The 58,163-nt window shown below is 46.4% G+C and overlaps 1 protein-coding gene across 6 annotated transcripts; it reads left to right on the forward strand.

Annotated features, from left to right (window-relative positions):
* Positions 1–2,701: 2,701 nt before the first annotated feature.
* On the forward strand, positions 2,702–42,693 carry LOC142496968 (NXPE family member 1-like). 6 transcript variants are annotated; one of them, XM_075604109.1, is made up of 7 exons: positions 20,390–20,636; positions 35,542–35,643; positions 35,808–35,920; positions 36,038–36,762; positions 38,514–38,575; positions 40,709–40,927; positions 41,956–42,693. In XM_075604109.1, the coding sequence occupies exons 3-7, from the start codon at positions 35,825–35,827 to the stop codon at positions 42,495–42,497; spliced, it is 1,644 nt and encodes a 547-aa protein (XP_075460224.1). In that variant the 5' UTR covers positions 20,390–20,636; positions 35,542–35,643; positions 35,808–35,824; the 3' UTR covers positions 42,498–42,693. The 6 variants fall into 6 exon arrangements, with proteins under 6 accessions (XP_075460227.1, XP_075460224.1, XP_075460225.1 ...); XM_075604110.1 differs by having other exon boundaries at positions 20,390–20,544; XM_075604112.1 differs by lacking the exons at positions 20,390–20,636; positions 35,542–35,643 and adding an exon at positions 2,702–3,407.
* Positions 42,694–58,163: the final 15,470 nt, after the last annotated feature.

Here is a 58,163-nt window from a genome sequence, read left to right on the forward strand (position 1 = left end):
TCAGGGCATATTTCATATAATTCACTAGAATTTGAATGCATTTAGTATAGGGACCTGCTAGTGAGGATAACCTTGACGTTGGTTAGCGAGCTTGTCATGATTTGATCAAAAGATTCAACCAAAAGTCTCCTTTGTCATACAGACTTAGGTATAAAATGTATATTTTTCACCGAATATTGTTAGCCCAATGGGAGAAGCGCAGGGGTTCCCTTTCTGTTTTTCACATTAGTGTTTGTGACCCTGACATACAGTTGGATAAGAAGAAAAAAAAGACACAATATCTTGGTGAACAAAAAGGGTAACAGTACAATTGCGCAGCTAAAATGAATTCATATATGTGATAAAATAGTGATTAAATAATACCACTAAACACCCAAATGAGTGATAATGAGTAACTGTGTTACCAATCAAAATGAGACGTCTGCTGCTGTACAGAGGGTAGCCCAAGACCCTGGGTAACTAGACAAAAAACAACAAAGAACAGCGCACAACGCTCATCGTGAAATATATAAGTACAATTTTATAGTAAAAAAAGGTTCAAGGTTCTGCGTACATAAAACAGATAGGAAATAGGCACAGAATGAATACTGGTGTCTGTTACCACTCCAGACAGCTGGAACACGCAGGAACAGCAGGTTTGCGTTCACTTCAGGGAGCTGGAACATGCAGGGACAGCAGGTAAGGATATCTTGGGTCCACTTCCGCAGTCTGCACATATATAGTATGCACTGTACTTGTTAGACACAAAGCACACTCAGAGAGTCCAGTAGTTTAGACCACAAGTACTGGGTACAGTTGCTCCACCGGGACAGGAGTCTGCAGGGATCAGCTCTCAACCACGTGGGACAGCGTCTGAGGGAAAACTGAAGAAGTGGCCGTTTAGTGCTACGAAACGCTTTGGAATATACCACGCTCTACATCTGTTTGATTTCATTGTCCATTTGGCAATATTTGGTGGTTTAGCAGCCTTTCAGAGAGACTTTTTTCCGATCACACACGCATGTGGTGATGTCATCTTCACCCGACGCCGGCCAGCACGACACTGCGACGCTGCAGGTCTGACGTCAGACGCTGTCCCACGAGGTTGAGAGCTGATCCCTGAAGACTCCTGTCCCGGTGGAGCTCCAACTTGTACCCAGTACTCGTGGTCTAAACTACTGGACTCTCCGAGTGCGCTTTGTGTCTAACAAGTACAGTGCATACTATATATGTGCAAACTGCGGAAATGGACCCAAGATATCCTTTCCTGCTGTCCCTGCATGTTCCAGCTCCCTGAAGTGGACGCAAACCTGCTGTTCCTGCGTGTTCCAGCTGTCTGGAGTGGTAACAGACACCAGTATTCATTCTGTGCCTATTTCCTATCTGTTTTATGTACGCAGAACCTTGAACCTTTTTTTACTATAAAATTGTACTTATATATTTCACGATGAGCGTTGTGCGCTGTTCTTTGTTTTGTTTTCACAATATATTGGTACTTGGTATTTTTTTTACATTTTACTTGCTCCCCACTCCCAAACCAGAATAGTAACATTCTAAGGTGACATTCAGTGCGTCTGTTCATTTTTTAGTCATGTTTAAGGAACTTGTACCACGCCTGTCATACAGAATTTGTGTCTTTGCTCAAATTGAAAATACAGCCAAGAGGGCATCAGCGGCACTTGTGGGGATGACCCGGGAACCCCCAGACACCAGCGGGGACCACCCGAAGACCCCAGACACCCATGGGTCCCCCCCGACGGGCCTGTAACTCAGGAAGTAGGGGGTCTCCGAGGCTGAAATCAACTTTGATCAACTCAGGAGACCCCATGCTACATTACTGTAATGTTAGAATTTTAATAAAACCCCCGCAATTGCTAGTGAGAGGCGTGCAGTTAGTGACTGATTCAGCCTATCTCTTATTGCACCTCTATTACAGAGAGGCAGACCTCGGCAGGACTCACACAGCAGGGACCCTGCTGTGTTAATCCGATGGGCCATTATAGTCTGCCCAGACAAAGCAGTGGGGATCAAGGGCATAACTCGAAATTCCATTTCGCGATTTGTTCGAATAACGGCCTCTGCATCTGTATGAAGAGGAGGTTAAACTGAAAAACGGAAAGTAAATCCCTGCGCTTCTGCCTAATGCGATAACAGTATATCTTAATATATAAAATCGAATGGTTAGTGCTATCTGCGGTGAATCTGATTGGTCCTCAGCCTCTGGCCAATCAGATTGGTGGGTCTGACGTCACCCAACTGCCACTCTCTTCCCCCTCGGCCACACAAACACACACACACACACGTCGTCCCCCCCATCACGCTCACCTCCCTCACTCCCCGGCGCTCCAACTCCTCTCCCTCCCTCCAACTCACCTCCCTCCCCGGCGGCGCTCCACTCACATCACCTCCCTCCAATTCACATCACCTCCCTCCCCGGCGGCGCTCCACTCACATCACCTCCACGGCGGCGCTCCACTCACATCACCTCCCTCCCTCCAACTCACATCACCTCCCTCCCTCCAACTCACATTACCTCCCTCCCCGGCGGCGCTCCACTCACATCACCTCCCCGGCGGCGCTCCACTCACATCACCTCCCTCCAACTCACATCACCTCCCTCCCCGGCGGCGCTCCACTCACATCCCCTCCCGGTGGCGCTCCACTCACATCACCTCCCTCCAACTCACATCACCTCCCTCCCCGGCGGCGCTCCACTCACATCACCTCCCCGGCGGCGCTCCACTCACATCACCTCCCTCCCTCCAACTCACATCACCTCCCTCCCCGGCGGCACTCCACTCACATCACCTCCCCGGCGGCGCTCCACTCACATCACCTCCCCGGCTGTGCTCCACTCACATCACCTCCCTCCAACTCACATCACCTCCCTCCCTGGTGGCGCTCCACTCACATCACCTCCCCGGCGGTGCTCCACTCACATCACCTCCCTCCCCGGCAGCACTCCACTCACATCACCTCCCCGGCGACCCTCCACTCACATCACTTCCCCGCCGGCGCTCCACTCACATCACCTCCCTCCCTCCAACTCACATCACTTCCCTCCCCACCGGTGCTCCACTCACATCACCTCCCTGGCGGCGCTCCACTCACATCACCTCCCTCCAACTCACATCACCTCCCTCCCCGGCGGCGCTCCACTCACATCACCTCCCCGTCGGCGCTCCACTCACATCACCTCCCTCCAACTCACATCACCTCCCTCCCCGGTGGCGCTCCACTCACATCACCTCCCTCCCTCCAACTCACATCACCTCCCCGGCGGCGCTCCACTCACATCACCTCCCCGGCGGGGGGACAGGCTGTAGCTGCCACGTGGCGCCGAGCGCCCAAGAAGGCGGCGCCCGGAAGGACCCCCTTCCTCCCTCGCGGCGCCAAGTGCCTAAGATTGCGCGCGCCCGGAAGTAGAGGTAAGGTGTGTGTGTGTGTCCCTTGTGCCCGATCATGGTGGCTGCCTCCCTGCCACTGGGCGCCGCCACTGGTCCCTTCACCTCACAGACCTCAGGGGCGCCACAGCCACACCACCCTCTCCCGCCTCCTTACCTCCTGATACACACCTCGCCACGCCCTTAACATACCGGAGGGGGAGCAGAGCAGTGGCGGCCGCAGCGGGGCTGACTGTCGTCACTTCACACACCCCCGTGCCTCCCACCCCCCCGTGCCTCCCACCCCCCCGTGCCTCCCTCCCCCCCCCATGCCTCCCACCCCCTGTGCCTCCCACACCCCCCCCATGCCTCCCACACACACCCCTGTGCCTCCCACACACCCCCCGTGCCTCCCACACACCCCCCTGTGCCTCCCACACCCCTCCGTGCCTCCCACACATCCCCCGTGCCTCCCACACCCCCTCCCTCCCCCGTCGCATTACATATTGGGGATGAAGGGGGGGGAATGCCGGCCCGCCTGCTATCATCAGGCTGCCACCTCTGCTATGAGGGGAGGGGGAAATGTCACCCAGTCACTCACCCACCCACTCACTCACTCCTCACGCACCCACTCACTCCTCACCCACCCACTCACTCCTCACCCACCCACCCAGTCACCCACACACCCAGTCACTAATGCACTCACCCACCCAGTCACTAACTCACTCAACCACCCACCCAGTCACTAACTCACCCAGTCACTCACTACTCACCCACCCATTCACTAACTCACTCACCCACACAGTCACTAACTCACCCACTAACTAACTCACTCAACCACCCACCCAGTCACTAACTCACCCAACCACTAACTCACCCACTAACTCACCCATCCACCCAGTCACTAACACCCACCCACCCAGTCACTAACCCACACACCCACCCAGTCACTAACTCACCCAGTCAATCTCACCACCCACCAAGTCACTAACTAACCACCCACCAAGTCATTAACCCACCCACCCAGTCACTAACTCACCCACTCAGTCACTCACCCACCCACCCAGTCACTAACTCAGCCACCCACCCAGTCACTAACACACCCACCCAGTCACTAACACACACACACCCAGTCACTAACTCACCCACCCACCCAGTCAAACTCACCCACCCAGTCACTAACTCACCCACCAAGTCACTAACTCACCCACCCAGTCACTAACTCACCCACACAGTCACTAACTCACCCACACAGTCACTAATTCACCCACCCACCCAGTCACCCACTCACCCAGTCACTAACTCACCCACCCAGTCACTAACTCACCCACCCAGTCACTAACTCACCCACCCAGTCACTAACTCACCCACCTAGTCACTAACTCACCCACCCAGTCACTAACTCACCCAGTCACTCACCCACCCACCAGTCACTCACCCCCCCACCCAGTCACTAACTCACTCACCCAGTCACTAACTCACTAACTCACCCACTCAGTCACTCACCCACCTACCCAGTCACTAACTCAGCCACCCACCCAGTCACTAACACCCACCCAGTCACTAACACACACACACCCAGTCACTAACTCACCCACCCACCAAGTCAAACTCACCCACCCAGTCACTAACTCACCCACCCAGTCACTAACTCACCCACACAGTCACTAACTCACCCACACAGTCACTAATTCACCCACCCACCCAGTCACCCACCCACCCAGTCACTAACTCACCCACCCAGTCACTAACTCACCCACCCAGTCACTAACTCACCCACCCAGTCACTAACTCACCCACCTAGTCACTAACTCACCCACCCAGTCACTAACTCACCCACCCAGTCACCCACCCACCAGTCACTCACCCCCCCCCCCCACCCAAGTCACTAACTCACTCACCCACCCAAGTCACTAACTCAAAGTCACTAACTCACCCACTCACGCAAGTCACTAACTCACCCACTCACCCAGTCACTAACTCACCCACCCACTAACTCACTCACCCACCCAGTCACTAACTCACACAGTCACTCACTACTCACCCACCCAGTCACTAACTCACTCACCCACCCAGTCACTAACTCACCCACCCAGTCACTAACTCACTCAACTACCCACCCAGTCACTAACTCACCCACCAACCCAGTCACTAACTCACCCACCCACCCACCCAGTCACTAACTCACCCACCCACCCAATCACTAACTCACCCACCCAGTCACTAACTCACCCACCCACCCAGTCACTAACAACACCCACCCAGTCACTAACTCACCACCCACCCAGTCACTAACTCACCCAACCAAGTCACTAACTCAAAGTCACTAACTCACCCACCCACGCAAGTCACTAACTCACCCACCCACCCAGTCACTAACTCACCCACCCACTAACTCACTCACCCACCCAGTCACTAACTCACACAGTCAATCACTACTCACCCACCCAGTCACTAACTCACTCACCCACCCAGTCACTAACTCACCCACCCAGTCACTAACTCACTCAACTACCCACCCAGTCACTAACTCACCCACCCACCCACTAACACCCACCCACCCAGTCACTAACTCACCCACCCGCCCAGTCACTAACTCACCCACCCAGTCACTAACTCACCCACCCACCCACCCAGTCACTAACAACACCCACCCAGTCCCTAACTCACCACCCACTCAGTCACTAACTCACCCACCCAGTCAATAACTCACCCACCCACCCACTAACTCACCCACCCACCCACTAACTCAACCACCCAGTCACTAACTCAACCACACAGTCACTAACCCACCCAGTCACTAACTCAACCACCCAGTCACTAACTCACTCACCCAGTCACCCACCCACCCAGTCACTAACTCACCCACCCACCCTGTCACTAACTCACCCAGCCAGTCACTAACTCACACACCCAGTCACTAACTCACTCACTAACTCACCCACCCTGTCACTAACTCACCCACCCTGTCACTAACTCACCACCCAGTCACTAAATCATCCACCCAGTCACTAACTCACCCACCCAGTCACTAACTCACTCAAGTCACCCACCCACCCAGTCACTAACTCACCCACCCACCTAGTCACTAACTCACTCACCCACCCACCCAGTCACTAACTCACCCACCCAGTCACTAACTCACCCATCCACCCAGTCACTAACTCACCTACCCAGTCACTAACTCACCCACCCACCCAGTCACTAACTCAAGTCACTAACTCACCCACTCACTAACTCACTCACCCACCCAGTCACTAACCCACCCAGTCACTAACTCACTCACCCACTAACTCAACACAGTCACTAACTCACCCACCCAGTCACTAACTCACCCACCCAATCACTAACTCACTCACCCACCCAGTCACTAACTCCCTCACCCAGTCACCCACCCACCCAGTCACTAACTCACCCACCCAGTCACTAACTCACCCACTAACTCACTCACTCACTCACCCACTATCTCACTCACCCACCCAGTCACTAACTCACCCACCCACTAACTCACCCACCCACTAACTCACTCACCCACCCAGTCACTAACTCACCCACTCACTAACTCACCCACCCACTCACTAAATCACCCACCCACCCACTCACTAGCTGAGAGACCCCACTCACTAACTCACTTACCTGCCCTCACTAACTCACCCGCCCGCTCACTCGCTCGCCCGCTAACTCACCCGCTCACTCACTAGCTGACTAACTCACCCGCCCAGTCACTAACTCACCCAGTCACTATCTCACCCATCCAGTCAATAACTCACCCACCCACAGAGAGAGGGTAATGGGGAGCAGAGATAGGGGGTGAGTGGACAGAGAGGGGGAGCGGGACCATTCAATCCCGGGCAACGCCGGGTATATCAGCTAGTGGGAAATAAATATATATACATGATGTGCAAATCTATGAGATAAAGGAGACTTTTAGTTACATTCTTTGATCAAATAATGCCCAAGCCTGCCACCAAACGCCAAGGTAAGTCTCATAGGCAGATCCCTACACTGACTGCAACAAGGTAAAGGAGGTTACACTGAACACTGTTATATGGGGAGTGGGTTACACTGAACACTGTTATATGAGGGGGTGGTTAAACTGAACCCTGTTATATGAGGAGGTTAAACTGAACCCTGTTATATGGGGAGTGGGTTAAACTGAACCCTGTTATATGGAGAGGAGGTTACACTGATCCCTGTTATATGGGGAGGAGGTTACACTGAACCCTGTTATATGGGGAGGAGGTTACACTGAACCCTGTTATATGGGGAGGAGGTTACACTGAACCCTGTTATATGGTGAAGAGGTTAAACTGAACACTGTTATATGGGGAGTGGGTTAAACTGAACCCTGTTATATGGGGAGTGGGTTAAACTGAACCCTGTTATATGGAGAGGAGGTTACACTGATCCCTGTTATATGGGGAGGAGGTTACACTGAACCCTGTTATATGGGGAGGAGGTTACACTGAACCCTGTTATATGGTGAAGAGGTTAAACTGAACACTGTTATATGGGGAGTGGGTTACACTGAACCCTGTTATATGGGGAGTGGGTTAAACTGAACCCTGTTATATGGGGAGGTTACGCTGAACCCTATTATATGGGGAGGAGGTTACACTGAACCCTGTTATATGGGGAGGAGGTTACACTGAACCCTGTTATATGGGGAGGAGGTTACACTGAACACTATTATATGGGGAGGAGGTAAAACTGAACCCTGTTATATGAGGGGAGATTACACTGAGGTCTTCCTCACCCTCCGCCACCGGCTGCAGGTAAGCCAATGCTACCCGTCCCGGGTACCCAGCCTGTAAATTGTCCCTTATACCCGGTACCCGGCAAACATCAGGATTCTGTACAACACTAGTGTTGGGCTTGCATCAGACATAACACTTGGAATTTAGACCAAAAAGTTAAAAATACATTTAAAAAAAGTCTTGTCTGACCACAAAACCTTTTTCCACATGTCTGTAGTGATATCAGGAAACCTGACCTGTTGGGGGGTCTTGAGGGCTGGAGTTGAGAACCCCTGATATATACCATATGTGCATGTTTCCATAATAAGCTGTACAGGGAATACTCTAGATGTCCCTTTCTGGATACACACTGCACTGTATATCGTCCTCCCATTAAGCACGCTTTGCATACAGCACCTCCCTGGGGAGTACAGGTGAATACGCTGAACTTACAGGTACAGCACAAGAACTGCATTACGAAGAGGGAGCAGCAGGTAAGGGAAAGGGGGAGAGAGGCAATTAAAGTTAGAAATAAAAAACGTACAGGGGAGTTTCACGATTTTATAGAGCAGAAATATATTCTAAAATTATTTGTACAATATTTATGATCTAAAGTGAGAAAACCTTTTTCAATCAAATAAAGCTTGCCATTTTTAACAAGAAGAAGTTTGTATATATGCAGAAAGTAGTGATATTTTAACCTCTGATATTAACTGTGAACGTTCACATATTAATGGTTTATTTTGTATCTGTAAATATTAATATTCATTATATGACTATACTCTATGGCTGAGGAAAATATAATGTTACCCAGATTGACTGCTTTGAAATACACTCCAGTCGCAAATGCAAACGTACCTTAGAGGATTTCATCACGATATTCTCTCAGCTGCGAAACCAGAGCAAGTAATTAAAGCTTATTTACCAAGGAATATGACCACAGTTAAAAGTAAATCAGGGGCATTTGTTTCCCTGGTTTTGCAGATGGGAGACTTAAATACTGGAGTATTTTGAAATAATTAATACTGTACCTTGTCCAAAGTCACAAGAATAGTGGACACAGGGATTTGGATCAAATGAATCCACTTGAAGGTCAGTGGGGGCGATTCACTAAGCTGTGAGCTTTTACGCCCGAATGGGACATTTGTAATCCCACGATAAAAAATGAAGCCAGAAGCTGACAGGGGGAGAGTACAGGGACATCTGTACTGGGCCTGGCAGGGGAAGCCAGAAGCTTATTACATGTCATTTATTACATTTAACAATAATGGTTAACATATTCAATATATTATTTCTGTATCATCAATCACCAAAATCACCATTCCCAGGGTCAATAAAATGACTGGATTGCCCTTTCAATCAATCCTTCATTCTGTGTAACTCTGGAGATCCAAAGTAGCGGGCCATTGTTGCTTAGATTTTTTTGGGGGGGTCAATTTCTGGTGAAACTGCTTCCAAGATTGCCTAACAATTATCACTAACCACAAATTGGCACATAAATGTGTTACTGTTAGGGACGTGATAGATCATGGCATTAGAATCATCTGATTTGCATTGTGTAACCAAGGTTTACGAATAGGTAGGTAAAATCTTCTATAAATATCAGGTTATAACGATTATGGCATCCTACACAACTGATATTCATTGGTTCAAAAAACACATGGAGGATATTGTTTCATTCGTTCATTTTATTCACAGCAATCATTATTTGAAGTCAGGTGCCTTCATTACATACCTACTTCAACAAAGCCAATGTCATAGCTAGTTTGTGGTAGAGATGGCAGATTTGGAGATGGAGGGACTGTTTCAACTGCATATGAGGTGAATCCTTGCTTTGTTGGAGAGAGAGGGGAGTTGAGACAGGGGAGATTGGGCAGACAAGGGACACGGGGATACAGGGGAGAAAGGGGGTAGGTGAGAACGGGGGCGAGAAGGGAGACAGGGGGAGTGGGGAGACTGGAGGGAGGGGGAGACAAAAGAGACAGGGGAGAGACATGCAGACATGGCAGAGAAGGTGCAAATAGTTGGCAGGGAGATGGTGCCCCGCCAACGATTGTACCGTGACAGTACTATTTTAAAGGGGCTGAGTGAGGGTGAAATCATCATCCACTTTCGCTTGAACTCAGCAGCTCTCTGTAAGGTTCCGCTCCTGGGTTTGGCTGGAACTCATCTTTACCTCAAGCCCTCCCTATACCTGCAATCAGGTATCACCTGCTTCTTGCTGCCTCCTGTGCAGCTCTGGCCTGATTGGCTTCCTATGCTATTTAGCTGCTGCCTTTCCTCCAGGAAGTTGCTGAGCATAAACCAAGTTCTCATTGGATGTAAGTGTTTGCCACTAACAACTCCGTCTTAGCCTTAAGTTTCGTTGTTCCTGTTGCCTGTCTGCATATTCCTCGTGCAGAGACCTGCATCAATGTTCCTGAAGCCTGTCTGCATTTCTCCCTTGCAGAGGCCTTCATTATGGGCCGCTCTCGTTCTTCACGCAGAGGCCATTCCTACGAGACAGCTTCTACGCTGAAATGCTATGCACCTGTCTTCCTGTTGCTGAACCCCATCTTGGATATTGTTAACCCTGCCCTCTCCAGCCCTGACCCCGGCTTGTGTACGGATTACCCTGCCGTCTCCAACCCTGACCGGCTATGTCTGACCACGGAATCCGCACTCCGGACCTGACTCTATAGCCTAAGGTCGGTGTATTCACTTCCCCACCTCAGTCCAGTGTTTCAGTCCCAGTTTGTGGTGAGCATGATCGTTACAGTATGCTCAGCCTCACAAACATGGACCCTGCTGAGGTGGGTTTAGGTCTGACCTTTTCTGAAAGACTGTCTCTGGCTGAAAACCAGTACCTGTTTGAAAGCCTGCCGATGTCTGAAAACTAGTACCTATTAGAAGGCTTGACCCAGTTTGAAAGACAGTACAGTGTAGGGTTCCTAACTACAGTCCAGCGCCTTAAAGAGTTAAAACAGACCCTGACATCCATGGCTCCTCCTGCTGGTTCCCCCTGACCTCTGAAAACATGTTTGAAGAGCTGGCCCAGGCTATAAGAATTCTCCATAAGCCTGCCCTATCTACGGATCTGTTCATAAAAGAGCGGGACCCCCTTCTCGCCAGCTACGCAATTGCGCTCGTCCTCGCCTGCCAACTGCACCTCTACTCCTTCTGGTGTCAACCCCTCCAACCTCATACCCATCCCCTGCCACCCTCCCTCCTCTCTCCCTTTCTCCTGTGCCCTTTGGAATGCTCGCTCCCTCTCTAACAAGTTCCTCTCTGTGCATGACTTCTCTCTCACTCCTTGCTTCTCTTTGCAATAACTGAGACCTGGCTCACTCAGTCTGACTCTGCTCTGGAAGCTGCCCTCTCCTACGGTGACCTTTCCTTCTCCCACACTCCGCGCACTGATGGCAGGGGTGGAGGCGTGGGGCTCCTGCTCTCCTCTGTCGTTACCGAACCCTTCCTATTCCTCCCTCTCTTGCTTTTCCATCCTTTGAGGCTCACACTGTCCAGATTTTCTCTCCTCTCCCTGTTCATGTGGCGGTCATCTATCGCCCACCTACCTCTACTCATCCCCCTTCTGCCTTTCTCTCTCACTTTGAATCCTGGCTCTCTTTCTTCGTCTCCTCAGACTCCCCTGTTCTTCTCCTTGGGGACTTCAATTGCCACATTGATGACCCCTCTCTCCCTTGGGCTTCCCGCTTTCTTTCTCTAACCTCTTCTTTTGGCCTTCAACAGTGGACTGCAGCCAGCACCCACAAGGATGGCCACTACTTAGACCTGGTTTTCACTAAGAACTTCTCTCTCTCCGATTTCTCCATTTCCCCTTTTCCTCTCTCTGACCATCATCTCATCTCATTCTCTCTATCTCGCTTCTCCCCTTCTCCACCTCCATCTACACCCCGGTTCTGCAGAAACCTGCGCTCTATTCACTTACCTGACTTTGAGTCCACTTTACGCTCCTCCCTCTCCTCTCTCAGCTCTGCTACAGACCCCGACAACCTGGTCAGGAACTACAACTCTGTCTTGTCCTCCTCTCTTGATCTACATGCCCCACTTTCTCTCTGCCGCACTCGCCCTTCTAACCCTAGACCCTGGCTAAATTCCCACACACGCATGCTGCGTTCCTCCACTCGTTTCTCTGAACGCCTCTGGAGGAAGTCTCACACTCTCGCAGACTTCCTTCACTACAAATTTATGCTATCCTGTTTCAACTCTGCCCTCTCGCAAGCTAAACAAGCCTACTTTTCTGCACTAATCAACATGCACAAGTCTAACCCACGCCGACTGTTCTCTGTCTTTGATACTCTACTCAAACCACCCTCAGCTGCCTCTCCTTCCTCTATCTCCGCTCAGGACTTTGCTGACTATTTTAAGGAAAAGGTGGAATCCATACGTCAGAACATCCCCTCTGTTTCTTCTTCCCATCCTACACCTCTTCCTAACTCTCCTCCTGCCATCCTTGACTCTTTTTCCACTGTCTCAGAGGAGGATGTGTCGCTATTGATCGCCACTTCTCCCTCTACCACTTGCCCTCTTGACCCCATTCTCTCCCATCTCCTAAAACCTCTTGCTCCTACTACTGCACCGACACACTTTATTCGAGCAAATACCCAGTATGTACCTGGCAGATACCTGGAATGCGCCGCTCCTCACCTCTGACAAGCCCCGTTGCGTTTGCCTTCCCAGCCTGGGTTCATGCCTGGCTGACGGGCGGCTGATCTGTTAAATGATAATGATTAGGATTTAATAGGCTGCAATGCTTCGCGTGTCTACCAGATGGCATAAATTCATGAATTGTAATGCAGTATATATATATACTGTGCAGTATTGCAGCCAGCGGGAATAAAATGCTTCAATCCCTGCCTGGAAAATAACCCAATGCACTTGGGCAGAAAACAGTCACAAACCTCAATACACCCGGGTATACCCGAATTCGTGGGACTAGCCGAGCTCGAATAAAGTGTGTCGCCAGTGTATAATCCCTACGCTCACACAAATTTTTAACTCCTCCCTCTGCTCTGGAACCTTTCCATCCTCCTTCAAACATGCAACAGTCATACCATTACTCAAAAACAGCAAGCTTGACCCTACCTGTCTTTCTAACTATCGACCTGTCTCCCTCCTGCCTTTTGCCTCTAAACTCCTTGAACGTCTTGCATTCTCTCGCTTGCTCCATTTTCTCAACACCTATTCTCTCCTAGACCCTCTACAATCTGGCTTCCGCACTGCTCACTCCACGGAAACAGCCCTCACTAAAATAACTGATGATCTCCATGCTGCCAAAGACAGAGGTCATTACACTCTGCTCATATTACTCGACCTCTCTGCAGCATTTGACACCGTGGACCACCCTCTTCTCCTTCACATTCTCCATACTCTTGGTATTCGGAACAAAGCTCTATCCTGGATCTCATCCTACCTCTCCCATTGTACTTTCAGTGTCTCTTCTGCTAACACCTCCTCCTCTATTGATCTCTCTGTGGGGGTACCCCAGGGCTCTGTCCTGGGACCTCTTCTCTTTTCTCTGTACACACTCTCTCTAGGTGACCTAATAACATCTTTTGGGTTTAAATATCACCTCTATGCTGACGACACACAAATATACTTTTCAACACCTGACCTTACACCTGCTATACAAACCAAAGTTTCTGAATGTCTCTCTGCTATATCATCCTGGATGGCCCTGTCGCCTTAAACTCAACATGGCTAAAACAGAGCTCTTCATACTACCTCCCAAACATGGCCCTACTACCTCCTTCCACATTACTGTTGGAACTACGATCATCCACCCAGTAGCCCAAGCACGCTGCCTAGGGGTCACACTCGACTCCTCTCTCACATTCGCCCCTCACATTCAAAACATTTCTAAAACTTGTCGCTTTTTCCTCCGCAATATAACAAAGATACGCCCTTTCCTCTGTTGCTCGACTGCTAAAACTCTGACTCAGGCCCTCATTCTCTCCCGTCTTGATTACTGTAACCTCCTGCTGTCCGGCCTTCCTGCCTCTCACCTGTCTCCCCTACAATCTATCCTAAATGCTGCTGCCAGAAAATCTCTACTCTTTCCTAGATCTGTCTCAGCATCTCCCCTCCTGAAATCCCTCTCCTGGCTTCCAATCAAATCCCGCATCTCACACTCCATTCTCCTCCTCACTTTTAAAGCTTTACACTCTTCTGCCCCTCCTTACATCTCAGCCCTAATTTCTCGCTATGCACCATCCCGACTCTTGCGTTCTGCTCAAGGATGTCTTCTTTCTACCCCCTTTTTATCTAAAGCCCTCTCCCGCCTTAAACCTTTTTCACTGACTGCCCCACACCTCTGGAATGCCCTTCCCCTCAGTACCCGACTAGCACCCTCTCTATCCACCTTTAAGACCCACCTTAAGACACACTTGCTTAAAGAACTTAAAGAAGCATATGAATAGCACTGTGGATATTCTGAACACATGATACATAAAGCTTGGCCCCCTGCAGACGCACTTACCAGAACTCCCTCCTCCTGTCTCTGTACGTTCTCCCTACCTACCAATTAGATTGTAAGCTCCTCGGGGCATGGACTCCTCTTCCTTAATGTTATGTTTGTCTAAAGCACTTATTCCCATGATCTGTTATTTATATTATCTGTTATTTATTCGATTACCACATGTATTACTACTGTGAAGCGCTATGTACATTAATGGCGCTATATAAATAAAGACATACAATACAATACAATTGCAAGGCAGTCCCCTTGCACTTCTAGTCCTGTTACTAAACCCTTGGGGGTACCCCCCTCTCCTGGGAACTCCCAAAAGATTTTTAATCTCTAAAGCCCAAGGATGAACTTTCTATGTCTCTAGTTTCTAAGGCCTCGGTCCCGCTGAGCTCGTTGGCGCGGGCGGCTATGTCGCGAGTTCCCCACCAGCAGGGGAATCCTCGCGAGCCGGTCCCGGTCCCCCCTGGTGGCACAGCTGACTACACGCTGTGGCGCGTCAGCAGCTAGGAGACACAAGAGAATGGTGTTTCCTAGCGTTGACGCACCACGTGGTGTGGCTGTGAGCCAATGGGGAGGGGAGGCTTCGGGAGGAGGAGAGGCTTCGGGAAGCGAGGAGGAGTGTGGAATGAAAGCAGGTGAGTGAATGTCTGTGTGTGTGTCTGAGTGCGTGCGTGCCTGTCTGTGTGTGTGTATGTGTGTGTATGAGTGCGTGAGTGCCTGCCTGCCTGTGTGTGTGTATGTGTGTATGTATGAGTGCCTGCCTGCGTGTGTGTGTGTGTGTGTGTGTGTGTGTGTGTGTGTGTGTGTGTGTGTGTGTGTGTGTGTGTGTGTGTGTGTGTGTGTGTGTGTGTGTGTGTGTGTGTGTATGTATGAGTGCCTGCGTGTGTGTGTGTTTAAACTTTACCTTCAGCAGCTCCAGCTCCAGCCCGAGTCCGTGGAGGGAGGGAGGGAGGGGGGGGAGGAGAGTAGCGGGTCCCTCCTGCAGCCCGTGGAGGGAGGGAGGGGGGGGGAGAGTAGCGGGTCCCTCCTGCAGCCCGTGGAGGGAGGGAGGGGGGGGGAGAGTAGTGGGTCCCTCCTGCAGCCCGTGGAGGGAGGGGGGGGGAGTAGCGGGTCCCTTCGCTCAAGCCACGCCCCCCCTCCCTGTCAAACCTCCCACTCCCGCCCACCTCCCGCTCCAGCTCCCGCTCCCTACAGACCGCATATCGCGGTCTGTGTATCTCAGCGCACCGCCTGTCTGCAGTGCGGGTGCGCTGACTCTGGGAGCGGGGCCTTAGCCTAACTCTAGTTCTCCTTTCTCTGTCTCTGATGCTATGACTGCTTTAACACCTGCTAGTAAACCTCTAGAGGTACCCTTGATGTATTCTTGCAATCACAAAGCCAATGTTACTGTCCTGGAGCCAAAAGAGGAACCTTCTATGCCTCCAGTTTCTAAGTCAAACTCTCCTTTCTCTGACTCTCATGCAGTGTTTGCTTTAACCCATGCTACGCCTCAATCCATAAATTTAAAGACAGATCTTGCACATTATACCCCCTTTGAGCCTGTTGTTGCTGAGCCTGTTGAGCCCTTTGCTCTCATTCCCCTGTCCCAGCTAAAATTCACGCTACTGAGGTCCCTGAGACTTCTTCTGAAAGGTAGAAGGCAATGGAGAGGAGTGGGAAGGAGTAGAAGGGGCAACAGGAGAAGGGAGAGAGGGACAAGAAGGGGAAGGAATCTCCGGAGTCGTCAGATTGCCTGCGTAAAATATTTGGTGTATTTCAGTGTTAAAAATGCCTTCAGGAAGGGAACCTTTCATTTAAACAGTGTTCCTATGGGAAAATGTGATTCGCTTTATGACGCTTCCCTATCCGACCCCATTTTGAGTAACGCATTGTGTCGGATAATCGAGGACTGCCTGTACTGTACGTTTTTAATTAAAAAAATTACCAAGATATTTGATCTTTTTTCTGTGTGTCACTAATACTAATGACAATGTACAGTACATTTCTCTAAAATAATTATGTACACAGTGGGAACAATTAAAAAATACAATAATAAGTGCATAGGGTAACAGGGTCCCATTATTTGCAAGATAGACAATGGGGGGTAGGGGGGGGGGGAATGCCTTAGCGCACTATTAACAAACAGAATATAAATAAAATGTGATACAGGATATATAAAAACAAAGCAATAGGCTCACACAAGTAAAAAACACCATACACCAATTCATATCTTGTCAGACTCCTACACCTTTTTAAAAAAAAAATACTATTCTGTTTGGCTGGGCCACCGTTACCTAAAGTGGGCATGTACAGATCCAGCAACGAGTATCTGAACACCTGCCTTTGAAAATCTGGGGCAATCTCCCAGTAATGCTGCAACATTTCTGTGACATTTCTGCAGACAAACTAATGGCTCATCGGATTAACCCAGCGAGGGTCCCTGGCAGTCTCATTCAGTTTGAGCCATTAGTCTGTCTGCAGAAATGTCACAGAAATGTCACAGCATTACTGGGAGATTGCCACAGATTTTCCCAGGCAAGTGTTCGGATACTCGTGGCTGCATCAGTACTGTACTAAGTGGCAGGGAACACTGTCCATCATTAGGCAGTTTTGCTTGGAATCAGCATTGAATGTTATTAACAGAATAGGCTTTTCAAAGGGCTCAGGCACAGATATGGCAAATGTTACAGCCAGGGCTGCCAACAGAAATCATGGGGCCCAGGACAAATGAAAGGAGCAGCCCTCCCAACCCATATCTTACCTACCACGGAAAAAAAAAATTAGTGCGCAACTTTTACTTAACTGTTTTCCTGTTATTGTTAATACGGAAAAAAAACATTACAATCCAATCTGTTTATTTTTATATATTCAACAAAAGACAATGATACCCAATGCTACAACCAATGTGACAAAAGGCCTGGGGGGATTCAGTATGGGCCTAGGGGCTACATATACACGTATGTATGTGTAGCCCTCTTTCCCCTTAATGTAAAGAGTCTACTGGTGCTGGCATTACCTGTTGGCTCACGGAGATCCCAAGCCTCCGCCAAAAGGAGCCCGGGGTGATATAGCAACAACAATCTCGGTGCAGCGCCTCCACCTAGGAGGGATCCAAACGTAGTGGGAGGAGCCCCACACAGGAACCAAATGTACTAATACACATACACACTGTATAAAATAACAATAACTTTACTGACGACCATATCATAACGGTAATAAGGCTGCGTCCATAGAGGGGAAGACTGCACGTATGCATCCGCACGCTGAGCGATCAGACTGCCTAAAGGCAGTGATCGCGTCTATACAGCGTGCGGGCGTGCGGATGCGGGAGGGGGCACGCGATGCACGTGAAATCAGTCAAAACTGATTACCCGCGAGATAGGGCGGTCACGTGAGCGGTTCACCCAATGAGGGCGAACCAGCTCCGTGAAGTCACTGGCCCGCCCATAGACACGCCCCCGACGGTGCGCGTACTAAGGCCAGGGAAAGCACCCGATTTCCCTCAGACTCCGCACGGCTGCAGTGTCTATGGATGCAGCCTAATGCTTACTCAGCTAATGGGGCAGTGTCCCTACATAAGGGCCTGTCCCTGTAGCAGCCACAAGCTTGCTGGGGAGTCTGGGCCTTCTGGGGCCTATCACGGGGGTCTCTGGCCTATGGCAGGGGCCACAGACAACCTGCACATACACCCTCACCTCTCTGTGTCCCAGCTCCGACTGACTAGCGTGGTGTGAGTGCGCAGTATCTATATCCTGTGAGCAGGGATTCAGCCAACCTTATTGGCCACTTGTGCCCATGTGATCGCCCCCGAGGCTCATGGGATATGAAGTCCCAGCTCGGAGCCTCTCCCTATCTCCTGCGCATGCGCAACTTGTAAAGGCCGCCGCGACTCCTTCTGCGCATGCGCGAACCTCCGCCCTGCAATGGAAATATTACTGTATGCTCATTTGCATGTCTTAGACAGGTCTGCAACAATACTTATAAAAAAAACAATACATATAAAACCCACCAAATGCATCTAAGACCCAAGTACCCAATCCATTATAGAAAAAAAAAAAAAAAACCCTCCCCAATACATATAAAAAAATACCCCATTCCATATAAAAATACCTCCAAGCCCCCCAAAACATATAAAAATACCCCCAAAACATATAAAAATACCCCGAAGCATCCCAAAACATATAAAAATACCCCCAAAACATATAAAAATACCCCCATGCCCCCCAAAACATATAAAAATACCCCAAAGCCCCACAAAACATATAAAAATACCCCAAAGCCCCCAATACATATACAAATATCCCAAAGCCCCCAATACATATACAAATATCCCAAAGCCCCCCAATACATATAAAAATACCCCAAAGCCCCCTAATACATATAAAAATTCCCCCAAGCCCCCCAATACATATACAAATTCCCCCAAAACCCCCAATTCATACACAGACTTACCTTCGGTCAGGCCGGACCCGGTGGCTGGGGGGGCCCGGCTGGCCGGCGCTACAAATTTCCCCCGACCTCTGGCCAGGCCCTGTTGCTGGTCACGGTCGGGTCCCGGCTCTCAGCTGCCTGCAAGACCTTTCCTCTCTCTGTCCCACGCCCGGGGCTCTCTGACGCCAGCGCGCGGGATGCTGGGCCACGCATATTTCCGGCACGCTGACGTTGGCGTGGGACAGAGAGAGGAAAGGTCCTGCATACACAAATAATACAGCTTCTTTTCAGCAAGCATACTGTATATAGATAGACAGATCAGTCCTGAGCAGGGTTTCCCTTTCCCAACAAGGGCTGAGTCTTAATATAACACACACACACACACACACACACACACACACACACACTGATTTCAGTTACTATAAATATAGAAGTGCAAATAGCTAAAACAAGCGTTCTAAGTCAAACTGCTTTGCATTTTAGCACTGAAATTGTATTTTGATTTTTAATTAAAAACACCATCACAAATACAATTTCTGTGACAAAAGACAAAGAAGTTTAATTTAAATGCGCGTGCTCGTCACACACACTTTGTTTTTGTTTTTTAGTACATCGATTCTAAGACGCATCCCTATTTCAGACATGTGAAAATGGGAAAAAAAGGTGTGTCTTAGAATCAAGGAAATACGGAAATAAACGTGTTCTTATTAACTTTCATCGATCCTCTCTTTGCAGGGTCCCAGCTGGGGTCCCTTTCCTCTCTCTGTACCCAAACCTATTACACACAGGTAACACGGGGTGATGCTGCTGGCAAACACTGTGCTCCATCACCGTCACCTGCTGCCCACAGCACAGAACAATAGTAAGGCTACAGTGCGCTTATAGTGCCGGCGACGTCAGGCTCTGGTCGCTGGAAAAATCAAATTGAGATAACTTCCAGCGATCGCGTCCAAGCCGTCGCTCCTTCGCGTTGCGCTTACTATAAGCGCACGCATTTGCGGCAATGCATTTGTTTTGACGTGACGATGCGTCGCTGCCGCTGGCACTATAAGCGCAGTCTTAGAAGTATGACCAGGGCAGTAACATGTATCAGCTCTGTCTTGGAGCTGTATGTGGGGCAGCCATCTTTGGATAACATGTTTTTCTGTAACTCCTTTCCTAATGCCTTGCTTATGATAGACACTTCCATGTCCTGATTCACCTCTCTATACAGAGGGCCTAGCTACAAGGGACACTTCCCTGTACTGCAGAACAATAACAATGGCTTATATCTGAACCTAACTCCTCACTGCGTAGGCCCTAGCTTGATCTCTGCTCTCAGCCTCACCAACTGTTACTAACTAACTGGCTCCAACTGTCACTCACTGTCCCACAATCCTCATTTCTCTTGTCTCTGGGCAAGAAAAGGGGCGGGGCTAAGCTGCTGCCTGATGATTGGCAGAACACCATCACCGGGGTGCTTGACTAGAACGCTCCTTTAAACCTATATAGTAACCCCAATAGGGAGAGGGTTACACTATCATTTATTTATAACGCGCCAACATATTCCAGAGTGCAGTACAAAAAGGTTGGTGGTTGAAAACAATGAAATAACCATTAACATACATTTTCACAGTAAGGAGTGTCCGGTACCACGGAGCTTACAATCTATAAAGAAGGGTAAGTAGGAATATACTGTAGGGTACAGGGGAAGTTAAGAAGGTCGGTGTGTTTGGGATTGTAACATAGCAGCTTTGACATCAGTGAATGGCAGCAAACAGACACCCACAGCAGAGATACAGGGGGAGATATCAGCAAACAGACACCCACACAGAGATACAGGGGGAGATATCAGCAAACAGACACCCACAGCAGAGATACAGGGGAGATATCAGCAAACAGACACCCACAGCGGAGATACAGGGGGAGATATCAGCAAACAGACACCCACACAGAGATACAGGGGGAGATATCAGCAAACAGACACCCACAGCAGAGATACAGGGGAGATATCAGCAAACAGACACCCACAGCGGAGATACAGGGGGAGATATCAGCAAACAGACACCCACAGCAGAGATACAGGGGGAGATATCAGCAAACAGACACCCACAGCGGAGATACAGGGGAGATATCAGCAAACAGACACCACAGCATAGATACAGGGGGAGATATCAGCAAACAGACACCCACAGCATAGATACAGGGGAGATATCAGCAAACAGACACCCACAGCAGAGATACAGGGGAGATATCAGCAAACAGACACCCACAGCAGAGATACAGGGGGAGATATCAGCAAACAGACACCCACAGCGGAGATACAGGGGAGATATCAGCAAACAGACACCCACAGCAGAGATACAGGGGGAGATATCAGCAAACAGACACCCACAGCAGAGATACAGGGGGAGATATCAGCAAACAGACACCCACAGCAGAGATACAGGGGGAGATATCAGCAAACAGACACCCACAGCAGAGATACAGGGGGAGATATCAGCAAACAGACACCCACAGCAGAGATACAGGGGGAGATATCAGCAAACAGACACCCACAGCATAGATACAGGGGGAGATATCAGCAAACAGACACCACAGCAGAGATACAGGGGGAGATATCACCACACAGACACCCACAGCGGAGATACAGGGGAGATATCAGCAAACAGACACCACAGCAGAGATACAGGGGGAGATATCAGCAAACAGACACCCACAGCAGAGATACAGGGGAGATATCAGCAAACAGACACCCACAGCAGAGATACAGGGGGAGATATCAGCAAACAGACACCCACAGCATAGATACAGGGGAGATATCAGCAAACAGACACCCACAGCGGAGATACAGGGGGAGATATCAGCAAACAGACACCCACAGCAGAGATACAGGGGGAGATATCAGCAAACAGACACCACAGCAGAGATACAGGGGAGATATCAGCAAACAGACACCCACAGCGGAGATACAGGGAGAGATATCAGCAAACAGACACCCACAGCAGAGATACAGGGGGAGATATCAGCAAACAGACACCACAGCAGAGATACAGGGGGAGATATCAGCAAACAGACACCCACAGCATAGATACAGGGGAGATATCAGCAAACAGACACCCACAGCGGAGATACAGGGAGAGATATCAGCAAACAGACACCCACAGCAGAGATACAGGGGGAGATATCAGCAAACAGACACCACAGCAGAGATACAGGGGGAGATATCAGCAAACAGACACCCACAGCAGAGATACAGGGGAGATATCAGCAAACAGACACCCACAGCAGAGATACAGGGGAGATATCAGCAAACAGACACCCACAGCATAGATACAGGGGGAGATATCAGCAAACAGACACCCACAGCGGAGATACAGGGGAGATATCAGCAAACAGACACCCACAGCGGAGATACAGGGGGAGATATCAGCAAACAGACACCCACAGCGGAGATACAGGGGGAGATATCACCACACAGACACCCACAGCATAGATACAGGGGGAGATATCAGCAAACAGACACCCAAAGCAGAGATACAGGGGGAGATATCAGCAAACAGACACTCACAGCAGAGATACAGGGGGAGATATCAGCAAACAGACACCCACAGCGGAGATACAGGGGGAGATATCAGCAAACAGACACCCACAGCAGAGATACAGGGGGAGATATCAGCAAACAGACACCCACAGCGGAGATACAGGGGGAGATATCAGCAAACAGACACCCACAGCGGAGATACAGGGGGAGATATCAGCAAACAGACACCCACAGTGGAGATACAGGGTGTGATATCAGCAAACAGACACCCACAGCATAGATACAGGGGGAGATATCAGCTAACAGACACCCAAAGCAGAGATACAGGGGGAGATATCAGCAAACAGACACTCACAGCAGAGATACAGGGGAGATATCAGCAAACAGACACCCACAGCAGAGATACAGGGGGAGATATCAGCAAACAGACACCCACAGCAGAGATACAGGGGGAGATATCAGCAAACAGACACCCACAGCATAGATACAGGGGGAGATATCAGCAAACAGACACCCACAGCGGAGATACAGGGGGAGATATCAGCAAACAGACACCCACAGCAGAGATACAGGGGGAGATATCAGCAAACAGACACCCACAGCAGAGATACAGGGGGAGATATCAGCAAACAGACACCCACAGCAGAGATACAGGGGGAGATATCAGCAAACAGACACCCACAGCAGAGATACAGGGGAGATATCAGCAAACAGACACCCACAGCATAGATACAGGGGGAGATATCAGCAAACAGACACCCACAGCAGAGATACAGGGGGAGATATCAGCAAACAGACACCCACAGCATAGATACAGGGAGAGATATCAGCAAACAGACACCCACAGCAGAGATACAGGGGAGATATCAGCAAACAGACACCCACAGCAGAGATACAGGGAGAGATATCAGCAAACAGACACCCACAGCATAGATACAGGGGAGATATCAGCAAACAGACACCCACAGCATAGATACAGGGAGAGATATCAGCAAACAGACACCCACAGCAGAGATACAGGGGGAGATATCAGCAAACAGACACCCACAGCAGAGATACAGGGGAGATATCAGCAAACAGACACCCACAGCAGAGATACAGGGGGAGATATCAGCAAACAGACACCCACAGCATAGATACAGGGGAGATATCAGCAAACAGACACCCACACAGAGATACAGGGGGAGGTATCAGCAAACAGATACCCACAGCAGAGATACAGGGGGAGGTATCAGCAAACAGATACCCACAGCAGAGATACAGGGGGTGATATCAGCAAACAGATACCCACAGCAGAGATACAGGGGAGATATCAGCAAACAGACACCCACAGCAGAGATACAGGGGAGATATCAGCAAACAGACACCCACAGCAGAGATACAGGGGAGATATCAGCAAACAGATACCCACAGCAGAGATACAGGGGGTGATATCAGCAAACAGACACCCACAGCAGAGATACAGGGGGTGATATCAGCAAACAGACACCCACAGCAGAGATACAGGGGAGATATCAGCAAACAGACACCCACAGCATAGATACAGGGGAGATATCAGCAAACAGACACCCACAGCAGAGATACAGGGGGAGGTGCTGACAATCACTGTGTGTCTTTTCCACGCTGTCTAAGGCTGAGTCCATAGAGACTGCAGCCGTGCGGAGGCGCGCTGAGGCTGAGGGAAAACGGGTGCTTTCCCTGGCCTTACAGCGCGCGCCGTCCGTGGGCGTGTCCGGGGGCGGGCCAGTGACGTCACGGAACTAGTTCGCCCTCATTGGGCGAACCACTCACGTGGCCGGTCCTGCCCTCCCGTGAGCGCCGAAACTAAAAATTTGTTAAGACACACGCTTCCGCAAGCGTGCGCGAGCCCCTGCTAAAGCCACTCTCATTGCGGCTGCAGGGGCTCACTGGTAAGCTTGCGCGCGCCTCAGCACGGGTCAGCGCCTAAGCACCTAAGCGCTGACCATGCCCGAGGCCTTAGGCCTCGTCCAGAGTGGAAACAGGTGCGCTGGCGCTCCAGCGCTGCGCCCTGCTCGGCCGGGCGATTCCTGGCCGGCTAGGTGTGTGCGCGTCTGGGGGCGCGGCCACGACGTTACGGAGCTGGTTTGTCCTCATTTGTCGAACCGCTCACGTTCTGCGCTTGCGAGCAGCAAAATCAATTTTCATTGCTCGCAAGCGGCTGAGCGCTGAACAGGCGCGCCCGCCCGCTCACACAAGCCACGTGCATTGTCACAACATGTCCAGCGTGAGCGCGCGCGCCCGCTCGGCACCACCCTTGACGAGGTCTTTATTGGACAGGCGCAGAGATGGGGAAGCATAGTGGGAGACCCTCATTGCGGCGGCGTCTTTGCTGCAATTCAGGTGTTCTCTTCTCCATGCTCCACGTTTTCCATCGTTACAATATAGAATTAATTAAAGCAGAACTGAAAAGTGCAGAGAATTTGTTGGGATCTTATCGAGCAGGGGTCTCCAAACTACAGCCCGCAGCAACTTGAAATGTCTATATTTTTGCTCATTATATATCATTTCCCAGTGTAAGCACGGCATCCTTCCTTTGTAATTGTCACGCTTCTCTTTTGTTCGGAATCATGTCATGCGGGTTACCCCAAAAATAAATAATAAATTTAAAAAAATAACATATATATATATATATATATGTGAGAAAAAGAGGAGAGAGCGCATGCCCCATAGTTTACAAATTTACATTTATTGTAGGGAATGAAGGGAGGGGGGAGAAATTCACTCACAAGGGTAAATAAAAATGATGCAATTTGTGCGCATGCGTGGTGCACGACGAGGCCGGATCAAGCATGGAATGCGATTGTTGCCAACCATCTCAGGAGACATTCTTTGGGACACTTGAAGGATTTTTGTGATTATTCTAAAGGTGCCTCCAGGTTAATGAACTGACCACTGCCCCTCCACACCATTGAGGGTGATTTCAACTGTGGATTCCAGATGCAGATTTACCTGATTGGCGGTGATATCATTCACAAATTGCATCATTTTTATTTACCCTTGTGAGTGAATTTCTTCCCCCTCCTTTCCCTACAATAAATGTACGTTTTTACACTATGGGGCGTGCACTCTCTCTTCTCTTTCTCCTCTAGGTTCTAATCGGATGTGGTTGATCCCCCTTGAGAGCAGCCGGAGACCCCTATACCAGCATCAATTATCTATCATCTGTTGGACTATCTGGAAGGACTGGTTCTATTTCTTCCTCCAATAATATTGTTTGCACCTTCATTAGCATCAGTATTTTTGTATAGTATTATTTAGCACTATATATTCACCATTTACATTTTTACACTTGCATTTTGCAATTAATCACATTTGCTTCAACCGTTTATATTTGATTAATACAGTATTGGTTATTAATTAATATCACTGTGGTGCTACTTTATATTATATATATATATATATATATATATATATATATATATATATATATATATTATATATATATATATATATATATATAATCTCCCTCGTACTGAACATTTTGGCGACCACTGCTATAGAGGCTCAGAAAAACAGATTATTGCAGGGAATGTTTGATGTTACTGCGACATTATGAATGAAATCATTAATTATGTGAGCAAAAATGTATTTGATTCCGTCCTGTTCAAGTGAAACAGGTACTGTACAATGAAAACATTTATACATTTGACTCATCATATTTAATAACTATAATCATGGTTCCAAATTATTGAATTATTATTTTCTATTAGATGACACTCATTGCTTTGCCCTGAGCAGAATTTCAAGGTTTGGGACAAGTTCCATCCCTTTTCTGGCACAGCCAAAACATGTCAGGTTAATGTCAACAATTCTCTAAAACAGGGCTGGCTAACTCCAATCCTCACCAACAGGTCAGGTTTTCTGGATAAACTTTGACTGAGCCTCTGATTGAGCCACCTGTGCTGAAGCAGAAAAAAAGAGAGGGGTGCCCCTCTCTCTTTTTCTCAGAGGTTTTTCTACGGTGTAGGATTGGTTATCCTGTTTTGTGGGGCTGCAGTCCTTGCAATTCATGTTCATTGGACTATCTTTATACAGTGACCTTATTGAGTAGAGTAGACATTACACCAGGTGCTGATTTGAGACCCTTATTGTTGGTATACGGAACCGTGTTCACCATCAGTTAGCTTAGTCATATACAATCCTACAGTATATATGTGAGCACATTCCGCAGGGGTTCAGGTCATAAAATGTATTGTTGTTTATAAGAAGTTTTACATTGTTGTTTGTGCTACCATCACATATGCACTTTTAAACCTAGTTAGGTTGGGATCTTTTTCTCACTTATTACAGAACTATTCACATTTAGTTCCATCTCCCATCAATACCCACCTTCCTCATTAAAATGAATTAAAATCATTTTTATATCCATTATAAGACCATTTTGATATTCTTATCAGTGGTGTTGATTCCCTAGTGCGCCATTTTTTTCACTTGCATTTTTGTGCTGAAGCAGAGCCTGATTAAGCCACCTGTGCTGAAGCAGGGATACAGTATCCTGAAAACCTGACCTGTTAGTGGCCCTTGAGGACTGGAGATGGCTACCCCTGCGCTAACTCCAGTCTGAAGATGTCACTGCAGTCACACGGGAGACTGAGCCAATACACAATGAGGCTGAGACAGGCAAGGGGTTTGGGAGATGAAGTAGTTCTAGTTATAGAGTCTCCCAGATACAGCTGCAATCCTTAACCCTTGTCAGTTGGGCCTGCAGTGCATTGCGAAGGGTTAAAACTACCATTTAAATATTTTTTTGTGGTTTTTTTTTGTGCTTGTAGTTGGTCACCTGCTCATGCGCTTAAAGCTGCAGACCAAGCAATATTCTACATGTGTTTTTTTTAAATAAATCAGTTCTGTCCTATGAGAAAATATGTAGCATTTTAAAAAAATTAAAAAAATGTAAAGACATTTTTAATGTATTCTAATGTAACAAGAATTTTTTGTTTCTATAGCAACCATTTACAAAATCTCTTCCTCTTCTGAGACAGGCTCTGGCACACCCATTTTGCTTTCTCTCTAGCAGTGCACAAAGTGTATCTAGTGCCTGCCTGGTCACATGCTCTTTGTGTAGCACTGCTTCCCCCCTCTCTGGGAGATCTTGCCTAAGTCTGTGTGATGCTTTGTACCTGTGAGGGTCCAGGAGAGATGAGCTTCCGCGATGGTAAGGGGAAACAGGACAGGCTTGTGGTGATCCTCATGTTCTTATCTTGGTGTCATCAGCGCCTCCAGTCGCAATAGGCTCCAGGGTTCCTGGAGACAGTCCCCACCACGACAGACTTCTTTCATACTCCTTCCTACCCAATAGACTGTTACTTAGGCAGGAGTATATAAAAAGGATTCTTTATTGAAGCAGCCACTGCAGTTGGTATTACACCGTTATCCATCATAGTTTAGGCGAGTTTTTCGTCCAGACCCGAAAATTGAGATGGACACAGGCGACAGAGCGCTAGGCCACGCCCCCCGGTGGTTCAGCCAATGAGGGCGAACCTGCCGGGTGACGTCATGGCCGAGCCCCCATCACTCCCCCCCCTGTCTTTCCCGCTGTAGCTCACTGCAGTCCGGGGAATTCGGCTGCACGCGTCGCCAGTCTGGCAGGCGAGTGCAGCGCAGGCACTGGTGCCGCAGCCTTACTGTTGGTGAATTAGCAAGTATACAAAGTCTCTGGTGCATTGGAAAAGTTTGGATGCTTGGAGAGTTGGTTTTATATCCTCTACTTAGCTGGGAGTGTGAGGCTTTGCAGCTATACCGACAATGATATTGCCATGTTTGTTGTAAAAGATGTATTAATTGACAATGATATCATGCCTCAGGAAGGATAGCAAATTGGATTTTTTATACTATATATACAGTGTATGTTATATATGTGCATGTGTACATATTTAGTATACAGTAAAGTGAATATGTTAGATGTCCCTTTTATGGATGCACACTGCATTGTATATCGTCCTCCCATTAAGCACGCTTTGCATACAGCACCTCCCTGGGGAGTACAGGTGAATACACTGAATTTACAGGTACAGCACAAGAACTGCATTACGAAGAGGGAGCAGCAGGTAAGGGAAAGGGGGAGAGCAGCGATTAAAGGTAGAAATAAAAAACGTACAGGTCATTTTCACGATTTTATAGAAGGAAAATGTATTCTAAAATGATTTGTACAATATGTAGGCTGGGAAAGAACTTTTTTTTTTAAATAAAACGAATCTTGGAATTGTTAACAAAAACATGGAGCTGTAAGTTTGTATATATTCAAAAAGTAGTGGTTATTGTATTTGGAAACTAGCATCACACTTTGAGAATAACTGGTGAAAGTGCACATATTAATGTGATTTATTTTCTATGTGTCTGTATATATTAATATTCATTATATGATTACCCTCAGTCTACAGCAAAGGAAAATATAATGATATATAGATATATATATATATATATATATATATATATATATATATATATATATATATATATATATATATATATATATATTGTTTACTTTAAAAATACATTCCAGTTATTAGATATGAATGAAACTGTTCAAAACGCCTTCGCGAAAATGTAAGTGTTTTCTTCCCAAATTTTCTCCCTGTGAAATGTTTCGCCACCAAGCGTCAGGGGTCTAATAATGTCACCGAATGTGAAACCTTTCAGGCAAAAGCGTGTGCCCTAAACAAATGTAGTGATAGAGAATTTCTTAAAATGTACATATTAAAAGGAAATTGCACATTGATTTAATGCCGGAGAATCTGATCCCCCGAGGACTCTATAGTAGGTAGAAATACTGTCTATAGAAAGATCACTGTATATTGTGACACCTAATGTAAATTTGATATTATACACTTTACTAGCTGATGGTGAAGGGGTAATACAATGAGTTACTGTACTTGCCTTAAAATAATTGTAAATATGGCAAACTTTGTTGAAAGCACAAAATAATGCAAAAAGGCACATGGGATTATTTAAAATAATTATATTGTGCATAGAAAATTTGGACCAATGTTTCAATCCCTTAAGGCAGGGGGCTCAACTCCAGTCCTTAAGCCCCCTCAACAGGTCAGGTTTTCAGGATTGAGCCACCTGCTTCAGCCCAGGTGGCTCAATCAGTCCCTGCTTAAACACAGCTGATTGAGACACCTGTGCTGAAGCTGGGATGTCCTGAAAACCTAGGTGGGGGGCGCAGGGAGTAGTCAAGCCACACTGTACATATTCACACATTGTACACACATACTGTACATTCAGACACCACACACACACACGCATACTGTACACACACAAACATATTGTGCACACACACACACACACACACTGTACATACACACATACTTTACATTCATACACTGTACATACATGCATACTGTACATACACACATAATGTGCTTACATACACTGTACATACATACACACATACTGTGCATACACACACACACTGTACATACATGCATACTGTACATACACACTTGCTGTATATAGACACATACTGTACACACACACACATACTGTACACACACGCATACTATACACACACAAACATATTGTGCACACACACACTGTACATACACACATACTTTACATTCATACACTGTACATACATGCATACTGTACATACACACATACTGTGCTTACATACACTGTACATACATACACACATACTGTGCATACACACACACACTGTACATACATGCATACTGTACATACACACTTGCTGTATATACACACATACTGTACACACACACACACACATACTGTACACACACACACACACACATAATGTACACACACATACTGTACATACAGACACATACTGTACACATACAGAGACACTGTACATACACACTTGCTGTATATACACACATACTGTACACACACGCATACTTTACATACACACACTGTACATACATGCATACTGTACATACACACTGTACACATACTGTACATACACACACTGTACATACACACTTACTTTACATACACACACATACTGTACACACACACTGTATACATAGTGTACATATATGCATACTGTACACACACGCATAGTGTACATAAGCACACTGTACATGTACACTGTACATATACACTGTACATACACATACTGTACATACACACACTGTACATACACACACATACTGTACACACACAGTACATACATGCATACTGTACATACACACATACTGTACGTACACACACACTGTACGTACACACACACACACACATACTGTACACACACACTATATACTGTACACACACATATTGTGCACACACACACACACACACACACTGTACACACACACATACTGTACACACACACAATACATATTCACACACACTGTACGTACATACACACATACTGTACATTCAGACACTGTACATGCACACACACTGTACACACACGCATACTGTACACAAACATATTGTGCGTGCACACACATTGTACATACTGTACACACAAACATTGTACACACATTGTACATACACACATACTGTACATTCATACACTGTACATACATCCATACTGTACATACACACTGTACATACACACATACTGTGCCTACACACACTGTACATACACACACTTACTGTACATACACACTGCACATACACTGTGCCTACTGTACATACACACACATACTGTACATACACATACTGTACATATATGCATACTGTACACACACACAGTGTACATATACACACTGTACATACACACTGTACATACACACAGAATGTACTTACACACACTACATACACACATACTGTACATACGCACATGCTCTACACACATACTGTACATACACCCATTCTGTACATATACACATATTGAACATACACACACTGTACACCTACTCTACATACACACACTGTACATACACATACTCTACATACACACACTGTACACATACTCTACATACACACGTACTGTACATACACACACTGTACACATACTGTACATACATGTATTCCTCTGGAAGAGAAGGAAGAGGTTGGGCTGAGTGTTACAGGTCTTGTAGGCTGTTCTGAGTTGGGTAGGGCCGGATTTTACCTTTGCTCCTGAATCCTATGTAATTAGTTTCATAATAGGGTAGAAGAATTCACCAAAATGCTCCGGATACTCAGCCCTTTGCTTTATATGAAGGCAAATTTTGTTCAATTCTGGGGGGAAATAAATGTCTAAAAAAAATCTTATAAACATCAATTACATTTTTTTCATCTAAACATCTGGTGCAGTAGTTTTGCACCAGAATTGCTCCACTTTTGCCTTAATACGTAACCCCCTTATTCATAAAGAATAAATATAAAACTTCAGTTGTCAGTAGCGTCTCCTGGACTGGTGTCAAGACACTTGGTTGGGGCTTTAAGGCACATTTTGAGGCAAAATAGTTTGCTGTCATATTGGGAACTTTACTGGGGTTCAGCTGAAAATGCTGACTGGGAGGGGCGATGTGATTATATTAGGGCGAGCACTGGTCTCCATACATTTCATTGCATCGTAGTTCTGAAGAAGAATCAAAGTACGGACACATTAACATCTTATTTATTGTGATGGACTCCATATTAACATACTACCATTGACCCTCAGACATAGTTTCCCCTGGTAAGACTGCCTTGCATCTGTCTGGCAATTATGTGACATCACAGGCCCTATATAAGGCCTGGACGCCTCATTTAACAGGAAGAAGACAACGAGAGAACATTCTGTTCTGGATTTACCATAGTTTTTTGGATTGACAGATGAAGATAGAAGATTAAAGAAAAGATAAAAATAATGAAAGATGAAGAAAGAAGATGGCGATAGAAGATAAAAGAGAGAAGAATTTTGTTACCTGTTCCGGATCTTCAAGGTGGATGGCGCTGGTTTGACTTTGATGACGTCGTGGTACGAGAGCTTGCAGAATCGACGGGATTCGGAGGATCAACGCTTCTAAAACGCTTCTAAAGGTAAGAAAAATATTGAATGTATGTAATTTTATTTTTAAAGGTTGTTTGATTGTATTTTGTTAGTTTTATGTTTTTCATTGCCCATTGACTGATAATGTATTAATCTGTATCAGTTTAGGGTTCAGATAAATACAGTGAAAGCCAATTAATCTTTTGGCAAATTATTTTTTTCTATTGATTGTTATTTTGTATTTTGATGTTTGTTTGACTTAAATTGTTTATAATTTGGATGGCTTGTTTTTATTTTATTTTCCGATTGTTTAGTGTTTTTAATTAATTCTTTATTTTGTTGACTACCTTTTTTAATTGATGTGTTGGCTAGTGGTTTTATTAATTAATTGATTTGTTGGCTAGTGGTTAAAATTAATAAATTGTTTTGTTGGCTAGTGCTTTTATTCAATTGATTGGTTGGTTATAGCTTTCATTCATTTATTTGATTGGTTGGTTGTCTAGTGCTTTTATTTATGAATTTAATTGGTTGGCTAGTGCTTTTATTCAGTGGATTTGGGTGTTTAGGTACTTGTGTATATCTTTTATTGTGTATTTTTGGCCTTCATGCTTTTTATTAGGGTGACCATTGACTGCTATGGTGCCTTATCATGCCCATATTATATGGGTATGATGTACCACTATGCCAATCAATGGGTAGTGGGTTGTTATAGCGGCCCAGCGGCCTTTAATTACTACAGTGGTTATTAATCACTATGGTGATTAAGGTGTTAGGAGCCATTAGATTGTATTATTTCTTGTATTCTTTCTGGCAACGGAGGACATGGACCTGCATACTGATGAGGACACCCTTCATGATGGCAGGAGTAAGTTGAACATTGTATTTACTTTATTCTGGCTGGCTAATGTTTGATTTTATAATGGGCAAATGAGCTATTATCCATATCTGGATAATAGTAATTTTGCCCATTACTGTACTGGGGGGGAGGTGTATTTATTGCAACGTGTTAAAAAAATTGCCGCATAATTGGTACAGCAGACCTGCTGGGACCACCCAAGGACCCCCAGACACCCGCAAGGACAACCCAAGGGCCCCTAGACACCAGCGGGGACCACCGAAAGCCCTCAGACAGCCACAGGGACCACCCGAGGGCCCCAGACACCCTAGGGCCATATAAAGAAGTACATGCACACCGCTGGTAGGAGCTGGAGGGGGGTACTTATCTGCCGGTACGCTGTGTCCAGGGAGGTCCTCACATCCCAAAAGTACTTGAGCAAGGAAATGGAAGCAAGCACACAGTCTTTCTAAAGGTACATTTTATTGTGCCACCAAAGGTCCAACGTTTCGGCAATAGATTGCCTTTATCAAGGAGAGGGCTCTCCTTACCCTCTCCTTGATAAAGGCAATCTATTGCCGAAACGTTGGACCTTTGGTGGCACAATAAACTGCACCTTTAGAAAGACCGTGTGCTTGCTTCCATTTCCTTGTCCACCCTAGGGCCTCCAGACACCCACAGGCACCACCCGGGGACCACCTGGAGGCCCACGGACACTCGCAGGGACCACCCAGGGACCCCCACCAGCCCCTGGCATCAATCCTGTGCACACATTTTTTAAAATATTTTTATGTGGGGGCATAGGAGGTGGGTGGGTTGTGTATTGGTGGTTAGTACATATTGTAATGTTTATTGGGGACAGAGGGGGTGAGTGAAGGGTCACCCCCTCTGCCATCAATAAACCTGCTATTGTGCCTTAACCCCTTCATTTTTAGCGGCTATCCGCTAAGGTGATGAAGCTGCTTTAATGTAATTTTTATTAATAGTGTGCGGGAGCGGGGGGTCTCCTGAGCTGAAGTGCTTTGATTTACGCCTCAGCGACCCCCTGCTTCCCGAGTTACAGGCCCTGGTATGGGGCATCCGGTGCCGGTATCGCCGCCATTTTTAAATCATCTGTGTCACATGACTGGTGGATTCAAATAATGAACGAGATACCGGCACCCCATATCTGGGCCTGTAACTCGGGAAGCAGGGTGTCCCCAAGGCAGAAATCAATGCTGTTCATCTAGGGAGACCCCCTGCCCCCACACACTATTAATAAAAATTACATTAAAGCAGCTTAATTACCATAGCAGATAGCTGCTACGGTAACGAATTTGTTAAATTTTTTATTTGGGTTTTAATACTAGTGTATTGTAGCAGGGGGTCTCCGGAGCAGAACCTTGTTGATTTGAGGTCCGGGGACCCCCTGCTTCCCGAGATACAGGCCCCGCTATGGGGTGCCGGCATCTCCTATGCATTTAAATGTCCCGCGTCAAGTGACTGTGGGAATAAAATGCATAGGACATACCGGCACCCCATAACGGGGCCTGTATCTCGGGAAGCAGGGGGTCCCCGGATCAAATAAATGAGGTCCTGCTCTGGAGACCCCCTGCTACAATAAACTAGTATTTAATGTTATATTACAAAATGTTTGATCTCTGGCGAGATTTGCGCAGGGAGAGGCGGCTCTCTCTCTGCAGCAGAAAGAAATCGGCGGGTGAGCCCTTTTCAGAGAGGCGATCATCACGTCGCCGGCTACTCGGCAGTTCTGCAAATGTTGCTATCACAGGTATTCCTGGCTTTCTGCATACGGTGATAGCAACGCTGTAAAAACTGGCATTTTAAGAGCCCAACAATTTATTTTTTCCGGCGCTTAGTGCATAGGCCCCATAGTCGGACGCAAAAGCACTGATTTTATCACTGCTTTCTGAATAGGCCCCATAGAGAATTGCAGAATGCTGAACTCAGCTTGTCCATATGTTGCTGGTGGCAATTCAATGAGGAATTGAGATTAACTTTTTCAATGGGATCCACTGGAAATAACAATCCTGATTATATTATATTTGAACCTTGTGGTTCATTATTAAATAGGCTAGATTTCTGATACATTTATCTGGCTTATGCTTGGTATGATGGCAGTCTGAACCACTTCTCCCACCTATAATGTGACCTTGGAAAGTCATTTTATCTTTCTGTGCTCCAAGCATTAACAATTTGAGTGTAAGCGCTATGGGGTCATGTGCCTGAAAAAAATCAATATACAGTGCAGTGCTCTCTGCACCTCTATATAAGGAGCAAAAAATATTATTATTCAATATTCCTCCCCTTTCAGGTCTTTGTTTTCTATGCTGGACAATTAAAACACTCCTCTTTCTTATCACTGTGATGGAACCTCAGAATTCTAAGACCTTATCATCTAACGGGCATAGCCAAGGTAAAATCATATCATTACCCTATCTACCTCAATAAAATCCTCTACTCAAGTCTAGGTTATCATTCAAATAGATTCACATGTAACTCGCAGCTTTTCCCTCTCATCCTCATGTGGTAGTTTCCTTATCCAATGGTAGCACATAACACTATTTATTTCTCTTGCAGAACCTTGATCCACTAATATGTCCACATATGTCCCAAACAAACAGACCATTTTGGCTTTTGCACTTGTGTGCCTCTTTGTGCTAAGCTTCACACTTCATCAAAACTTAGTCCAGGTATGTTCTTCATTGAATACACGTACCACGTTTGATGTATTTCTTATTTCGGATGCTAACATGTGTCTCTTAGAACAGTACAACCACATAAGAATAATGTTGTTATTGTCCCTTTAGCCTGTGAACTTCGAATTTCTGCAAATCAAATCTGCAGAAGAGCCATCTCAACTTGTTGAACATACAGAACCCATCACAACTTCTGGACATAATGACATTAACCTAAAAATAAATCAAATACTCAATGATATAAATCTCACAATCCCCAGATTCACTTTCACCCATATAGCCAGTACAACCAGCGCTAAGAAGAGCAGAGCCATCATATTAAATCAGGGGCACAAGTACTGTATTGGAGACACTTTAACTGTCCAAGTTGACATGTTTGATTATTTGGGTCACAGGAAGACCTATGGAGGAGAATTCTTAAGAGCACGGATCTTTTCCCCAAATCTTGGCGCTGGGGCATCAGGGAGGATTGAGGATTTTAATAATGGGACCTACCATGTCCACTTCACTCTATTTTGGGAAGGCAGTGTGAATGTATCCGTTCTCTTGTTACATCCAAGTGAGGGAGTGTCAGCTTTATGGAGAGCAAGGAATATGGGCTATGAAAATATTATCTACACAGGGAAGTTTCTCAATAAAACTCAGGAGGTTCACACCGAATGTGGATTTTATTTGGACACCCAAGAGGAAAAATGTGAGTATGCAGACAGGGGAGATGGAGAATACTTTTACTGCATCAAACCTCCAGAAGTGCCTTGTGAGGCTTTTATCTCTCTTAAGAGCAACAACAGACAACATTCCTACCTCAGCAACTTGGAGAAAGGACTCTTTACTCGGTAAATATTCCATAAATGCAGACAATATACTGCTAATAGGCTCCACCCCGAGCCCAGTGTGTGTGTGTGGAGGGGGTGTAGTGGAGGATTTGTGCTGACAAGCTGTAACGATGCTCGACTCAAGCAGGAAACGGGCCGCAGGGCTACGGTAGGTATATGAAAGAACCGATCTGAGCCGAGGGACAGAGTCCTGATAGAGTGGTGAGTCATAAGCCGAAGGGCTGGCAGCAGAATTGCGTAATCTGTGAGAATGCAGAGGTCGAGGCAGGCGGGAGACGGGTGGTTGAGGTACGTAGCCGGGTCTGGTAACGAGAAAGACCAAAGGTAAGTGCATTGCATGAACTGCAACTTTGCTCGGCAACTTCCTGCTTACAGGGCTGTCCTTTTAAAGGAAGCTGCCACAAGCAAAAATGGAAGATCCTGCTACAGAGGGCGAGCAAGAGCAAAATCCTGGTCTGGATTCAGAAATCCCGGGACGGATTTTGCAAAACCTCATACCAGCTCTCTAGTGGTGGGAGGAGGGGGATCAATGTCTTAACTGTCTTCTACCTCGTAGACTGGTACAGGAAACGTAAGCGCAAACCCAAAATATAAAAACAATGAACAATAAAGAAATTAATATCACCAAGAGGAGATGCCGTTTGTGTGAGGAATTTCTCAATCCCTCAAAGTGGCAACAGGAGGAGTACACGGAGCGCAAGAACTCCTCTCATAGGTGGAAATGTAGTTCACAGGAATCCGATCACAGTAGAAAAATAATAGTGTTACACAGTTTAATAAACAAACACATCTAGAGCAGTGAGCTCCAGTCCACTCACATGCTCCACGATAAAAAAAACAGCAGTGTAACCACTCAGGGTTCAGGAACGACGCCAGTAGCACAGCTTCACCTATGAGAGAAGTTCTTGTGCTCCGTGTACTCCTCCTGTTACCTCGTAGACTGCCCTGCAAGTTCCCCCTTTATCACCTCATCACCCTCTTTCCCTCTCACCCCATCTCTCTCATTCTTCCACCTCTATTCCCTTCATTTCTCACCTCCATCTCTCGTTTTGTTCCCCCTCTCCCTCTCATTTTTCCATCCTCTATATATCTTTACTCTCCCTTCTCCCTCCCCTCTCTCTCTCTTGTTCCTCCCTCTCTCATTCCTCCCTTCCCTCTGTTTCGCCACCTCTCACCATCTTGTCCCCCCCTCTTTTCCTCTCCCTCTCAATCCTCCCCTCCCTCTTGTTCTTCCTCTCATCCCCCTCCTCCTCTAATCCCCCATGCCCTTCTCCCTCTTATCCCCTGCCTCTTCTCCCTCTCCCACTATCTTCTCCCTTCCCCACGGGGCCCAACCTATTTAACCGAGGAGGTCCATCTGGGTCCAACCGGGCAGCTAGGTAGAGTTTAATCCAAGCAAATTGAGCCCAACTACTGTACCAGTACGGCCTAGTTTATGGCTTCCTCTTCCAGGCCCAGTACAGTGATCCCGGTGCTCTAACCCTGTCAGCGGTCCTGGTAACAAGTGATACAATTATAACTCTAATACCCCTCATTCCAAAGAGTTTAATTTCATACTGTATAAACTCACTATGCACTAATATATACTAACACATACTAAAGCAAACATACTAATACATACTAAAACATACTAAAACAAATGTGTAATAGAAAATAAGCCAAGATGTTTTTAACAAACAGAAGAGAATCTGCATGAATGATGTTAGAGTAATAAAATCCCATTGTTTTCTATTTTTTATATGGAATTAAAGGTCCAATATTGGGGTAGAAATTCCCCCAAACATGGGAAGCATGGATGTTTTACATTGTCACAGTAAGTTTCCCCCTTTGTATTACTTTGTCTTGGGATTAATGTATACAAGCCTAACAATTCTATTAGTCAGAACCCAGCTTTTCATTCAGTGCTCCTGAGTATGCGCGTTAGAGGGGCATGGGAGATTTACAGTGCAGGGAAAGACCAGCCTTGTAAGTAGAACACCAGCCTCTGAAGTGGGTGTCTTCAGTGATTGTAATAAAGCCACTTGGTGAAAATGTGTCGACATAAAGAAAGTGTGAATAGAAGTTTGTTTTGATACATTGCTCCATTTCCTGCTCGGGTTTACGTGAAATGTAAAAAAATGTTTCTTCCATTTGACACACCGTGTTAGCCAGAAAAGCTTCCGCCCCCTCAGACCTAGGGGATTTTATAAACACAAATACAAGCTTAAAAAGTAAGTCACGGAGGCAAAGGGTTTGATCCATTATAACCTGTGCATCATGAAACTCCACCCTAACTCATCCTGCAATTGTCACTCCCCAAATCTCATGGTGCAGAACTTGCAGCAAATACCTTTCTAAGCTGTTGCAAAGAGATTCAAGTTTGTAATTCACTAAGTTGGCGTCAACATTTTCGTTGATAGACTTCCCCCCCCCCCGCCATTCTATTCACGGTCCACACAGCTTTAGTAGCCATATCAGCCCCGATACAATGTGGTGTTATTGCTGTTGATGATACATTTTAATGGAGAAAGATAACGGTTCTTCATTGGTGTATTTGTAACCAATTTTCAAGACCTCACAAGCCTCTTCTTCACTGGCTACACATGACTGAAGAAGATACTGTATGTGTGTAGATGGATGTAACTAACTACTTCTATGACAAACTTGCTAGTTCCTTTAAAGATATGCTGATCTGCAACAAAGTGATTACGCGCTTATAGTGCCTTGCGACGGTGACGCAACGTTGCTCCAAATCAAATACATTGACTCCGTCGCAAGCGCTTGTAGTAAACACGACGGAGCGACCAAAATTTCGGAAGCCAGGTCTATTTGATTTTTTAGAGAGAATCGCCACATGTGACTGTCTCTAAACCAATCAGAGACTGCGGCCCGTTTCCTTTCGTGACGTCGCTGGCGACAGTCACTGAAAATCAAATTATAACTTTCGCTGGTGGCGACGAGTGACGTCATCGGTCGCGTCGCCAGCACTATAAGCACGGCTTTAGACAAGTGCAGCATGTGCGTATGATAATCAAAGTTACATCCCTAATTCTTCCTTGCCATATATGTTACCACATTAATTTATTGTTAAAAAAAAATCCCATAGAGTACTGTATATAATTGACTTCTTCATTCTTTTAGGACAGATGTTGCTTCTTGTATGAGTTTTGTTTATCCTAAAACCATTGTACAGTCTGCATAAATAAACATGATTATATATAGAGTAAATATAGATATAAATGTATATTATACATATTTATCAGAGAGGAAACATAATAAAAAAAACACTATTTCATAAATTAAACATGTGAAGAAAAGCCATTCTATAACCAATGTAATCCGAACTTTTGTCTCCTGACCGCTGATAAAGCTCGCCTGACTCCTGACTCCGTACTGCTTAATCCAAGCTGAGTCATCCTACGTACTGGCAAACACATCGCTATACTGTATGTGCTGCACGCAGATACATGATGATGTTGCCGTCTTAAATTCCAAATGATTTTTTACATAATACAGGCAGCTTGAATGACAAACAAATCCGCCTTTCCATTACTGAACAAGTCATATAGGGCCATATTTACTAAGCAGGGCTATGCCGTAACACACCTTCCAATTACAGAGAATTGCTTTATGACCCATTCATTTATAATGGGCTGTAAGATGTATTCTAACACTAGAGCATGTCATGGAATAGCACCATTTAGTAAATACATATACAGGGAGTAGCTGAGTAATCAGTGCATAAGATTTAGCACAATGAAAAGATCTAAATATTATGGATAGTGATCCAGGCAGGGATTGATCCTACAGGCCTCTTTGTTTGTCACCTTTTCTATGACCTCTTCACCTCCTGTTTCTGTATGAATATTGATCTATATTGGCTTTCTGTACCGTTAGGTTATTTCTCACATTTTGCTATGCGGTGCACATATTTAGTTCCTGCTATCTCTGCATAACCATTTTTCAGAAAATCGTAGAGAAGTGACGTCAAAATGCACAATTGGGATGTCCCCACCATTCCCAGGTGGCTATTTCTTGAATAACCTTTGGTACCCGCTGTTCTGCAATCTTTCTTCATTTGAGCCCATGTCTCATATCGACACATGTTTGTCTGGGAAAATGATTTATCTCATGGGTGATTCAACCTTGCGCCAGTGGATAGAATATTTCCCGAAAATTATGAAGAGTAAGTGTATACATTTTTTATTCACATACATTCAATTTTAGTAGCACAGTATGTTTGAGCCATGTGTTTAATATTACACACAGCAAATGAAAATATCACGTGTAAGCACATTCACATGTCTCAGACAGATCTGCAACCCAGCTTTTCACCATTATCGCCTAGCAAACAGTGATTCCAGTGCAGCAAGGGATTCTGGGAAATGACATGCAAATGAGCACACAGTGTAACCTTTTGCTTCCAATCCATTTTGACATGGACTCCTATAAGCACTTTTCAGCACAGCCTGGGTTAAAGACGTGCATAGCCAGTAGCCCTACTCACAAACAACTATTTCGATCATTTGGGTCTCATCAGTGGGAGGCTGGTTATTCTGGCTTTGCAATTTGAATCTGGGATAGGATTCAACAACACCTTAAATATGGTATTAACTTATTTAAGGTGTGGTTGAAACTTTACACACAGGAATACTGACCAAAATGTGTGCAGAGTTTAAGCAGCTGTATTCGTCCAGGAGAAGTATAAAGTAAGTTTGTTACATGCTGTGATAAATAATACTGGATTATCATGAGCTCCTCCTAGCTGTAAAACAAGATTCCAAGAACAATAGACAATTGGAAAGTATTCCGGTCTTGAAATCTCAAGACCAAATACATCTTCCAACATCTCTCATGCAGTTTCAATATAAAAGGTTTGACAACGGGCAGTAAATTTGCAAGAATATAAAATGTTAGTGAACTGGAAGAGATAATGACCAAAGGTCATCAAAGCATGTTCCGTGCTATCGTGGCCGACTCGGCGATAACTGCCATTGACTTTATTGGCTTTAACTTCCAGCCAATGTGTTTTGTGGTCTGTTTTGGTCAATGCGGGTTATTTATTAAACTGTGATGGAGCTGATTGGATTGATCCATATAGAGTTATCACTACCAATAAAAGACCTATTCAACTTCATTAGATGTTGACAGGTGTTGTATTACAAGAATACATTCTCCAATTTCTAAACACCAATTTAACATTTTTCTTTGTAGCACTGACGTTTTTTGACCTTCATGGAAATGGCGAGCACAAGAACTTCTTAGCTCTGGATTTGAAAAGAAATGTCCATATTCAGTGGAAGAAGCATGGGCACCCGTTTGTGACTCAAATCTTCTATACAGTCAAAGACTATTCTTCTGTCACCCGTGAAATTGACCGACTAGGTGGTGGTCCCCACACGGTCATTGTTCTTTCTCTGGGGCAGCATTTCCGGCCTTTTCCCGTTACCCTGTTCATCAGAAGACTTCTCAACATACGCAACGCCATAGAGCGTCTCTTCCTGCGCAGCCCAGATACAAAGGTCATCCTCAAATCAGAAAACACCAGAGAGATTAACCCAGACATGGAGAGATTCAGTGACTTTCATGGCTACATTCAGTATCTCTTAGTCAAGGACATCTTCCAAGGTCTTAACGTTGGGGTGATTGATGCTTGGGATATGACCACGGCTTTTGGATCATTCCAAGTTCATCCCCCAGAAACTGTGATCAAGAACCAAATCAACATGTTCTTGGCATATATATGTAACCTCTGAACTCACAGTTCATATTATTATAGGATGATGTGACATGTAATTGTTGAACCAAAACATTAGAACAGAACTATTTCCAAAAATATTTAATTTGCCTAAACCACAAAACACTTTCTGGGTCTTTGTGTATCATCTCCATTTGTATATATGTTTTTATTGGCGCATGTTGGTGCTCTGAATAAAATATTTTCCTTATCAATCTGTTTATAAATATAATGTCTCTTTATTACGCTCCAAAAAGTCACATGAATTTGCAGTGTATGGCCTTATTCTATATACCCCGAAGTGGCTGTTCCGGACATTTTTTATTAAAAATTTCTATTGAATTATATGGATATTTTCAGCCGAAAACTGCTGGAACGCCTACTGCTGCGTGTATCGAGTTACTCACTAAATTGGAAAAAGGGTTAATTTAATATGCATTTCAGATCATTATCAAGATTTTCTGCACTTATTTTGCCTCTCGTTCATCAGCCTGAGAGACTTTATATGGAACAATAGGATGAGTTAGGACAGAGTCACGTCACCCAAGTTATAATGGACTGCTTTTATCAGCATACTGCTGCGGCAGACTTTATTCTAACAAATCACCGGTTTGTACCTGGCAGGTTCCTGGAATGTGACACTGTTCACCTGGAGCATGCCGCGTTCCAAGCCAGGGGTGATGCCCGGCTGACGCGCGGCTGATGTGTTAATTTATAATGGTTCAGGATTTATTAGGCTGCAATGCTTCGCGTGTCCGCCAGATGGCATAAAATCATGAACTGTAATGCAGTATATATATATACTGTACAGTATATATATATATATATATATATATATATATATATATATATATATATATATATATATATACTGTATAACAACAACCCCTATAACCCCTAACATACAGTACTGTACACATACAGTACTGTATATGCACATCAATGATACTATGGGCCGACAGGGGCGAGATGTGTTTGCAGCAGAGAGAGATCTGCTGCTCTCTCTGCGCAAACATCGGCACATTAAAAATTATTTAAAATACATTTTTATTCATAGTGTAGATGTGCAGGGGGTCTCCGGAGCTGAAGCGCGTTGGTTTCAGGTCGGTGGACCCCCTGCTTCCCGAGATACAGACCCCTTTATGAGGTATCCCTCTGCGTTTGATAGTCCCGATCACGTGACCGCAGCCCGTAAACCAAGTAGAGGGATACCGGCACCCCCTAAAGGGGCCTGTATCTCGGGGAGCAGGGGGTCCCCGGACCTAAAACCACAGCGGTTCTGCTCCGGAGACCCTCTGCACATGTACAGTATAAATAAAACACACACATCAATAAAGAATCTTTCTTTACCTTAGCGGCTATGTGCTATGGTAATGCAGCAGCATTTCTGTATTTTAATAATATTGTACAGTGAACAGGGGGTTCCCTGAGCCAGAAATTAATGCTCAGGGAACCCCATGCTCCTGCACAATATTATTAAAAATACAGAAATGCTGCTTCATTACCATAGCGTATAGCCGCTAAGGCAATGAAGGGTTAAGGCAGAATAAACAATAAATACATTACATACATATTTTTAATGTGTGTGTTAAACCTCCCTGCCTTCACTGTAATCTATGTAAAAAAAAACTCCCCCTATTGTGTGTTTTAAACCTCCCTGCCTTCACTGTAATCAATGTAAAAAACCCTCCCCCTATTGTGTGTTTTAAACTTCCCTGCCTTCACTGTAATCTATGTAAAAAACCCTCCCCCTATTGTGTGTGAAGCTTCCCTGCCTTCACTGTAATCTATGTAAAAAACCCTCCCCCTATTGTGTGTGAAGCTTCCCTGCCTTCACTACAATCTATGTAAAAACCCCTCCCCCTATTGTGTCTGCTAAACTTCCCTGCTTTGACTAATCTGTGTAAGCCCCGCTCCCCCTATTGTGTCAGTTAAATCTCCCTGGCCTGTGTTTCTGTGAGTGCAGTGTACTGTATGTAAATGTGGGGAGGGGGATCCCGTGTAAAAAAACACACCCACACCCACTACCCACCTGCACATGGCCCCTCCGCTGCTGCATAAAAGAGACAAAAATTAAAACATACAAAGTAATGTCCCCTAACCCCTTAATCACCATAGCGGTTATTAACCGCTACAGTCATTAAGGGGTTAACCCACCCTCACCCACCATTCGGGATGCCTACATACCCTCCCACACTAACCCCCCCCCCCCCCCCGTGAGGCCTAACCACCCAGTACCCACAAGGGAGGCCTACCCACATACCGTTGGGGAAACACCCCCCTCCCACCCCCAGTACCCACAATAAAAACAATACATTGCCCCACAATAAACATCATTCTATTTATTAAATACATTACCCACCCCCTGTGCCCCCCCATAAATACAAGGTTTATTCTTTTACATACAGGGTTCATAACGCAGCCCCACGAGAGTCCCCGGTGGGCTGGCGGGGCACCTGGACAGACCTACAGTTTACCAGCAGCCCTTTTTACACAGGTTCTGGAGGCCTGCTGGTGGGTCCCGCCAGCACCATGGCCCCCAGGTGGTCTCCTTGGGTCACCGTGGGCCACAATTGGGCCCCACGGTAGGCCCGCGGATGTCTGGGAGCCCCGGGTCAGACCCACAGGTGTCTGCGGGGCCTCGGGTGGTTCCCTCGGGGGTCTGGGGAACTCACGGGTGCTCACTACGGGTCCGCGGTGCCCCCACAGAAGTGGGACCACACATCATCATCCCCGCACCTACGGGTCGGTGGTGCCTCCACAGAAGTGGGACCACACATCTTCATCCCCGCAGACTACGGGTCGGCGGTGCCCCCACAGAAGTGAGACCACCGCTTCATCCCCGCATGTGTCACCCGTGGAACCACCAGCCTGATACCCTTGAGATACCCGAGGATACCCGCAGGTGGTCTCCAGAGGTCCCACGCAGAACCACGGAACCAACCCTGAATGTAAAAAAAATAAACCTGGCCTATACATTCAATACATACACCCTCCCCCCCAACACCTACACTACAATAATGTGCAAAATAACTATTATCCAGATATGGATAATAGATTAATTGCCCATTATTAAAAACATTAACTAGCATATTCAAATAAATAAAGTACTACTGACCTCATCAATACGAAGTGTCCGTCGCCAGCAACATCCTTGTCTTGCCCACAACATACATAGCAAATACAAAGCCAATACATTGCAAGTACATTCAGATATCAATTAACCCCTTAAACACCTTATCAGATAATTACCGCAAAGGTGATTAAGGGGTTAAGCCCCACTGGCCCGATACCCACCCTTCACCCATGAATTTGTACAGTGGCTTCATCATGCAACTATATATATATACTGTATATATATACAGAGAGAGAGAGAGAGAGAGATATACAGTATATATATATACACAGTATATACACACACATGATGAACCAATATACAAATAAATGTAGAAGGGTTATCAAAACCATACTGTCCTTCAACCAAACACTTCTCCATACAGACACACTACATTAAAACCAATTTCCTTTAATATTCCTAACTGATCTTACAATCTAAATCATCACAAACCAATGAAAAGCCAAAGAAACACCTTACATTCCAATATAAATGATGCATAAAATCTGATGCACAGAAACACAGGCCAGGGAGATTTAACTGACACAATAGGGGGAGGGGGGCTTACACAGATTAGTCAAAGCAGGGAATCTTAGCAGACACAATAGGGGGAGGGGGTTTTACATACAGTAGATTACAGTGAAGGCAGGGAAGCTTCACACACAATAGGGGGAGGGTTTTTTACATAGATTACAGTGAAGGCAGTGAGGTTTAAAACACACAATAGGGGGAGGGGTTTTTACATAGATTACAGTGAAGGCAGGGAGGTTTAACACACACATTAAAAATATGTATGTAATGTATTTATTGTTTATTCTGCCTTAACCCTTCATTGCCTTAGCGGCTATACGCTATGGTAATGAAGCAGCATTTCTGTATTTTTAATAATATTATGCAGGAGCAGGGGGTTCCCTGAGCATTAATTTCTGGCTCAGGGAACCCCCTGCTCACTGTACAATATTATTAAAATACAGAAATGCTGCTGCATGACCATAGCACATAGCCGCTAAGGTAAAGAGCGATTCTTTATTGATGTGTGTGTTTTATTTATACTGTACATGTGCAGAGGGTCTCCGGAGCAGAACCGCTGTGGTTTTAGGTCCGGGGACCCCCTGCTCCCCGAGATACAGGCCCCTTTAGGGGGTGCCGGTATCCCTCTGCTTGGTTTACAGGCCACGGTCACGTGATCGAGACTATCAAACGCAGAGGGATACCGGCACCTCATAAAGGGGTCTGTATCTCGGGGAGCAGGGGGTCCCCCGACCTGAAACCAACGCGGTTCAGCTCCAGAGACCCCCTGCACATCTACACTATAAATAAAAATGTATTTCAAATGTATTTATTTATAGTCATTTATTTATTTTTTTAGATTTATTTATTTATTTTTTAGCGGCTGCTGTGTGTGAGTTTTTTTTATTGTGGGTAGCGGGGGTGGGTGAAGGGGGTATTAGCCCCAACGATGGTTGTTTAGGGCTTGCGGGGGGGTAGCGGGAGGGGTTAACCCCTTCATGTCCGTAGCGGTATTAACTGCTACGTCGTGAAGGGGTTAAGTGCACTCGCAACCCCCCCGCAAGCCCTAAACTCACACCAAGGGCCAAATACCCCCTTCACCCACCCCCGCTACCCACAATAAAGCGGGCACGGTGGGATAACCCCTTCATTGCCTTAGCGGCTATACGCTATGGTAATGAAGCAGTATGTCTGTATTTTTAATAATATTGTGCAGGAGCAGGGGGTTCCCTGAGCATTAATTTCTGGCTCAGGGAACCCCCTGCTCACTGTACAATATTATTAAAATACACAAATGCTGCTTCGTTACCGTAGCACATAGCCGCAAAGGTAAGGAATGAGTTTTTATTTTTATATGTGTTTTATTCACAGTGTAGATGTGCAGAGGGTCTCCGGAGCAGAACCGCTGTGGTTTTAGGTCCGGGGACCCCCTGCTCCCCGAGATACAGGCCCCTTTAGGGGTTGCCGGTATCCCTCTGCTTGGTTTACAGGCCGCGGTCACATGATCGGGACCTTTAAACGCAGAGGGATACCGGCACCTCATAAAGGGGTCTGTATCTCGGGGAGCAGGGTGTCCCCCGATCTGAAACCAACGCGGTTCAGCTCCGGAGACCCCCTGCACATGTACACTATGAATAAAAATGTCCAGTACTGTATGTTAGGGGTTATAGGGGACGGCTTCAAAGACAACAGCTCGCAAACGCCCCCATGTGTTTTTACACGGCATTGCAGTATTGCAGCCAGCGGGAATAAAATGCTTAAATCACAGCCGGGAAAATAACGCAATACACTCCGGCCGAAAACGGTACAAAACCGAACATCACCGGGATATACCCAAATTTGCAAAACTAGCCGAGTTAGAATAAAGTTGGTCACCTCTGTATGTAGAGTAAGGGGAATGAACCCCGTTTGTCCAGTGCTCAACAATATGCACGTGACTGGTGGTTAGAAAAATTCAACTTCTGGTATGTATAATTATAAAAATGACAATCCTGCAGCAGATAATATAATAAATGAATAAAAGTCTTAAAGGAAGAATGGTAGACAGACTAATGACCTGGGTGGGGGGCTAGTGAGCAGGGAATAGATAGAGACAGGAAGAGAAGCAACCATGGATGCCACTCTCCTGTACTCACGGGATAGTAAAACCTGCTGCCCTTACCCGACCTGGTGTCTTCACTGTTTGTTCCGTTGACATTCACAGCGTGGCGTAAGTGCGACCATGCATTACTGTGAATGTGTCAGGATGTGCTCACCACAAACGAGACGGGACCGCGGTGCTGAGGTGGGATAGGATATAACGCCACCCACAGCCACGAGGGCACGTCTTGATTGAAGATTGGTCTGGGATTCCGGGATCGGGGTAAGAGAGGTACGGATGGTAGAGGGTGCGGTAGCCAAGTCCAGGGTTAGAGAGAGACGTTGTCGTTACCGTAAGCCAGAGTCGGAATGCCAGAGATGAGGAGAGTCGTGATGCCATATGCCGAGTTCGGGATGCCAGAGATGCAGGAAGACGTAGCAGAAGCCGGTCCGGTACACGAGGGAATCTGTGAAACAGAACTAGGGAGGCAGAGAGTGATGAGAACAACTGGTTCTATGCTCAGCCGATGAGTTACTGAATCTGGAGGGTATATGTAGGTATGAGGAACCAATAGCCGAGTAGCAAGGTGGGGGTGTGTGAATGGGCCAGGCTGAGACAGGGATAGGTCTAGATGAGTTCCTGGAGGAGGAGCTATAAATCCTAGAAGTATTGGTGAATTGTATTGTGGCATTGAAAAAGGGTACTGTCTCTTTAAAGGGTTGGTGCGCCCCTGTGTGGCCGCGCCTCCCTGTGGCAGCGTCTGTAGCTGCGTGCGCGGACCCACGCCCTGAACCGAGGGCAGAAGAGGAGAGTAGACGTGCGCGCGCGCATAGGAGGACCGGAGCTCGGCGCCATGGGGAAGGAGTCCCTGCGAGCCGCGGGAGGCCCAGACAGAGCCACGGGTGAGTAAGGAGCACGCCGTGCACGGCGTGACTCTTGCTTCCTTACAGTACCCCCCCCCCCCCCTTCAGGGGCGACCTCCGGGCGTCCATGACAAGGCTTGGAGGGATTCCTATGATGGAAAGCCTGAAGAAGGCGAGGTGCATGAAGATCCCGATGGGGAATCCATGAACGTTCCTCAGGTCCGAACCCCTTCCAGTGAACCAGGTATTGTACTCCTCCTCTGGAAATCCTGGAATCCAAGATAAACTGGACCTCGTACTCCTGTTGACCCTGAATCGTAAGAGGAAGTGGAGGAGAAGTATTCTTGGAAAAGCGAGGACTCTGAAATACTGGTTTAAGTAAAGATACATGGAAGACCGAAGGTATTTTCATCGAAGGTGGAAGGCGTAGATGGTAAACCACAGGATTAACCCTCCTAACTACGGAGAAGGGACCGAGGAACTTGGGAGCAAGCTTCATGCTAGGAACCTTTAGTCGGATATTCCTGGAAGAATGCCACACCTTGTCTCCTGGAGCAAACTCCGGTACTTGACGTCGAAGGCGATCTGCCTGGAGTTTCTGTCTCCCTGTGGCTACCTTTAAGTTCTCCTGAATCCTTGTCCATAAGTCTTTCAGCCGTGATATGCGCTTGTCCACCGCTGGTACACCTGAGGATAGGGAGGATAAGGGTAAACGGGAAGGATGAAAGCCACAATTAATAAAAAATGGAGATTCTTGAGTGGAATCATTGCGAAGAGAGTTAAGAGCAAATTCGGCCCAAGGAAGCAGATCCACCCAATCCTGCTGCGTATCGGTTATAAAGCATCGAAGATACTGTTCCAGGTTTTGGTTGGCCCTTTCCGTCTGTCCATTGCTCTGTGGGTGATATCCTGAAGAGAATTGAAGTGAAATCCCCAATTTTCGGGAAAAAGCACGCCAAAATCTTGATACAAATTGAGATCCGCGATCCAAAACAATGGTTGCTGGCACCCCATGAAGACGAAAAATCTCCTGAATGAAGATATCCGCAAGGCGGGAGGAATTCGGAAGACACCTCAAAGGCACCAGGTGTGTCTGTTTAGAAAAACGATCAATGACCACAAAAATCGTATCCTTTCCCTTGGAGTCTGGAAGCTCTAAAATGAAGTCCATAGAAATATGGTTCCAGGGACGATCTGGAATGGGTAAAGGAAGAAGAAGGCCTGCTGGTTTGACCCGAGGCACCTTGTTGCGAGCACAAGTACCACACGCTTTGACAAACTCCTCTACATCCTTAGCCCTCTCTGGCCACCAGAAGGTGCGTTGAACCAGGTCGTTGGTTTTCCGTATCCCTGGATGTCCTGCAGATTTAGAAGAATGGCACCATTCGAGAACCTTTTTGCGGTGTTGGAATGCCGTGTAGAGTCTTCCCTCCGGAACTTTGAGCCCTATAGGAGTCTGGGATTGTTCGGATTGAATCTTGCCCATTATATCAAAGGAGTTGGCGGACAAGATACATCTAGAAGGAATGATTGTCTCTAGCTGCTCTTCAGATTTGTCCTCAGCAAGGAACTGTCGAGAGAGAGCATCCGCTTTAAGATTCTTGGAGCCAGGAATGAAGGAGATAAGAAAATTAAATCGTGAAAAAAATAATGCCCAGCGGGCCTGCCGAGAGTTCAAACGACGTGCCCCTTCCAGATAGAGAAGGTTCTTATGGTCTGTAAGAATGGTTATGGGTGTCTCTGTACCTTCTAAGAAATGTCTCCACTCCTCTAATGCCAATCTGATCGCCAAAAGCTCCCGGTTCCCGACATCGTAGTTCCGTTCTGCAGATGAAAATTTCTTCGAAAAGAAGGCACACGGGTGCAGTCTGGCTAAGGGAGATGTCCTCTGGGACAAAACAGCCCCAGCCCCGATGTCAGAAGCATCTACCTCCAAGGTAAATGGAAGTTTAGGATCCGGGTGTGCGAGAATGGGCGCAGAGACAAAAGCCCTTCTCAGCAGATCAAATGCCTGTATGGCGGTTTCAGACCATGATGAAGGATCTGCACCTTTCTTAGTGAGAGCAGTTATGGGAGATACTGTAGAGGAAAAATTGCGGATGAAACGTCGATAATAGTTCGCAAAACCGAGGAAGCGTTGCACGGCTTTGAGATTGGTTGGGCGAGGCCAGTCCAAAATCGCCTTAAGTTTCTCTGGATCCATATTGAAACCGGAATCAGAAATAACGTAACCCAAAAACGCCACTGATTTGAGATGGAACTGACATTTCTCCAATTTCGCAAAGAGATGGTTCTCCCGAAGGCGTAACAACACCTGTTGAACGTGTTTGATGTGTTCTTGAGTGGATTGGGAAAAGATAAGGATGTCATCTAGGTAAACAATAAGAAATTTGTTAAGAATGTCCCGAAAAATCTCGTTGACAAAATCCTGGAAAACTGCTGGTGCGTTGCACAGTCCGAACGGCATCACCAGGTATTCGTAGTGGCCATCATGGGTGTTAAAGGCAGTCTTCCACTCGTCTCCCTCTCGTATCCTTACTAAATTGTAGGCACCTCTCAGATCCAATTTAGAAAAGATAGTAGCTCCCTGGAGACGGTCAAATAGATCCGGAATCAAGGGCAGAGGGTAGCGATTCTTGCGCGTGATATTATTCAACCCCCGGTAGTCAATGCATGGACGGAGAGAACCGTCCTTCTTTTTGACGAAGAAGAAGCCTGCACCAACTGGAGAGGAAGATTTTCTGATGAAACCCCATTCTAAATTCTCAGCGATGTAGGTGCTCATGGCTTTCGTCTCTGGGAGAGAGAGCGGATAGGATCGTCCTCTAGGAAAAGGTGCTCCAGGAAGTAGATCAATGGGATAATCGAAAGGACGGTGCGGAGGTAGTATCTCGGAACGTGCCTTTTCGAACACATCACGGAATTCCCAGTACTCAGAAGGTAGAGAATCGATCCTCTCTGGCAGGGTAGACAACCCACCAATCCTCTGGGAAATCCTGGTACAGGTCTTGGCACACGAAGTGGCCCACTGAATGGGTTCCCGATTAGTCCAGTCGATGTGAGGATTATGGAGTTGAAGCCAAGGAAGACCCACAATCAGCTCAGCAGAGGGAGAGTGTATCACATCGAGAGTAAGGAACTCCGTATGGAGATCAATGAACTGCATAAGGAGAGGCACCGTCTGTAGCGTGATAAATGCCGGTTGTAGAGGTCGACCGTCAATGGCCTCCAGACCTACTGGCGTCTTCTTGGTGATAAGCGAAATATTGTTTCGCCTAGCGAAAGTCTCATTGATGAAGTTACTAGCGGAACCGGAATCAATGAACACTCGCGCTTGAGCGTGAAACCCCTCTCCAGACAGTGTTATAGGCAACATTATCCTGGTGGGAAGTACGTCCTTGACAATAGGAGAAAGGGTTAGAATTCCCAACGAAACTCTCCTGGATTTCATTGGGAGTTTGCTTTTCCCGGCTTGTGAGGACACTGGGGTAACGTGTGACTGGAGTTGCCACAGTACATGCAGAGACCAGCATTGCGCCAACGTTGTTTCTCGGCAGGAGACAACTTGTTGCCCCCCAACTGCATTGGTTCCGGAATGTTCTCGGTAGGAGGTAACGGAGGAATGAAGGAAGGAGCAAGGTTTCTTGACACCCGTTGTCGGTAACGAGAGCGTTCGTATCTTCGTTCCTGTAGACACTGATCTACTCGAACTGCCAGGGCGATTAACTCCTCTAAATCAATAGGACGGTCCCGCGCCACGAGCTCATCCATCAGGGAGTCAAACAGACCCTGCCAAAACGCAGAAGATAGTGCTTCATTATTCCAACCCGTCTCACCAGCAAGAGTGCGGAATTCCACGGCATACCCGGCGACGGAACGATCTCCCTGGGTTATATGATGAAGAGCCGAAGCTGCCGTTAATTTCCGTTCCGGGGTATCGAAAACTCTTCGGAACTCCTCGACGAAGAGATCGATGTCCTGTGTAAGAGGCCCTTGTTGTTCCCAGATGGGAGAAGCCCATGCCAGTGCCTGGTCGGTGAGCAGAGACAGGATATAGCCGACCCTGGAAATGGAAGAGACAAAACGAGAGGGAGAGAGACGAAATTGGATGAGGCATTGGTTAAGGAAGCCCCTACATCCTTGGGGATCCCCAGCATAGTGTTTGTGAGGAGGAATACGAGGTTCCAGGGCAAACGAAGGAGTGGGAAAGGTAGTTGCAGGTGCAGGGGAAGCTCCGGGTGACAGTTGCCGAGTGAGAGCTCGAACTTGAACCGTAAGGGAGTGAACACTTTGCTGCAACGTATCCGTCCGTCTATCCGCTTGTTCCAGATAAGTCTCTAGTCTGGTAAAAAGAGCAGTATGGGCATTAATAGTGCGCTCCACCTCAGCGGGGTCCATGTTTGTTGGGCTGAGCATAATGTCAGGACATTATGTGCTCACCACAAATGAGACGGGACCGCAGTGCTGAGGTGGCATAGGATATAACGCCACCAACAGCCACGAGGGCACGTCTTGATTGAAAAGTGGTCTGGGATTCCGGGATCGGGGTAGGAGAGGTACGGATGGTAGAGGGTGCGGTAGCCAAGTCCAGGGTTAGAGAGAGAGACGTTGTCGTTACTGTAAGCCAGAGTCGGAATGCCAGAGATGAGGAGAGTCGTGATGCCGTATGCCGAGTTCGGGATGCCAGAGATGCAGGAAGACGTAGCAGAAGCCGGTCCGGTACACGAGGGAATCTGTGAAACAGAACTAGGGAGGCAGAGAGTGATGAGAACAACTGGTTCTATGCTCAGCCGATGAGTTACTGAATCTGGAGGGTATATGTAGGTATGAGGAACCAATAGCCGAGTAGCAAGGTGGGGGTGTGTGAATGGGCCAGGCTGAGACAGGGATAGGTCTAGATGAGTTCCTGGAGGAGGAGCTATAAATCCTAGAAGTATTGGTGAATTGTATTGTGGCATTGAAAAAGGGTACTGTCGCTTTAAAGGGTTTGTGCGCCCCTGTGTGGCCGCGCCTCCCTGTGTTATCGTCTGTAGCTGCGTGAGCGGACCCACGCCCTGAACCGAGGGCAGAAGAGGAGAGTAGACGTGCGTGCGCGCGCATAGGAGGACCGGAGCTCGGCGCCATGGGGAAGGAGTCCCTGCGAGCCGCGGGAGGCCCAGACAGAGCCACGGGTGAGTAAGGAGCACGCCGTGCACGGCGTGACTCCTGCTTCCTTACAGAATGTCAGTCATGGGCGTCTCTGTGCTGCTTTCCCTATTCCTGAGTGGATGCAAAGCAAGCTGAATTCCGGGAATAATATAACTTCTTCTGTAGTTTAGGTAAATGATTTTAACTTTTATGGTTACAGTTATTCCTTAATTTTTGTTAGTTTAAAAAATATATATTTTTTGCTCCAGGTAAACTGATTTGCCCTCTAACCCTTTGACTTTGAGGGCCTTATGACAATGAGACAACATCATAATAAGTGGCCCCCTGGAGCCACTTATGACTTTGGCTCACCCGGAGCTCAATCATAGTGGTCCTAGCTCTGAGAACCCCTGATTTAACCACTGGTGTGGCAAATAAATGACAAATATGGGCCCTGCGGCCAAAACTCTCGCCGATGTAATACTCAGGAATCATGTTTGCAGTTCAAATCAGCGGTCTTTATTTCTTCAATCAGCTCAGCGATCTAGCAAGGACACAACATGTATGTATGCATGTCTTTATTTATATAGCGCCATTAATGTACATAGCACTTTACAGTAGTAATACACGTGACAATCATATAAATAACAAATAATATAAATAACAGGTCATGGGAATAAGTGCTTCAGACATAAAAGTGACATTTAGGAAGAGGAGTCCATGCTCCGGAGAACTTACAATCTAATTGGTGGGGAGAACGTACAGAGACAGTAGGAGGGCGTTCTGATAAGTGCGTCTGCAGGGGGCCAAGCTTTATGTATCATGTGTATAGTATTAGCCAAGGTGCTACTCATATGCTTCTTTAAGCAAGTGTGCCTTAAGATGGGTCTTAAAGGTGGATAGAGAGGGTGCTAGTCGGGTACTGAGGGGAAGGGCATTCCAGAGGTGTGGAGCAGTCAGTAAGAAAGGTTTAAGGCGGGAGAGGGCTTTAGATACAAAGGGGGTAGAGAGAAGACATCCTTGAGCAGAACACAAGAGTCGGGATGGTGCATAGCGAGAAATTAGGACTGAGATGTAAGGAGAGGAAGAAGAGTGTAAAGCTATAAAAGTGAGGAGGAGAATTGAGTGCGAGATGTGGGATTTGATAGGACGCCAGGAGATTGATTTCAGCAGGGGACACGCTGAGACAGATTTAGGACGAAGTAGAGTGATTCTGGCGGCAGCGTTTAGGATAGATTGTAGGGGGGACAGGTGAGATGCAGGAAGGTCGGACAGCAGGATGTTACAGTAATTGAGACGGGAGAGAATGAGGGCTTGAGTCAGTGTTTTAGCAGTTGAACAACAGAGGAAAGGGCGTATCTTTGTAATATTGTGGAGGAAAAAGCGACAGGATTCAGATATGTTTTGAATGTGAGAGGAGAATGTGAGAGAGGAGTCGAGTGTGACCCCAAGGCAGCGTGCTTTGGCTACTGGGTGATTGATAGTACTTCCAATAGTAATGTGGAAGGAGGTAGTAGTGCCAGGTTTGGGAGGAAGTATGAGGAGCTTTGTTTGTGACATGTTAAGTTTAAGTCGGCAGAGGGCCATATAGGATGATATATCGCAGAGAGACATTCAGAAACTTTGGTCTGTACAGCAGGTGTTAGGTCAGGGGTAGAAAAGTACATTTGTGTGTCATCAGCATAGAGGTTATATTTAAACACAAGCGATGTGATTAGGTCACCTAGAGAGAGTGTGTACAGAGAAAAGAGAAGAGGTCCCAAGACAGAGCCCTGGGGTACCCCCAAAGAGAGATCGATAGAGGAGGAGGAGGTGTTAGCAGAAGAGACACTGAAAGTACGATGGGAGAGGTAAGAGGAGATCCACGATAGAGCTTTGTTACGAATACCAAGAGTATGGAGAATGTGAAGGAGAAGAGGGTGGTCCACTGTGTCAAATGCTGCGGAGAGGTCAAGTAGTATTAGCAAAGTGTAATGACCTCTGAATTTGGCAGCACGGAGGTCATTAGTTATTTTAGTGAGGGCTGTTTCAGTGGAGTGAGCAGTTCGTTAACCAGATTGTAGAGGGTCTGGGAGAGAATAGGTGTTGAGAAAGTGGAGCAAGTGAGAGAATACAAGACGTTCAACGAGTTTAGAGGCAAAAGGCAGGAGGGAGACAGGTCGATAGTTAGAAAGACAGGTAGGATCAAGCTTGCTGTTTTTGAGTAATGGTATAACTTTTGCATGTTTGAAGGAGGAGAGAAAGGTACCAGAGTAGAGGGAGGAAATAAAAATGTGTGTGAGCATAGGGATTATAGTAGGAGCAAGAGGTTTTAGGAGATGGGAGCGAATAGGGTCAAGAGGGCAAGTGGTAGAGGGAAAAGAGGAGATCAGCAGTGACACATCCTGCTATGAGACAGTGGAAAAAGATTCAAGGAAGGCAGGAGGAGAGATAGGAAGAGGTGTAGGATGGGAGGAGGAAACAGTAGAGATGTTCTGACGTATGGATTCCACCTTTTCTTAAAAATAGTCAGCAAAGTCCTGAGGTGAGATGGAGGAAGAAGAAGAGGCAGCTGAGGGTGTAGAGAGACAAAGACAGAGAAGAGTTGGCGTGGGTTAGACTTGTGCATGTGGATTAGTGAAGAAAAATAGGTTTGTTTAGCCTGAGAGAGGGCAGAATTGAAACAGGATAGCATAAATTTGTAGTGAAGGAAGTCTGTGAGGGTGTGAGATTTCCACCAGAGGTGTTCAGATGAACGAGTGGAGGAATGCAGCATGCGCGTGTGGGAATTTAGCCAGGGTCTGGGGTTAGAAGGGCGAGGACGACAGAGAGAAAGTGGGTCATGTAGATCAAGAGAGGAGGATAAGGCAGAGTTGTAGTTCCTGGCCAGTTTGTCAGGGTCTATAGCAGAACTGAGAGAGGAGAGGGGGGAGCGTAAAGTGGAATTAAGGCTGGTAGGTTAATAGAGCGCAGGTTTCTGCAGAAACGAGGGCTAGATGGAGATGGAGTTGGAGTAGGAGAGAAGCAAGATAGAGAAAATTAGATGAGGTGATGGTCAGAGAGAGGAAAGGGGGAAATGGAGAAATCAGAGAGAAAAGTTTTTAGTGAAAACCAGGTCTAGGTATTGGCCATCCTTGTGGGTGCTGGCTGCAGTCCACTGTTGAAGGCCAAAAGAAGAGGTTGGAGAGAGAAAGCGGGAAGCCCAATGGAGAGAGGGGACATCAATGTGGCAGTTGAAGTCCCCTAGGAGAACAGGGGAGTCTGAGGAGAGAAAGAAAAAGAGCAGGGATTCAAAGTGAGAGAGAAAGGCAGAAGAGGGATGTTTACATACTTGTTTTTCTATTATTGTCATCAAGTACCTTATGTTGAGGACATTGGGCATTTGCAGAAATAAGTCTTATCATTAAAATGTGCATACTGTACAACAACAAGTCTTATCATAAAAATGTGTGTCATACTGCTTGATTTCAAGTTGTCCCTGATACCAGCAACATTGTATACTATTAGATTCAAACTGGCCAAAAGATTTCTTATGAGAAAACTATTTAAAACATCTTAACCTATTGAGTGCTGAATATATATATATATATATATATATATATATATATATATATATATATATATATATATATATATATATATATATGTATATATTGCAGAAAGAAAAAGAGCCCCAATAAAAGCACTCAAGTATGCCTCACAATACAAAACCAAATGTTTATTAGAAAATGTCACAGAACATAAAGTAAAATTAAACGCACAAGAAATTAAAACACGGCATGGATCCCCTGAGTAGTGCAAACTTGATTTAAACTCTAATCAGGGAGTCACCCTGAAGGACAAATCAAAAGGTCTAAATAGACAAATGAGTACTGACAGAGTACCTGACAAGGTGGATAATACAAAGCTATCAACAGACACAAGTCAGTGGTAGCATAAGGTGGCTCATACAGTGCGTAGCAAATTGCTACTGTCTCCCTAATTCAGGGGACAAGTATATAACAGTGTAAA

This window comes from Ascaphus truei, chromosome 6 (assembly GCF_040206685.1).
Source record: "Ascaphus truei isolate aAscTru1 chromosome 6, aAscTru1.hap1, whole genome shotgun sequence".
In the NCBI taxonomy this organism is placed as follows: domain Eukaryota; kingdom Metazoa; phylum Chordata; class Amphibia; order Anura; family Ascaphidae; genus Ascaphus; species Ascaphus truei.

What these genes read in the sequence shown, in the direction of transcription:
- LOC142496968 (XM_075604112.1), top strand. Translation starts at nt 35,825, where the DNA reads ATGTCCACATATGTCCCAAACAAACAGACCATTTTGGCTTTTGCACTT. An exon ending in TTCATCAAAACTTAGTCCAG is followed by an intron (nt 35,921 to 36,037) that starts GTATGTTCTTCA and finishes TTGTCCCTTTAG; the next exon opens with CCTGTGAACTTCGAATTTCT. An exon ending in GAGAAAGGACTCTTTACTCG is followed by an intron (nt 36,763 to 38,513) that starts GTAAATATTCCA and finishes ATGGAATTAAAG; the next exon opens with GTCCAATATTGGGGTAGAAA.